This window comes from Carassius carassius, chromosome 11 (assembly GCF_963082965.1).
Source record: "Carassius carassius chromosome 11, fCarCar2.1, whole genome shotgun sequence".
NCBI classification, from domain to species: domain Eukaryota; kingdom Metazoa; phylum Chordata; class Actinopteri; order Cypriniformes; family Cyprinidae; genus Carassius; species Carassius carassius.
The window spans coordinates 5,263,770-5,324,717 of record NC_081765.1 but is presented as its reverse complement, the minus strand read 5'-3'; the positions used below and the strand labels follow the sequence as shown (position 1 = coordinate 5,324,717).

The 60,948-nt window shown below is 38.1% G+C and overlaps 2 protein-coding genes across 3 annotated transcripts; both read left to right on the top strand.

The window, feature by feature from the left end:
• Positions 1-1,213: 1,213 nt before the first annotated feature.
• LOC132152366 (homeobox even-skipped homolog protein 2-like) lies at positions 1,214-4,278 on the top strand. Its single transcript, XM_059561129.1, has 3 exons — positions 1,214-1,616; positions 2,181-2,419; positions 3,023-4,278. The coding sequence occupies exons 1-3, from the start codon at positions 1,214-1,216 to the stop codon at positions 3,632-3,634; spliced, it is 1,254 nt and encodes a 417-aa protein (XP_059417112.1). The 3' UTR covers positions 3,635-4,278.
• Positions 4,279-11,708: 7,430 nt separating this feature from the next.
• Positions 11,709-22,225, top strand: LOC132152661 (endoplasmic reticulum junction formation protein lunapark-A-like). 2 transcript variants are annotated; one of them, XM_059561443.1, is made up of 13 exons: positions 11,709-11,851; positions 13,013-13,110; positions 13,838-13,879; positions 14,636-14,823; positions 15,602-15,660; positions 15,792-15,832; positions 16,573-16,656; positions 16,739-16,790; positions 17,036-17,215; positions 18,902-19,007; positions 19,834-19,904; positions 20,075-20,212; positions 21,252-22,225. In XM_059561443.1, the coding sequence occupies exons 2-13, from the start codon at positions 13,084-13,086 to the stop codon at positions 21,413-21,415; spliced, it is 1,152 nt and encodes a 383-aa protein (XP_059417426.1). In that variant the 5' UTR covers positions 11,709-11,851; positions 13,013-13,083; the 3' UTR covers positions 21,416-22,225. The 2 variants fall into 2 exon arrangements, with proteins under 2 accessions (XP_059417426.1, XP_059417427.1); XM_059561444.1 differs by lacking the exon at positions 11,709-11,851 and adding an exon at positions 11,919-11,981.
• Positions 22,226-60,948: the final 38,723 nt, after the last annotated feature.

Below are 60,948 nucleotides of genomic sequence, written 5' to 3'. Positions count from 1 at the left end.
GATTTCTTTTGTGAAATCAACGATCTAGATTGGCACTGATATTATAACCTCATACTGTATTCAATTCTGCATGCTATAATTACGTAGCAATAAACGAAAAAGATTACATCAGTTCATATCCAAATGTGAATAGAGAAATGAATTAAAGGGATATTTTCTCACCTTAATACATACTTAAGGGTCAGTTTTGTATACCATGATTTTTAGATATACATTTGATAAACGAAAATTGTCATTGGCCGTCATTAGTAAGTTTGACTAGCTATGTGATGAAATGAGGATGCCATCAGTTGACGAAAAAAAAAAACGCATTTCGTGATTTCAGCTGTAGGCTAAGATACATTAAACCATGAAAGGTGTTAGAGGCGCCTGTAAGAAAATAGTAAATAATTCTACCAAAGAATAATAAAAAGAAAAATGTATAATAGGCCTAATATAGATATAGTCATAGGCTTTATATCTCCAAATTTCAGAAAACCGCGGCGTTTAAAAAAGTCACAAAATGTAATGTGTCCATGACGTTATTTTGTAACGAACAACCATATTAGCAACATGATCTTCTAATTGGATTCAAAAATCTTTAACTAATGCCTCTCATTCGAAAACGTCTGTGTGAAATAATCGACAGAGAAAGAAAAAAGAAACAGCTCAGAGTGAGGGAGTGGGCGAGCCAGAACAGAAGGAAGGAACAATAGAGAATCAAAGCATAATGATATTCCTAAATGAAGAGGGAAATGTTGCCGCGCTCATTTTATTAATCAGACTGTCAATTTCACCCCAGAGTCCAACCCCAGGAGCCATCTAAAACAGAGTCAGATCAGAAGCTGCTCTCCTCACTTCTTCTCTCTCTCTGCACCTGGATATACGCGTCTGGCCGATCAAGGGCCGACTCTATCAACCGATGACACTCTCTCTCCTATTTATTTGCTTATAAACCTGTTACAATAAATGATCATTCGAACCGCGTCACGCGCACCTTTAACGACGAAGGCGCAAACCACTTTTTGATGAATGACTTTCTGGAGCAGAGAGGATGTGCGGGTCATTTTGAGCAGTCATTCGTTGCCCACACTGGCATTCCTCTGTTTTTAGCTTCAAGCTCATAAAGGTGTTATATTATTTAGAGGCGGCATCTGAGCTGAATGCGGATTAGATCCGCCACCAGTCATCGGAGCACCAGCCCTGGGACTTTGGATTTTTTCTGCACGACTTCATGATGGAGAGGATAAGAAAAGAAATGATTCTGATGGAAAGGGGACTACACAGTCCAGTGGCAGGAAGGAGGCTCTCTGACTCGGCCGGGAACGCGGTGCTTGAGGCCCTGGAAAATTCTCAGCACGCAGGTCGCCTCAGTCCGAGAATAACTTCAGCCTCGCTGCACGGTAATCTCGGGGATATTCCCACCAAAGGCAAGTTCGAAATTGACAGTTTATTCGGAAACCACCACAGCGACAATACCTCCTCCACAGAGGTTTCATCCTCCGAAAACAGGAAGAAAATAAACCTGTACCCTGAAGTTTCTCCTGACTCCGATATGAACAGCGATGTGGAAGTGGGTTGCCCGTCTCATCGCTCACCAAGCAGTCTCAGCCAACAGAAGGAAAACAATAGCAAAGGTAAACAAATGACATGGAAACTTTGATCGAGTCGTTTTTAAATGTTTAAAATCGAATCTGAGGGGGCATCGCAAAGTTTTAAATTTAGCCTTAAATGACATTTGCTTTATTGCTTTTTTAAATATACTTTTATATGTTATTTTATATATTATAATGTAGCATTTTTTTCTCAAGTCTTTCTGAGTGCTGGCACAATTGCCTTTAACGAATTAAGTTATCTTTGGTGGGATTATTTGTGCTGCATACATTTTTTTTGTGTGTTAAAATGCGTATGTATTTAAATCGGTGCATACATTTGTGTTTAATTGATAATAATATGTCGCTTTCATTTTTGGTTTAAAAACATTTCGCACTGCATTCAGATTTTCTGATAAATAAAGTTAAATGTAAATCTAACCAGTTTCAGTCGAACTGTATTTATGCATTTATAAATACAATCCCATAGGCTATATCATTTTACGTGCTTGTATGTTTTATTTATACAAAGTAACGTGATGAAAGACAAATATCCATGTTTAAAATATTTATAGAGTTGTCTTTTATTTCTTTAATTATCCGATTTAGGTTTTTCGGACAACAATTCAGGGACCTTCAATTCAAGTTCATCATCTCTATCGAATATGAACGGCTCCATCAGCAACTCCAGCAGCTCGAGCGCGGATCAGGTGAGGAGGTACCGGACTGCGTTCACCCGAGAACAAATCGGAAGACTGGAGAAAGAATTTTACAGGGAAAACTACGTCTCAAGACCCAGGAGGTGTGAACTGGCCGCTGCATTAAACTTACCCGAAACGACAATAAAGGTATAGTTCTGATTTGGTTTACCTTTTCCCAGAGAAGGGAGAATATATATCTAATAATTTATTATGTTCACAAAATGTTTAGCTAATATCACTCTCTTACAGCCTCCAGCACAGTATAGTTTACACACACACACACAATAAAAAAAACACGCAATTTTATATGTCCATTGTCATTCTAAAAAATAAATAAATATATAAATTACATTCTCTTAAATACTGTTTACAGATAACGTGTAGTCTGTACACACGAATGTGGGTTGCTTTAAACATAATGTAAAAAAACAAAACAAACAAAAAAAAACAATAGGACTAGCCTATATTATTTTATTTTGTCTGATGCAAAAACCTGACTATTTCCATTTGTGCTCACGTAACATATAATCCATAAAAAACTTTTAAAGTGGGGGACATTTAGAAAATTATTGGTCGATTCGAAAATTTATTTTAACTAATCGCTCTGCACAAATCATTTTAAATGCACAGGTCCTGCGGTTGTTTGGCCAGTTGAGCTGTAGCCTAGTGTTTAATTGTTTTGTTCTCGTTTCTCGCCACTGTTCACCTCATCCCTAATTGTTACCTGTGTATTTCTGTGGATGCGTGTAGGTGTGGTTTCAGAATCGACGAATGAAGGACAAGCGGCAGCGGCTCGCCATGTCCTGGCCACATCCCGCCGATCCCAGCTTCTACACCTATATGATGACGCACGCGGCCGCCACCGGAAGTCTGCCTTACCCTTTTCATTCCCACATGCCACTACACTATTACCCCCATGTCGGTGTCACGGCAGCAGCTGCCGCGGCAGCCGCCTCAGGAGCCGCTTCTTCACCTTTTGCTACCTCTATTCGTCCCCTTGATACTTTCCGTGCGCTTTCTCATCCATATTCGCGCCCAGAGCTGTTGTGTAGTTTCCGGCATCCAGGACTATACCAGTCACCGGCAGGTTTGAACAGCTCGGCGGCGGCGGCAGCGGCGGCGGCGGCGGCGGCCGCTGCAGCAGTAAGTGCGCCTTCAGCTACCGGGCCGTGCTCATGTCTCAGCTGCCACAGCAGTCAGGCCGCCAGCGCACTCGGCTCCAGGAGCACCAGCTCTGATTTCACCTGCACGGCGTCCGGCCAGAGGTCCGAGAGCGGATTTTTGCCATACTCGGCAGCAGTTCTCAGCAAAACCGCGGTGCCCTCACCGGACCACAGAGAAGAGAGCGCGCTCAATAGATAGCTCAGTACTGGCATACACTTTTTCATTTGAAGCACATGCAATTATTATTACTATTATTATTTTTAATTTAAGGGACAGCATTTCCTGTAAGGTCTATAATGCCCAGAATTATATTTAGCCTAATACACTGTTACGGATATCGAAGGCCTTTTAAACACACAGTAGCTATTAAAACTGTACGTTATGTAATGAGCAAGGCTTTAATTTTTTTAGTAGTTTTATTATTTTTATTATAGTAGGCTAATTATTTTATTTCTTATTGTTATTTATTTAAAAAATGTATGCAAATATTATTTTCGATTAGATTGGATCACGTCGTGCAGTAAAGAGAATATACACTGGTTGTGCCACTTAATCATTGGTTAAGGGACCAAGCGCAAGATGATGCTATTCTGAAAAGTGCTGCTCGAGGGACTCTCCCTGATCTGAGTGTGGCGCATAAAACCTGCACTACTGCTACAATGTCAATTCTGCTGTTAATAATGTGAAGATTATGACGAAAATTGCCAATCATGTACCTTGATGGACCTCCTTTGAATGTGGAAATGTAAGAAATTTCCCGTTCTGAGACTCGCTGTCAAAGCATAACAACCCGCTGTGGGAAGTCATTAGACAAGATAGACCTTGAGCATTTCGCATTGTTCTTCGTGTACAGTATTGTACAATACTAAACGTGGTATTCGTTACCAGAGAATTCCTTTTTATTATTATTTAACAAAAAAAAAAAAAAAAAAAAAAAAAAAAGAAAGAAAGAAAAAAATCCCCTTCCCACCGAGTCCTATTTCCAATCTTGTTTTTGGGACGTCGGTGGGCCTGGGTAGAGTTTCTCTCAGAGATGTTCCGCTGACGCGAGCAGTCTCATTAAATCCAAACCGATATTTCCATAATACTCCCAGTAGAGACTCTTCACTCACAATATAATGGGATTATCCACACAACCCCAAACTTCAGACAAATTGCTCATGCATTTCTGTCTGCATACATGTATTTTTTTTTTTTTTGTCACTGGGCGGAATTTTGCCTTACATTAAACCACATTCAAAAACAGCGAAATAGCTTGTACAGATCAAATAGTGAGATATTTTGTCATAACACGCATAGTCACGTTTAAAATGCAATAAACCAACTTTTTTTTTTAACTTTCATTTCAAATTGTTGACGGCATAAAAAACCTACCCCTATTTATTTATTTATTTATTGTTAGGCCTATTATTATTTATTTATGTGACTGACTGGATGTTTATTTAATGTTAGGGTTAAACCGTTTTTATAGGTAGGCTACTCAAGGTACAAAACAATTTAAAAGCGAAGAAATATTAGGCCTCAAATCATGTTGCAAGACAAAATTTTCACTCACTGTATATAAAGCATAATGCAGTTGCTGTTACCGTTTCAAATGAATGAAAAGGAAAAAAAAATCCGAGTTGTGGCGCGGGGCTGCCGTCTGTTCAATAAATGACAAACTCATCCCAGTGTTTTGCTCCTCTCCCAAGGGTTGCCGTGAAACACAACTCTGTACATTACGTCTCTGTATTTTACTGTATGAATTTTCATATTTTCACTTGAGAAAAATGTGCAATATAGAAATGTATATTATGTTATTTATTGATGGTGTTGTTCTTGAAAAAAATAAATATTTAAAAAGCACATTTTAATATCGTTATCATTGTGCACGTTGCAAATAGCTAGCTAATTGCAGTATCAACTGAAAGCAAGTTCGAATCAAACATAATATGTCGCCTATATCTTTTTATTACTTAAATTTCTGAATTAGGTTTTTGTGGTTGTTGTTGTTCCGTCTATTCTAAACAATAATAACACACATAAGGTAAATTAGGCTTATTGTAAGTAAACTAAATTTTCAAAATGTGATTTTTAAATCCGGAGGTCTTCTAATCTTCATTTTAAAAATCAATATTTCAAAAAAAAAAAAAAAAAAAAAAAAAAAAAGGCAATAGTGTGAAGCGTTCCTGCTCTGTTAAAACATTTTTTCTCCTTGGTGAGAAAGTGAGTCTGACATTAATTATAACGACACTAAAACTATAGGGAATATGGAGTCTGCGTTCACGGGTCATTCCGGTCCTATAATTTACCATTATTTTTACATTACCTCTAAATGATACAAGCTGATACTGTCGTTAATTGCAGCCTGGTTAAATATATACCGGCATATTCCCGGGGGACTTTGAGATAAGTTGCTTTCTTTTTGAACGTCCCCATTAAAGAAATGTGATTAGAGGCACAGCAAGAGTGTGATGTATCGCCATGTTTCGTTATGCTCTTTACCAAGGCGAGGGTTACAACCCATACAACAAAAGCATTGAGATAGATGGAGAGGCAAACTGGAGAAGACAGAGGGCAGAAAAACACTGGCCACAATAACGCCATCAGTTTTGTATCCAATGTGCAAAGACTGAAAAAAAAGAATTCATCATAAAATGCAGCAAACTGTCTGTCACCTTAGCCGAATTGCTTTTGACAAGAAAATAAATCTGCGGCTTGTTTAATATATTTTATTTTTTTCTTTATTTCGGTGCTAATAGAAACCCCAAATTAAATGTCCACCACCAAGATAGAAATGCAAAGATCGATGATCCTCCCGCTACTGTCCAATCACGCCCATTTAATTGACTGTATTTTCTGGGTAATTGAACTGCTTGTAGTAAATTGAAGATTTTATAGAAACGACATAAAAAACTACATTTACTGACATTCATCGCATCTTTGACATTGATTATCTGATCAGCGCGTGCCATGCTAACCTCCAATTTTTCATTACACACTGTTTATGAGCTGTTGCAGAACAACTCGCTTGTTCCACTGTGATTGATTGCCTTATTAACGCGTGCTCTTGTAAGTGTGACCGAACTGATTACGATGCATATGTTTAGAATAATGTTTCATTTAGCTGACTGCGAGTAATGCGAGGTGACAGCTGCTGCGGGGAGGACAAAATCCGAACTACAGGGAGCACGTGGGGCCAAAATACTGTTGTTTTAAGGTGGAACTTCACAAACACGTGTGGCGAGCAGAAAACGGTGGAGCATCTGCAATAACATTTCAGTGAGATGATACCATAGCTATATTAACAGGTCCACGCAAGAATGGTGCTATAAAGACAGGTTGTAGTTTTTAATCAGATAAAAATAAGACTTTGGCAAATGTCTACCCAAAGCGGCCAGATTTGATTATTCTCGGGGAAGTCTAAGCAGGGTGATCCAGATCCCATCCAGTTGTTGCGATTGAACTTAAACCCTCACAGATCGAAGTGCTACACCTATAAATTAGATCTGGATGATACTGCGATACATATCGTCATATGCTGCCATAATTTTGTTTTAGGTAAATGGACTGCGTAAAAAATATGGTGGAAAATTTGAAGAAACCGAACGTGATTAAAACAGGGAAATATACCAAGCAATGGCGTGCCTATCAGTGGCCGTCCTTTAAACAGCTAGTCTTCAACAAAGCTTTATTTTTTTTTCTTGTTGACACCATTAAAGAATACAAAGGGAACAGAAGGGAAAAGGTTTGTGGCAACAGAAGCACCGGCTGTGATGAGGAGATTTATGCATCAAATGAAACCATGGCCACCCTTGTTTGTCTCAAATGAGCGCTTCTGTTCAAATGTTGCTTTCATATATTATGTGACATTAATTTAACTATAGCTCATTAAGACAGAATGAAATGGTTAAATTAACTTATCAACCCATAATGATGATGAATGGGGTAGTAATTCAGATACAGGCTGGGCGATTTGCAAGTCTGCACATTTTGATAGTTCTCAAATAACATTTTGAATAGCAGGTCATCCCCTCAATCAATTGCATTAGCACGTTAAGTCGCTCCCTCTCCCTCAAAACAAGAAAATGTTTTTCATGCATATGTATTAAAACATGTTCGCAATTATCCTTGAAAATTGCCTTCACTTGCTTTAACGGCTGAGCTGTCTTGTTTGCTATAAGCTGCCAATGAGAAGGTCTGGTATGCAGAAGAAAATGGGGGTCAAAACATGATCGTTTACTAAAATAACACGTTAATTATAGCCTATAGCATTTTGCCAGTGTATATTCACGGAATACTCACTTTGAGTGAGAAACATGTCAACACCAGTATACTCAGTCTGTCGAAAACTAACAGAGAGCTTTTACTAATACAACGTGCATTTATGGCAAGTAGCTACACCTATACTTTACAGCGTAACATTAATGTCACCTGGCACATTCTGGAACATATTTGAATGAATCTGATGTGCAGAAAACTATTTCCTTCCTTTTCCACTTAAAACCTGACAGCAGTGCAATTAGAAAACACATGCATTTTACAGTCAGCGCATAATAGTGCAAACCCATTCATTCCGTATTACTTGAATTAATGAACCATAAAGTTAACCTTTTGTCCGACTGACGACAATTTCAAAATAAGTAGTGAAAGAGTTTCATTTAACATTATGATAAAGTACGCGCCATTTCACAGCCAAACTGACTTACTGACGACCATCATTACAAAAACGTGATGAGTTCAACGTGCAGGCGCCATAAAGATAACCACATTTTTGTCGCAATAATAACGGAGGATTGTTTTTAATTAGACTGCGAGTTTTGGAAAGTTCTGCGAGCGATTTGATCATGCAAATGCTGCACAGTCGGGGTCAGGTCAAACGCTAGCGTCCATTTCTGGCAGAGGCGCGCGGCACGAGGCTTGAATGGCTACTTGCCAATCATTTATCCTACTTGAAATGTTATCACAATTTTTGAGATTTATCGAATTTCTAAGAAATACTATAATTATTGTACCCTACATTGGCACTTCATTATATTAAACATAGTGATATTGTTGCACTGTAATGTTCTTGACAGCTGTTACTCTGTGAGAAGAGCAGCTTTGTGCACTAATTCATGAGCAGTCTGTCAGTCTCGCCGTTAGTTTCCATATTACTGAAACAGAGAGAGCAGTCTCTTGCTTTAAATGAGTCCCATTGACAGTGGTCAGTGATATGTAAATACTCACACAGCTCACCAACATTTTTACAGATTTCCTGAGGATAGTTTTGTTTCAAAGTAAAATGACCAAATGCTTTATATCACACAATTTTAATCAATACTCAAACTGAAAACAAACAGACCCCCTATAGGAGCAAAAATTGATATTGAATCTGAGATGTCTAGAATAGCTCTAATTAGTCACAGCAAATCAAGAAGGCATTATTGGGCTGAGTAAAACTACAAAGCAAACTGTATGTTAGAACTCAGTAATAAGCAATAGAAAACAGAGTCCTATTGGCTATAAAATACAATACATTATACTTCTGAATGCATGCAGTGTGCATCTTTCAAAGAAGGACACACTTTGTGTGTGTGTGTGTGTGTGCGTGCGTGCGTGCGTGCGTGCGTGTGTTTAATCTGCTATCAGTGTGTTTTTAATTTGCTAAAATATTTATTGCTATTGAATGAAGAGGATCTCTTAATGAAGATGCTGCAGTTCATTTACAATTACATTATTTCGTTTTAAACACCATTCAGCAATGATTTTAGAAACAAATGGACATAAGAAAAGTGTCATAATAAAGAGATAATGCATGCACTCAGTTTGCCTTTAATGTGTCTTTTATGGATTTTATGTTATGTGGGGACAAGTGCTGGGCAACACAGCAACCCAACAACATAGGCTTGTACAAATACATAAGCCAATAAAATATCATTCTTGGCTCCACCTCCAAGATGCCAGTATATTTTATAGGGATAGTTCAGATTCTGTCATACTCACCCTCATGTTGTTCCAGGTATTTTGAAGAATTTTGGAAACCAAACAGTTTTTGGTTTCAATTGACTTCCTTTGTCTGGTCAAAAAAAAAAAACAACAACCTCAAATTCTCTTACAAATATATGCACTATGGCATCATGACCAAGGTCTTGTTTTTAGATCTTAGTCCAGAGTGGTCGCCAGCCAACACTGAGAACACATGCACTTCTGGTCCTGTGACATAGAAACATATTGTACAACTGGTTCTTATGGAAGATCCATTATTTCTTTACGACCATATACGAGCTAAAATTGTTATTTTATGATTAAGTAAACAATGCACTGGATTTAATCTTCTCACACTATGTTGTGAGAACTACACACTTATAAGTGTAGTTGCTATCCGTGGTGCTGATCTTCACTATTCCAGCTGAGGCAGTATGGTGGTAGTCTAGCATTTACGCTAAATCTAGATTTCATGCTGAATGCCCCATCCACTCTCCATTTCAGAGCTAAGAAAGAGCACAGACCAAAAGAAGCATTGGCACTTTTCTCACAAAATTTTTGCTTTGCTTTTTAACAGTCTCGCAATGGTCACATATGGCAATATAATGTCCAAATAACGCTAATATGCACCTTTTTATTTTGAATCTAAATTTCAGATCACTACTTTACAAAATGATGAAAATGATAATGTAGCTTTTGCCATGCCAGATTAATTTAACACATAAATAAAGCTCAATTAATTACAAATATTGAGATGCTGTAATATATATATAGCCGTTTCTTGATGTAGCAATGACAGGTTACCACTTTGTAGCATACCGTGTACAATGGAAAATAAATAAAAATAAAGTAAATAATTAAAAATGTGCCTCATGAGTTAAGATTATACTTTAGTTAAGATTATACCCCGAACTATATTTTAGGAGGCTGCTTATTATTCATTTTATGCACGGGCTGCTTCACTGCATTACGTGAAAAAGCGGTGTGCTTTATGCATAAAAAAATAAATAAATAAACTTCTTTCCTGTTAGAAGGCAACAGAACTTTGCAACTTACATCACATCAGGGAATAAAACCAAGAAAGAAAAAAATATATATACCCAGATCACCTCCCAGTGGTCACCACATAAAATACAAGGAAAAAAACCTACACTAGACGATGCTTAATAATTTAACAGCTTTTAACAAAAGAGAGAAAAACAACAAAACACCTATTTTTCAGAATTGCAGCTTAATTAAACACTGGGTATATAACTTCAGAATTGCTTTGTAAATAAATAAATAAATACAACAATAAATAAAAATAAACCCTTGTGAACTAAGACCAATCGATAAAGTACAGCTTAAGACATTACTTAAGAACAACGTAATTTTAAGAAGGTTTTGAGAAACAGCCCTGTATGCTCTCTGCTCATCATGTTATAGTGCACATAAACAAAAAAAGCCATCATTATTATATACTCAACTTTAAGTGATTTTGACGTAATTTTGGAGTTGGTATTAATGCAACTGACAATCCATGATTTTTTTTTATCTACAAATAAATGAATAAATAAATAAAATAACCAAAGTGATTGTCACACATTTGCACTTTACATTTCACTACATCATGCAGACCTTTCAAGTTATACGGTTCTATATATATATATATATATATATATATATATATCTTCAATTGTTTTTGAACACATAAGCATGCTCTTGAGAAGTAAAGTTACTTCTGCTGAAATATTATTATAGCATAAAAGTGTTACTGATTGGACATGAATTCACTCATTGATATTTTTAAATTGATTATACTATTATTTCAGTGTCATTATTTTAAATAAATGGTGTTTAAAATAAAGCTTTGAATTAGTTTATAATGCTATTATGTATAGTATAATACAGGCCTATCTATGTTTACAACAAACCCTTTGTTTACGTGGTGACGTGAACTCTAGCGCGACGTTCGTTCTATTTTCCCGCGCTTTGAGAGAGGGAGAGAGCCTGAGAGACAGCAGGTGAACGTGTGTGTGTTTGTGTGTGTGACCTCAGTGTGTCTGACCCTATTGTGCACCACAGTGATCCTAGTATGTTTGTGTATTTCTATGTAAGTTAATGACTGTGGGATCAAATGTTCACACATTATGATTTGTTACAGTTTTTTTGTTATTATTTATTTTATTTATATATATATATATATATATATATATATATATATGTAAACTAAGCTTTGGCAATATTGTATCATTTACATTCATGCCAATAAAGAGAGAGAGCGAGAGAACGAGAGAGAGAGAGAGAGAGAGAGAGAGAGAGAGAGAGAGAGAGAGAGAGAGAGAGAGAGAGAGAGCGAAAGTGCTCGATCACGTGACAGAGCTGTGTCGGGGGCGGTCCGTGCCGCGCGGTCTTGTGGGAGCAGTTTGATGACGTTGACCGTTGAAGTAGAGGAAGAATAAGGCGCGTCTGCTCTCGATATATTCACGGGTAAGGCATCCTAAACTAAATGTTTTGTTATGGCGTGTTTATGCACAAGAAAGCTGCGCAACAGCGCGCTGCATGAAAGAGAGCAAAACGTCGTCTAAACCATGACCGCTGTATCACCAGATAGTAACGAGTTAAGACTTAAGTCTTAAGCTGATGTTATTATTACTATTTTTTTGGTGCATATAAAAGTTATATAAAAAGCATTCCTGCTATTGTAGTTTTAGGAAATATCTTCAGTCGGCGAGTTTATTATTTAATAACACATTTAAAGCGCAATGTTTCAGCTAACAGAACGAGGCTAGAAACAAAGATGGTAAAAAACTTAATGAGTTGCAAGGAACGTTATATTGTGCGAATGTGTTTTAAAGGTTCGCTTTTTTTAAGCTTCACAGTGAACCTGATTTTCCTGAGATATAAGAGGTTGATTTGGTTTTCCGATCTTAAAACGCATTAGTCTTAAGTTGAACGGGTGAGACTGAATGAAGTTACAAATAAAGTGACTTTCATTGCCACTCAGTGTCACACACTCTCAGAGCAGTCTGTGTTTGAAGCACCTGCACTATCCGAGCTCTCAAGCACTCTGTGCTTTAAAATAGAGGAGTGTCTTGTTACTTTTCAGAGCCTCCAGATTTAGTGTGAGCTGTGGTGATATTTGATATCACTGATCTCATGCATCTGACCTGCATGTGTGAGATACAGTGCGTTCACATGTTAGACAGTTTCTGAATGTCACTGCAACAGAAAACAAACCATATATTTGAGAGGCATTTGATGTGAAGATGGCACAGATGCACTCTTTAAGTAGAACATTCCTCGAAAAGAAGTTTGTGTGGTTTGAAATGACTAAGCGGGAGATACACTGTTGCAAATTAGGACATGTTGCTAGTTAATGTGCACACACACCTGTGTGAACTTGAGAAGTGACTTCATACAATGACAAAAAATCTAATGGATTAGAAAAATTAATTCGGTTTTGAGGAAAAACTCATGTGGCATTTGTTTGAAGATATACACAGCTCTAACAAGTGTGACTTAAGCATTCAAACACTGTAAATGAAAGCCTGCGGAGGTTATCTCGAGTGGACAAACTTCTATCAAGATCTTGTTTGCTACTTAAATATTTTTCTTGCTGAAAGAAACTGTTGTCTTTATTGTGAACAGGTGTCTGGCTCCGGTGTGGAGTAACAAGAGTAACATAGCCCAGGTTTAGAGAGAAGGACTGCCCTCACAAGATGGGGGCTGTGGTGTCTCGCTGGAGGGTAAATGTGCTTCAGTCACTCAAACACTTCCAGTATTAATGTTAAGGTCTGCCATTTGATTTGAATGTGGTTGGACTGAAATGCTGCACAGATATATGGTGTGGTGTTGCCTTTCTTGCCTGCTGCAAAGCTTTAAAGGAACAGTTCACACAAAAATTTAAACTAGATGAAAATGTGCTCACCCTCAGGTGAGGTTCTTATAGAGGTTCTTTCTTCATCCGGTTTGGAGAAATGTAGCATTGCATCACTTGCCCATCAATGGATGCTCTGCAGTGAATGGGTGCCGTCAGAATGAGAGTCACAACAGCTGATAAAAACATAAAAATAATCAAAGTAATCTTGTGAAGGGAAACATTTTTTTTATATTTGTATAACTGTTCTGGACTGTATTTGATGCTTGATCTACACAATAAGTTATTATCAGCTGTTTGGACTCTCATTCTGACGGCACCCATTCACTGCAGAGGATCCATTGGTGAGCAAGTGATGTAATTCTAATCACGGATGGCATGAAAGTTTGTAAATTTACAGCAATTTTTAATTTTGGGGTGAATTATTCCTTCGGAAGTCTTACTATTAAAAGTGTGATTTGCTATTTAATGAGTTGATATAACATACGGAGGTATATAGAAATCTGAATAGAGGAACTTCTCAGTTTTTGTACCTCCTACCAATTTCAATCAAAGATTGTTTTATTGTTGCCAATTGTACTGTATCATTTCTACAGGCAAAGGCAACCACTGTGGAGGTCTTGGAGGGTCTTGACAAGGTATAAATCTGCATGAGTCTTTTAAACGTTTCCTGACATCACCCATTCAGTCTATTATACTTTCCTGACATTGACATGTCCTCACGTAGTCAAACTGGAAATACTCAAACTGGTGTTTATCACAGTGCAGGTATATTGACCAATTTTTTGGAAAGTGACTTGTGTTTTTTTATTTCTTTAGGTTGAGTTGTGGCTCATAGAATAACACAAGGTTATAGACAGACACAGTATAGGCACTGTGGCATTACCTGGCATTAGATATTTTAGGACGGGTTCTATATAGTAACACCTCATTGAAAGAGGTCTGTTCAGTTGCTATTCCTTAGAGCTTGGCTGAGTATTGTGCAAATATCTTGTGTATACGTTTACTCTTTAGAAGCCAAAGACACGTGAGTTAAACAAGTTTTACCTGATTCTTAGCATGACAAGATTAGATCGGTGCGCAGTTAAATTTCATTCTTGCAGTTTCTGATCAGAGCCTGTCTCTCAAGTTCTGTTTTTAGGTATTTAGGTCCTGGGGACTTCACTTTTTATGCCCTTATCTCCTCTTAATGTCTTCCCAATGTTTTGAACTATGACTGGAAACTTGTATGATGGGCACTTCTGATGTTTATTGCCATCTTATGATGAATCGCTTGTTGTTGTTTTTTTTAACCATAAGTCGCTGTGGATAAAAGCATCTGCCAAATGAATAAATGTAAATGTAATCCCTGCCCTTACAGATCTTTATAGAGCGTTTTAATTGATCTTCCTCAGGATATCCAGGCCCTTGAGGAATGCCGAGAGAAGAACCAGAAGCAGCTGAAGTTATGGGTTTACAGACTGCTGCTGTACTCGTCCCTGCTGTACTTGATCGCCTGTACAGTCGTCTACGCGTGCTACATCCCAGAGCAGATGATAGGAAAATTCATTGTGGCATCACCATTCTTCATATTTCCTCTGTTGTAAGTACTTTCTGGCATGAAACTATGTTCCTACTGACACTAAAAACCCTCTTAGATGGGGAGCTAGTTGCTGAAGCACATAGCTATTTCTTACATATAAATATATATAAATGAATACCAAAGACTTTTGCATTTTCTCTGTCTATATTATGGAAACTGGTAAACATATCAGTGAAATTCCCATATAGTAATTCCAAATGGCCATAGCCTATGTTTCTCTATTCAAACATCAGCGGTCGAGTAAGTGCATTTATTTTGCGATCACAAACGCAAACAATACAGTTGAGATCTCATGACAGAACACAGACCGGCTGAACGACGCTTTCATTAGATCGCTCAATTCCAGCTTGTTAGTGTTTTCAGATTATCGTCGGCGGCTCTTCCGCAATGAGGAGTGAGCACGTGCGCATGGTTGCCAGATTGCTTAAAATAAGCAAACACCGGGCAGAAAATGTATCCTTGTAACAGTGGAGCTCTGATTGGGAGATTTAAACTCTTGTTATCTGGCAACCGCTATCATTAAAGCTCTCGTAGTAGAGGGGCGTAGAGCAGTCAGCAGTTACAGGTTCCTTTTTTGGACATTCGGCGCGTTCTTTTGGGAAAGTATGCTAGAAATTGGAAATATTCGATATTCCCGATATATTCAAATTGTACATCGTCGTCAAAATTATTCCGATATTATCGCTAATATTCGATATATCACCCAGCCCTAGTATCAATATCAAAAATATCATGGTGGTGACTTTAGAAATGAGTTTCTGTTTTCCTGTGTCTTCAGAGTTTGGCTGCTGAGGAAACTGCTGATTGTTTTATACAACAAACGAACGGAGATGAACAGTACGAATTTGAACTTGGTTTTATATTTGTTCTCATTATGAGGTCAGTCTACAATGTCGACCTAGTAGTGTTACTCATATCTACGCATTCATGTTTCTTTTTTTTTTCTTTCTTTCTTTTTTGCATCTTAGATGAAAAGTTAGAAGAGCTGAAAGCAGACAAAAAGAAAATAGTGAGTAATCTCTTTGATTGTTACTTACTTGTGTGTAGTTCATTTTGGTGTTGTTTGCGTCTGTTTTCTCTCTGTTCTCACAACTGCACAGAGCACTTGAGCGCTACATGAGCACTGGCCCTCTCATATATGTTAATAATGTTAGCACAACAACGTCCTGTTTTCCTTTCATCATATTGCGTTCCTCTGCTGTCAGTGAGAGAAAGAGATAATTTCTGCTCCTAATAAATAATCTGAAATCAATGAAGACAACGGGTAATTGGCAAAGAGACTTTACTTGGTAAAGTGCTTGGCTAACGACTTGTCTTTAAATGAACAGTGTTTAGTGATGGGAGGAAATAAATCTGAGAAATTGCTTGTCATCCACTGTCATGTCTAATAACTTCCAATAATTACAGCTGATGGATTTTCACACTCCCCATTATCGCAGCAGGGCTTGTAATTATTCTATTCATTAAAGTTAAATAATTAGCACTATTTTCTTACTTTCCTTGAAATTAAGTTTTATAATAAAACTAAACGGGAGACGGTGAGAAAACAGTCTGAGTGTCTTTGTTTTTAAAGCCAAATATAAGCAGCAGGTCTAGCTCCTTCATTTGACTTGCGCAGATGAATTCTTTATAAATCGAAAAGGTTTTTGAAATTCCTAACAGTGTACATTTTCAGTATTTAATGCAAGTCAGTTGGCAACACTGTTTGATGTAATTATGATTACATGATTGCAATGTTTCCTCAAACAGCTTGAACAGGTCATGGAAACTGAAACCTACAAAAATGCCAAGCTGATTCTGGAAAGGTTTGACCCAGACTCTAAGAAAAAGCTTGTAAGTGCCTTAATATTAAATCTACAAACGAATCTATTACATATGTGCAGATATTCATATTTTAGTGTGGTTTTCTCTGAAGGAGTTAGAGGCTCAACCCATTGGCCCACCTGCGACTCCAAGACAAGGCCAAGGTGACCAACTGAATTTATTCCCCCTCTGAAATTAACATCTTTCATCAGAATGTAATAACTGCTTGTAATAGCGTTTACGTTGGTTTTGAAAACGTGGGTTCCTGGGTTATAATTTAGGAATGGTGGTAGAAAATTACTATTATTTTTTTATAAATGACCTTATTTGTGACTAGATTATATTACCAACACCAGATGTTGACTTCAGCTTATATTTCATTGTTAGCATCATGTCATTTTCTTCTCAGAGCTGCGTCAGCGGCTTGTGTCCCCTCGTCCTGCAGGACGTCCACCTCTTGGCCCTGCAGTCCCCTCTACTCCACTGTCTGCCCCAGGAGGGCCGCCTGAAAAAGGTCTGTCTGCTTCAACCCCACATGGTCTGATCAGGAGGCCTGGGACCCCGGCTGGCTCGCCTGGCCCCGCCATGGGTGAGTCTCATGTCCCTCACTAAATATCCGATTGGCTATGCTGCTCATAGATGGGCTGTTAGTGGGGTTTCATCGCAGATTTGTATTCATTTCCTTTGTTGTTTAATGAACCTCACCCCATTTTTGAAACACCTGAATATCATACACTGACTGTATTTTCTTAATAGCTGAATGACATGCTCCATTTGCCAAACCAAGGTTTTTATATAAATACACAAAACTATGAGAAAATGCGCTGTAAATTTGGCCTCGTTTGAAGAGTGAATACAGAGTAATGCATCAGAAATAAACAGTCAAGAAGACCTTGAGGAAACCAGTGCTGTTATGGTTAATTAAAACAATTATAACAATTATTTTCTGTTATTTAAAAAAAATATATAAAGTTAAATAATTTAATGAAAAATGTTGCCTCGGCCACTAATTGAATTCAAGTACTAATTACTAAAAATGAAACAAAAAAGATGCATAGCATAAAAATATATAGCAAAAGCTCCCTAACAAAATTAATACAATTAAAATAACATTTGAAAATCTAAAAATGCTAATTACATAATTTATAAATGCTATATTAATTTATAAAATACTTAGATAAGACTAGAGCCATTTCAGACTGCTTTCTAAAAAAATATTTTTAAATGATATAAAGTTAAATAAAAAGTGACATTTTTGCCTCGCTAACTTACTGCAAGCTAAAGAATTCAAATTTCCAAAGCGGGAATAAAATTCAAACTACATATAAATATAAAACAATAAAGGACAAAATTACTAAAATGTAATTTAAAGTAAAGCTTAAAATATAAAAGTATGTTCTAATTAAAAAATGAATAAATGCTATATTGGTTTATATCTAATGCTAAAATAAGACAGGAGAAGTCTGTGTTTAAACTGTATCTTATGAAGGGTGAGCACTATTATCTGATCCCTGGTCGATTACGAACATCTGCTAGCAGTGACTGACAGGTGATGGGGGCCCGGTGTGTTAGGCGTGCAAGTTCTGCTGTATGCAAACCGTTCTGGGTCCTCTTCAAGCAAACACCTTTAGGAAGAAATTGGAAGTGAAAAGCACCTTGGTCCTCTGCGGCGTCTCCATATGCTGCTAAATGAGTCAGCAGCAGGGATTCCTGACTATGCCAAGTCTGGCAGAAATGACCAGTCTTCTGGCTATGATCGCTCTTGATGTTAAATTATATTAATTATGAGTGTGGATCACAGCGGGCATGAGGAGGGAGCGCCATATCAGTGTCGTTATTAAAAGCTGTCGCCCTTATCATTCATCATCAGCCATGCAGCTCTGAGCCACAGATACCATCACACTTCTGCAGAGTGTGCCGACACGTGTGTGTGTGTGTGTGTGTGCACGTGCGTGTGTGTGCGTGTGTGTGCTCTTGTTTTTGTGACACATCAGGACACAACTCTGTATAATGACATGGGTATGACACAGGTATTACAAGGAGAGGGTGACTTATGAGGACATAACCCATGTCCCCATTTTTCAAAACGCTTATAAATCATACAGAATGAGTTTTTTTGAGAAAGTAAAAATGCACAAAGTTTCCTGTGAGGGTTAGGGTTAGGGTTGGTGTAGGGCCATAGAATATACAGTTTGTACAGTATAAAAACCATTACGCCTATGGGATGAACCCACTTTTCACAAAAACAAACGTGTGTGTGTGTGTGTGTTCGCAGGAATGCACCCTCCAGGTCCTCCGCTGGCCAGACCTGTCCTCCCCAGAGAGCGAGGAGCCATGGACAGGGTCGTTGAGTACCTAGTGGGTGATGGACCTCAGAACAGGTGAATGGTCTATTGTGAAATCATGATTTATATCTTTACACTGAGCAAAATCAAGGAGTGATATGATTTCTGAAAAAGAAAGAACACCATATGATACAGAGAAGTTCACCTTTAGTTCGGCCAAGCTCAGAGAATATATATCAGTTTTGCCGTATTATATATTTTTGGTTTTTAAATCCATTTCAAATATAAGAAAACCTGAAGATTTTAGAATGCGTTTCAGCTTCTGTAATGAGAGACATTTTCAAGTGATTGGGTTGGATTATAAAAGACATATAATTGCTCAATGATGTGAAATGTGGTGTATCTCTCCCTACTTATTATGTGCAAAACACACAAATAATATACTGCATTGCCTACCTTGAGGAGACATGTACTTGTACTTGCCAAAGTCATCATATTAAATGTTTTTTTCTGGCCTGAAATACAGAAATAGATTACATTTTAAAATATATTCCAATAGAAGGTGGTTGTGTAAGTTTTAAACCCATTTCACAGTATTCCTGAGTTTACTGTATTTACCTGTAAATGCAAATCTTTAAAAGGTTTAAGGATTTGTAATTGAACTTGACCGGACTGTTTGGCAGCCTCTGTCATCATGTGCTTGTGGTGTCGTCATAACCCTGGTTTCTGAAGCAGCTGTTCTGCAGTTTAGTTGGAGTAAATGGTCTGGGTGGATGTGGATGACGCTTTGAAGGCTAAGCTAGGGTTATCAGACTAGTAACATCTGTTAAGATCTGCTGAGTAACATCTGTCATCTGTTACTCCAACAACACAATGATTTACGCTTTTCCATTTAAATGATTTCTCTTTCTTTTTATTGCAGATACGCTCTGATATGCCAGCAGTGTTTGTCTCATAATGGCATGGCTTTAAAGGAGGAGTTTGAATATATTGGTAAGATTAAGTGGGGAATTCAGCACAGTATGTCGCCGAGCTCTTTAAACCAGAATAAGTCTGAATGCACCGTCTCTGATGCATTCTCAAATCATTAATGTGCTACATGTTTATTTTCATATTCATATGTCTGAGGATCATTGAGTTTGTTTTGAATGTGTATGTTTTAGCATTCAGATGTGCCTACTGTTATTTCCTGAACCCGGCCCGGAAAACACGTCCCCAGGCCCCGCGTCTCCCAGAGCTCGCTGCAGACCCCCCTGCTGTTGCCATGGAGACAGACCTGTCTAGCCCCACACCTGCCCCAGGTAGCAGATCTCCACCAGAGTTCACCTGAGCAGCAGCAGGAGATGATGGTGTTTAGGGCGCAGTTATTAAAGGAGGATTTTTGAAGGGTTGCGTTTGCGGCAGGTTTATTGTGAGTGTGAGATGAGACGTGTGTGTGTGAATGTGTTTGAGTCCCTGCTGCTCGTGCCCTCTGAGAGGACATTTGCTGATGTGCGGAGAGCAGATCTGTGAGGTGATTAAAGGCTTTAGAGTCTTATATCCCCCCCACTGAGCTGCCTAGTTGGTAGGGCTTCACCCTGTGTCTGTACCTGCCACACACACACACACACACACACACACACACACACACACACACTGTTTAGCTCTGTCTTCTGTTATGAAGTCATGTCATGGCCCTAGCAAGTCATGACTGATGATACATCAAGTGTGTGTGTGTGTGTGCTCGTTTTAAATTATGTATCTTCATTTTTATTTTATTTATTTTTTTAGAAATGTAACACTTCTTTTGATTTTTTTTTCGTTCGTCTAAAGTCCCTTATTCTACAATATTCAAATGTATGGGGTCAGTAATTATTACATTTGCATTAATGTGTGGTCACATTTTGAGCAAATACAAGCAATACATTTTGAAATGTAATTTTACATGACCGTTCACCACCTGACTCTCATCATGGTTGTGTTTCTAAACCAGCTCTTTTTTGCAGTTTAGTTGGAGTAAATGGCCTGGGTGGATGTGGATGAAGCTTTGAATGTTAGGTTTACGTAGATCGTTTTTAAAAAATGAAAGAAAATCAAACCTATTCGTGAAGCGCTTTTCACAGCACACATGGATTCAAAGCAGCTTAACAGAAAATCATACTGTTATGTCTTCAATGCCTTGGTTTGACCTTTACAGGGTCACATTTATGATCATGATAGTATTAATGGTGGTAGAAATAATGATGCTCCAAATTTAGATCTAGCCATGTTGTATTTTTTGCATCAAAATCCAATGATATGCCTCTTTTCGCAGTGAAATCGAAATCTTGCTAACAAGCACTTGTTTTGTTTGATTATTAGAGGGTCAAGCAGCCAGTCCAGAGCATGTAAAAGCAGAACCTGGAGAGCAGCGAGCAGAAGAGAGCCTCTCAGAAGAGAAGAAGCCAGGAGATCCAGATCCCCAGACCGGCCTCCCTGACAAATCAGAGGACGAGCACAATGTGTCCGCCATGGAAGTGGAATAGAGTGAGAGAGAAATTGCCAATATAAACTGTAATAATCTGTTCATCTTGCATGTGTATGTGTGTGGGTTTGATTTTCATAGTCTTTGCCTTTAGTTTATTTGTTTCCTTTTAATACCTGCTCATTATAATTGCAGGGTTATTTCATAGATTAGTAAAGGGAAGTAGAAATTAATAGTTCAAGGGATTTTTGTGAGTTTTTGTTTTTTAAGCTACCAATTAGAGCTGTGAATATTCAATAACTAGTTACATTGCCGAGTTTAATATTCATACGTTGTGTCTTTGTTTACAATAGAACCTGTATGTAGAAGTGAAACCTTGCAGAAGTTTCAGCACATAGCTCTTTGTTATTCTCTTATTTGGCACGACAAGCAGCTAGTGACATGCTTTTCCATTTCATTCTCCATGTAAACACTGTTTTGTGACTGAATGCATTTAATATCCTTATCTACAATATGCAATAATGCAGAAATGTCCTGTTCAAAAGTATATTTATAATATTTATAGTTATTAATATCCTCTCAGTGCCTGTTTTTGAAGTGTAGCATACATTAGGTGCCGTGCAACGAGAGATTGCTCCCATGTTTACATGTCTGTTCAGGTACTGCCATAGGAATGTCTGGCTATTTATTACGGTATAAAAACAGCCCTTCAGTGTTCTCAGCCTTATGTGCCTTTATGCTTGACCTGCTTCAATATTAAAGAAAAGCAGATTAAATGTCTAATGATTGTCAAGCATAGAATTATGTGCGAAAATACAGTGCTGTTTTATTTTGTCTACAAGGTGTAAGAAATAAAGTTTTTAAAACAGTATCCCGATGTTGAGATGCAGAGTTTTTTAACGCTGATAAAGCAGGATTTTATTTTAAAATAAAATAAAATATTAAATTTTTTATATTTTTATTTTAATTAAATAATAATATATATATATATATATTTTAATGGAGCATCACAAGCCTTTTAGGTATTAATGCCATTGTAGGCCTTTTGGGGCTCGTCTGTTCCACAGTGACCCATTCAATGTAAAATAAAATCACTTTTTTTCTATGCCACTGATATAACTGAGTTTAAAATTTTCAATCTTATGTTATTTTCTGGGCTTGAAAGTGAAGGTGTCATGGTTCTGCAGCTAGAGAGGTGTAGTTATTGGTCCTAGCTAGTGTTATTTGTGTCGAGAGATTGCCGGTCAGTGGATATGCCACTTGATTGGTTAAGTGACCCTGCTCAAGTGAGCGTGCGAGAGCATCGGTGAGCTCGGCTGAAATAGGCTGTTAGGGCTGTTAGCGGCCTGCGGCATCGCTCTGCCCATGGTCCATCCGCTCTGACACGGAGAGACATTGAGCAGAACGTGTTACAACACAGTCCATTTTCATTAGGGAGCCTATTTTAGCTTGTGATCATTTTATTTTAGCTCATTGATCATTTCAGACAGTATTAGATAATGGGAGTGACACACAAGCCCAACTGAGCTTGATTACTTGACCCTCTTCATTTGCAACAAGAGCGCTATCTCTAACCCCTTGACATGCACATGTTCCCGCTGCCGCTCTCTCTCAGGTCAGTCTCTCACATTTGTCTTTGGGATTTTATAATGCATGTTTACAGATACGTGACCCCCTGAGCACAGCAATGCATCACTGTCAGCGGGACAGTGGCACCTGATTCCCATACACTGCGCCTCTCTCTGACCTCTGACAGCACCCTGGCGCTCCAGAAAAATAACCCGTCAATAGGACATTTGAACCTTTCCCAGCAAATATGATGTTGATCAAGTGTTGGTGAATCACTGGTGAGGTGGGCGCTCAGTAGCCCACCCCAGACGTGGAGCGTTTCATTTCGGAGTCAAACTCCTCACTACATCATGCTGCGAAAGATGACATTTATTTGGTTTGACATCTTTGCACTGTGCACTGTCAGTAAAATCATTCTGTGTGTTTTGAATTCCCATCCATTTAAAGAGTTTGCGAGCTCGGCACTCAAAGACGCTTTTTCATGTTTGTGGCACAATCACTTTTTTATTGAGGATTTCTCTCAGGTAGACGGAGTGATTAGATATGAATCCATCTTGATAGCCGCCTCACTTTCTCTCGTAGAAAGATTCACATTTACAGTAATTCAAACTATTTCTTTTTCATAACCAACTCTTCTCTACTTGATACATCTGTTCGTTTAAGTCTAATACACAGAACAGTCATGTGGATGTTGTGTGGAATTAAGAAAGGAAATATCTCCCATTTCAGAACAACAGCAACTACATTTTAAAGAGATTCATCTTATCCATCTTAACAACGGGTGCAACCATTTCATCCATTTCCAGTTATCTTTAGTTGTGCAAAAAATGCAGCTTGATATTGCATGCTGGTATTTCTGATATCGCTGTTGTAATTATAAAGCTTTGTAGCACAAATAGTTTTATTATTATTATTATTATTTACCTACAGTGCTGGGTCGTAATTGATTACATGTAATCTAGATTATGACAAAAAAAGTACTTGTAATTAGATATTAAGTTTTAAAAATGCTCATAATCAGTTACTTTTTATGCATTGCATGATTTCATAGTTTCCACCCAATGGCAGTAAAGTATTCATAATTTATAGATTTGATGATGCTGATATGAACATTGAATGTATTCTCTTCCGCTTTGCTTTTGTTATAGTAATATTAAATTGTAAGTTTAAAATAAGTTACTAACAACAGTTTTCATCATGTAATCAGTAACGCGCTTCAATTTGTAAATGAATTTGTTTTCATATAGCAGCTAATGCATCGGACGTCTCTCACATTCACAGAAAATACCTTGCTTCTATTTTGTCCCACTCCCTTTTTTATTGGAGGCCTACTTTATACCACAGCTGGCAGATGTTATGTAGAGAATCGCTATATAGATAGCGAAGGATGCATGTTTTCTGTTCTCCTATATACAGCCCGTTTGTCCACACTGGAAAGAGATGCCATCTGCTTTCTTCCATCAGCGACCTACTGTACTAATTGATTTTCAAGGATGACAAACGAGCCGCTGGTTTGCTGAGCAGAGCTAATTTCGACCCGGTCCATTCGGGCCAAACCGGCATGTGTGTACCCTTTCGGACTCAAACTGCACATCTCTCGACTCCAATTTATACTGATCTTTTATTTATTCCCTGAAAATATGGCAGATAAGAAACATAAGTGTTCTTGATATTGTGTTTTGTCATATCGAGCAGACAAAGATTGAAATCCTAAGAAACAATTTTCAGTTGAAATGAAAGAGCTTGGCCTTGTGAACCCTGGAGGAAAATAACCCCCGCTGTTCCAGGCAGAATATATATAACAGAGGAACTGAATAAGTTAAATAGACAAGAGCACGAGCCATGTCACTTTTCCATTTACTGCCCTTTGGGGTGAGCGCTTCAAAAATCCTCTTAAAAGACGACTTGTTATGTGTCTCCTCGCGGACGCCTAATATGAAGCCTCAGTGGTGCATTGTGAAAAAAAAAAAAGTGTGGGTTGGAGTTGGGCTCGTTGCAATTCACACCCTTGCAGTTTGAAGAATGATACGGACCATAATGAGTTGAATGTCACAAAAGCAATTAACACGTCCTGGTATGAGAGTTCACCGTGGGATGATGACAACTGTATCATTATCAAAGTCATCATACCCCCGTAGGCGTGAGGGACACATTAAAATCAAATTAAAGAATCGCATCCGGTGCGAACGACGAGACGCTCCATGAGCAGTTAGATTCTGGCAATTAGCTTTTGGCTCTGTGATTCTTAAATGCCACAAGACAAAGTTGAGTGGCGTGAATTCATTTCACGAAAAGGTCATGAGGTGCCAAAAATATGTTGATTTGAATGGAATTACCATTTAAACCACAAAACACATTTAGGCGGGCTGATGCCCCTCCATCCCCTGCGCACTGGAGCCTGCCGTAAACTGTTAGACAGGAACAATAAGCTTCTCTGGAGCAGAAAAGTCATTAAGCCTCGCTGTAGCTCAAATGGAGACTCTTCTAATACGTTTTTAGAGGCATCATGGCGCAGAGAAATGCCAGGCCTATCATTGCTCTGCGTGTTCTTCAGCATTTTTTAACCTCTGAAAGGGCACATCTTTTACTTTAGAGATGACACTTTCAATATTTAGATGTACAGTCTGTGAGTGCTTTAACAAACCATGATATATTTAGAGCTGACTGACGCTGTCGTTTCACGTGTAAAAGTAGCTTGACCTTTCCATTCTGATAAAACAGTGCGTGCTTGTCCTGTCCTGACAAATGTGGGAAATTTTGGGCTTTCTAAATTTGCATTTGGCCCCCAATTATGAGTAGTTAAGCCTTGACACAGAGAAAAAGTACACACTAAAAAATGCTGAGTTGTTTCAACCCAACTTTGGGTCAAATATGGACTAACCCAGCTGTTGGGTTAAATTTTGTAATTAAATGTTTAACCCAAAAGTAGGGTTAGTCCATATTTGACCCAAAGTTGGGTTGAAACAACCCAGCATTTTTTAGAGTGTAAATTTTGAAAACACTGAAGTCTTGTCGTTTAATCACATCTAACCTTTTAGATGCAATATAAATGCAAAACTCATTTTTCTAAATCCAATGTTTGTTGATAATGCAAGAAATGATCTTGAATGTTGTCCTCAAATAGTGCTATTGGGAATGAAATGTTTGGGATATTTAGGCTGCTTACGGTAGACTTACTGAGCGACTTGCATCATGTTTTTACTGTTCAAAATAGGGTTCATAACAACAACAAAAAATCATTTAATAAAACAAGACTAAGAAGCTGTTGAACTGCCGATTTAAGAAGAGGAACTAAAATGATACGGCAGTTTGTAGTCTATATCGGTCTCAAAGTGCGAGTTAAAATACTGCCTGACCTTCATATAATTTAGCCCCAATGCTAGATCCATCCCATAACATCCGACACATGGATTTACAGCAAGTTGATGTTTCAGGTGATACTCCATTGGAAATCGATGTAACGGCAAACAGACTTACCAAACCCACTGATTCCCACAAGTGCTCGATAATTATGGTAATTACATAGCTTTCACTTGAAACAATCTGCAATACAGTGCCTTCAGAGGAGAGCGACTGCATCCCATGACCCTTTCACCAGTGATATACGGTCTGTTTTTACCTAGAAAGAGATGCTGTCCCTGCCAACGGAGGCGAGAGTTAATGCCGGCGTAGCTAGCATGTACCCGTGACTCTATCTCATGTGGAAATCATACAAAGCATCCAGCAGCCTCATTTTATGGGCTCATCCATTACCGCTCTGTCATTGTTAATTGTCTTCTTTTTACCTCTGCAGGATTCTCCAAATTGGTGCTATCGAATGTGACAGGGGGAAGAGCATTAACCATCTGACAAGATGATATCTGCGTTCAATTTCCTTTTCTGCACTGATATATACCCGCAGCACATCATTTTCCTCTCTGTCATAAAGAGAGCAATAAATCAGAGGTGCTTATGGAGGCACAGCAGAAAACAGGGCCGCCGGATTTGTGTCCCCAGCGCTGGCTATTAGGACGCCATTACCGCCACGTTCTGCTCCTTCAAACAAAAATGATCAAGCTTAATGCCGCTGAGATTAGGGAGATTAAGAGGGAAAGAGAGAATGGCCTCCATCGTCTCCTCCAAACAATCTGCACTAAACTCGATAAAAGAAACGCTGTCTTCTCTCTTCTCCTCTCGTTGACACTATTATCCATCTGTTTGGATGAAATTGCTGTATCATAGTATAAATCTGAGGTAGCCTACAAGTGACACATCCTCTAAAATAAAAGGGAACATTAACTGCTCTATCTTCCCCAGGCCCTGGGATCTGCCGGCTGTAAGCTCACTCAAGTGTGGTGGCAGTTATGCTGGGTTTTACTGGACTACAGACAATTATCCTTTACTCCTCTCCTCTCCCAAGACAAACTGCCAGGGCTTTATCTAAAATGATTGCAAATCGATCTTCCAAAATGTCTGTTGCTAGATTGCTGCCATAGATTATTTCCCTTAAATGGATAGAAGTTAAAATAAAAACAAGAAAGCAAATCTACAAATCAGTTACAATATTTTGAGTGCAGAAATGAGAAGCATCAGATTGTTCTGAGAGTATATGTTGGTTTGGGAACAAAAATGTTGATAGATCTCACAAGACCCTCTTTAAAGGGGTCATCGGATGCCCATTTTCCATAACTTGAAATTATTCTTTAGGGTCTTAATTAAAAGTCTATAACATTTGGTTAAAATGTCTCAATGGTAGTGTTAAAAACACCCTTACCCTGTCAAAATCAGCTCTGTTTTCAGCACACTGTTCTAGTCCATGTTGCTTTAAATGCTAATGAGCTCTGTTGACTCCGCCCCTCTCTTCTGTGGGGTGACAGGCAGACTTTAAACTTCAGTCTCGAAAACTGGCTAACTAGCACATTATTAGGAAAAAAGACGATTTGCAAAGATTCTTAAAATCTCATATACTCACTTCTGTAGATGAAGCTTGATCACGAATGATTCGTGCAAACTTAAATGAATTTAGGAAGATGGTAGTTGGACACTGGAGTTGACACAATGGCAGACAGCTCACAGCTCACTCAGGGCAGGTCTAAGGTAAGACAGCCCTGTCAATCAACTGTCGTGGGAGGGGCCTGTGCAAAAGGGGATTTAGAAATAGGGATAAGAAAAAAAACTTCCAACACACATTTATGTTGCAACAAAAGTTAATTTTACATCCGTTGACCCCTTTAGGGGACAAGTGGTTTGTAAACAGCAAAATGCTAAATGCAAAAAAAAAAAAGAAAAAAAAGTTAATTCAATAAATGATAAATTGGATTTACTTGGAAAAAAAAAGCTATGTCAGCAGGTTCCAAGTAACTGCATTATGTTGCATTTAATTAACATTATTAATTTCAGTTAATTTTATTAGATAAGGTTAATTTGATGCCATTTAGTTGAATCAGGTTAATATTCTTAATTTCGTCCAATATTATTAAGTGAAATAATGCTAAAATTAATGAATTAAAATAAAAAAATGTATGCAATTAGCAGACGCTTTTATCCAAAGCGACTTACAGTGCTTTCAGGCTAAAAAAAAAAGGGCTTTTCAGTTTTTACCTAACATAAATATCATAATATTGAATGAAAATTAGAAAAAGTAATCCAGTTTAGATAGTTAGTTTAATGAATGTGATTAAGAACACATTTTACAAATGATATCTAACAAGAATGACTTTCACAAATCTTTACTCTGTAAATTTAAGTAACTGTAAATGTTAGCCATAAGATGGTTTTGTGAATGCCCAAAGTAGTGGTTTCTAATTACTAACAACTTTTATTCTTGTTAGCAGATCTTAAAACCAAGCACATACTCTACACTTTACCACAAATCCCCAAAAAACAGAAACTCTTTTAAATACAAACATAAAAAAATAAAAAAATAAATAAAATATGTGTCAAATATAATTTTATTTCGACATTTATTCTTCCTATCCAGCCCTGTGTAAAAGGCTTATGGGAAGGAGAAGTCATGTTCGTAGTTACACAAATAAAATCATTTAGCCTACTCAACAGCTCAAGTGAAGTAAAGTGGCTGAAAGGTATTGTGTTGGATGACCTTCATTTATGCTACAAAGTAAACTGAACAAGAATCAAATGTTATTTTTTTGGCCTACTTCATTGAAACAAGTTCTTTCAAAATTAGGTTAAATATTGAGTTCAATTATTAAGTCAGTTTATGCTATTTGAATGAGATACCTAATACAATAGTGTTAAATATATATATATATATACTGTATATATTCTTTTTTTTCTCTTCTTTCTCTTTTTTTAACAAGATGTCTTTAATTTTTTTATGTTTGTATTTAAAAGAGTTTCTGTTTTGGGGGGATTTGTGGTAAAGTGTAGAGTATGTGCTTGGTTCTAAGATCTGCTAACAAAAATACAATTTGTTAGTAATTGGGCCTCAGTAAACTTACAGGGGGCTTCAAAAAGTCATTATAATTTACAGTTTCATTATTCTTAAATAATTGAACAAATAAATTAAAAACAACAACGTTTTCAAGTCGATATTACTTTTGTATGAATAAATTATGTGTATGTTTTTCTGTATCTCTCTTCCAATATATTTATTTACATTTTCTTTGTAAAATGTATAGGCTTGTTGTCCATAAAAGGTAGTGTGTTTAAGTTGTTAAAAGTTTTCTATTGTTTACCAATTATGGACTGAAGAAAGAATACCATCTGTACTCTTCAGTATTCCTTACACTGCGGTTACTATATAAACACAAAAATATCTTCAGTAAAGATAGTGACACATACAGTGATGTAGGTTAGAATCTATTACCAGATTTCAGTGAAATAGACACACACACAAACACACAGACTGTGAATATAAGGCCTTGTAGAAACACAACTAGCTCAAACCAAGAGGGTAAATTACAGCTCTGAGCTCCGATTCAGCATAAGTCTTGTGTACATTTATTGTATTTGTTCTAGATGCCTAAAACAGCCAAGCATGACTCCATCCATCTCCGTTTGTAGCGCAGTAGATTTGCACAAGATGAGATGAAGATATGCAAAAAAACAAAAACAAAAAAAAACACAATTTGACAAACATGCAGAAATTGTGCTGAATTGTAACAATGAATAAATTGCAGCACTGCTTGACTGGTTTTCCTACATTTCCTAAATATAGGAATTACATTTGTTCATGGCTCTTCATCAAAAGTTTGACATGCCTTGTGTTTTTCATTTCTTTCTACTGGATGCTGAGATGTATTGTGCTGAGACGATAATCTCTCTTAATTTTTAGGGTGGTGTGAGATTAATCCAGAGATGAATGACTGGCACATGATTGAGGGTAAAGAGGGGTGTTTTCACTCCTGTGGGCGTTAGAACTTGTCTCTGACTGTGCAGTATTGATCTTCTGCTTTCAGTTAGGACTCTCATCTGCATATTCACCTTAATATTCAGTATACATAAGCATTCTGTAGCATTCTTAAGACTCTGAGAGTAAATGTGGGGGCATATCCAACAGTTTCCTGCCTATGTCAGCACTGACACTGACTGGTTCTGCATGCTAACCCCACAAAGATACAATTTTACGCCGAATAAAAACATTTCAGAAGGTGTTTGCAAAGAACAATTCAGCCACAACCTGAAAATCATCATGAAAACCCAAAAGTCAGTCACTCCAAACCCATGGCTTTCTGTATTTCTTGTAACACTAAAATAGAGTGACCAAAAATACTATAAAACTGTTGCTGTTTGTCATGTTCAAATGAGAGAACTACTGTACAGCAGACGGGGAAATTTTCATTGCCTCATGGCATATATTTCAGTCTGTATTTGTCATATAGAAGACTTATGTTATAAAACACATGTACAGTTGGATTTGATTCTTCAGTTCCATGGATTTGATCCAACATCACAAGTGAGGAACAAATAGAGATTTATCAAGGCAAAACCTGATGTGAAAATGTTCAATGCCAACTGAAGAGTGTGCGCTCATATATACCAGTAATTAAAATAATCCATAGTCTAAAGATAGAGAGACATCACAATATGCATTAATATTATAATATGCACTAATAAGCAACTGCATTGTGATAATTGTAGCCTAGGACTGAAATTAATTAATTAATATATGATTAGAAATGTATATAAGAAATAATATTTGGTAATGTGTGTGTGTGTGTGTGTGTGTGTGTGTATATATAACATAGGAATATTTTTTGGTGCTTATGGACGTTCGTTTTAGAAATCACTAATAAAGTAGGAACATTTCAGAAATTGCAGTTCACCATCGGACTATAGTGGATGGTTTTATCATAGTGCTTCTATACTGCTTTTGTGTTGCTTTTTCATCTTGCAGCCTTGACAACCCCTATCACAAGTTGAATGGGAATGAGCTGCATGAAAATTCTTCAAAATTTCTCCTGTTGTGCTATGCAGAAGTAAGTCAGTCACATGGGTTTGAAACAACATGAGGATGAGCAATGATGACAGAATTGTCTCGTATGAGCAAACTATTCCTTGAAAACCCACCACAAAATACTTAAGCTGTTGGGTCCTGCTATACATCTGCTATATTCCTTGATTTGAGGAATGCTTGCATACAACTCATAATGTTTTGTTGTTAGGTTCACTTTTATGTTTTTCCACCCACAAAAATGCTGGGGTGTCTGAAAGCAGTCTGTAAGTCATCATTACTGCTGAGCTGTGCATGGACCACTGCTCTGGGTGAGGAGGGAGCTGATGAACTGAGACCACAACACAACTCCTCAATGCTGCGCTCATTTCACCTCTTATACGATCTGTTATCCACAAGGCCGGTGCTCAGGTTACCGGCGCCTAGTAAAAACACTACGCTCCCATCACTTGTGCCCTTGACACGTAATGTGGCAGCACAAAGAGCCATCTTCACTGTAAAAATGAGCTAACCGCTCAAAAGAAACAATTGAAGTCAAAAACATCCTCTTTTATTGTGGACTAAACATCTCCCTTGTGCTTGGCACTTCGGTGTTATGAGAAATCGGAGGCAGAGGAAGCCATTGTCCTGCAGTTATAGTTCATTATTATAGTAGTGCTCCGACTGAAGAGGAAACATATGCCAGTCACAGTCATCTAATTAGCTCAATAATCCTTCAGTGGGCACAGGCTAAATACTGTAGTCCTGGAGGAGGTAAACATTCGCTACTGTAACACTAATGGCACAGAATATCCACCAGGTACTGCTTTACAGGCTTATTCCCTATGGCCCACCATAATTAATAGCTTTACAGTCTTCAAGGCCATAATGCTCATCAGTTATTAATTAGAAATTCATTTTACTGAATAAATAACGCTGATGATTGATGATGAAAGTTGTAATTGGGCTCTGTGAGAGAGTCTCATGGGAGAAGTCTTGCAGAGAAACACAATCACAGTCGAGGAGTTCCAGTACGCTGGACCAGACACAAGGGGAGTTCACAACCGTGCCGAACCGTTCTGTCGAGACAAGGCTAAACACCACAACTGAGACTTTGATAAATCTGAACCATGCTTATCAGGGTTTCTCTGATGTAGTCCATTCTGCCATGAATTAATTATATTTTAGTCAAAAAAAAAGATGTGGCCATAACCCTATACTAGATCTGAAACTGTGGTTCCAAATATGACAATTCTTAAAGCGGTAATAATACAGATATTAAATATAACTGTAGTTCAGAGTTTGACAATTCTTAAAGCGGTAATAATACAGATAGTAAATATAACTGTAGTTTCGAGTTTGATGATTCTTAAAACAGTAATAATACAGATAGTAATGATAACTGTAGTTTCGAGTTTGACGATTCCTAAAGCGGTAATAATACAGATAGTAATGATAACTGTAGTTCAGAGTTTGACAATTCTTAAAGCGGTAATAATACAGATAGTAAATATAACTGTAGTTTCGAGTTTGACGATTCTTAAAACAGTAATAATACAGATAGTAATGATAACTGTAGTTCTGAGTTTGACAATTCTTAAAGCGGTAATAATACAGATAGTAAATATAACTGTAGATTCGAGTTTGACGATTCTTAAAACAGTAATAATACAGATGGTAATGATAACTGTAGTTCCGAGTTTGATGATTGTTAAAACGTTAATAATACAGATAGTAATGATAACTGTAGTTCCGAGCTTGATGATTCTGTAGTTCAGAGTTTGACGATTGTTAAAACGTTAATAATACAGATAGTAATGGTAACTGTAGTTCAGAGTTTGACGATTCCGTAGTTCTGAGTTAGACGATCCTTAAAGCAGTAATAATACAGATATTAATGATAACTGTAGTTTCGAGTTTGATGATTCTTAAAACGCTAATAATACAGATAGTAATGATAATTGTAGTTAAGAGTTTGATGATTGTTAAAACGTTAATAATACAGATAGTAATGATGACTGTAGTTTTGAGTATGACGATTCTTAAAACGGTAATAATACAGATAGTAATGAAAACTGTAGTTCAGAGTTTGACGATTGTTAAAACGTTTATAATACAGATAGTAATGGTAACTGTAGTTCTGAGTTTGATGATTCTTAAAATGGTAATAATACAGATAGTAATGATAATTGTAGTTCAGAGTTTGATGATTGTTAAAACGTTAATAATACAGATAGTAATGAAAACTGTAGTTTTGAGTATGACGATTCTGTAGTTCTGAGTTTGACGATTCTTAAAGCAGAAATAGTACTGATAGTAATGATGACTGTAGTTTTCAGTTTGACGATTCGTAAAACATAATAATACAGATAGTAATGGTAACTGTAGTTCTGAGTTTAATGATTTATAAAACAGTAATAATATTGATACTAATGATAAATGGTAATAATAAAAGTTTCATGTAGACCAGGGGTGCCCAACCCTGCTCCTGGCGATCGACTGTCCTGCAAAGTTTGACTCCAACCCTAATCAAACACACCTGCCTTTAATTTTTAAGTGAGCCTGGATACCTTAATTAGTTGCTTCAGGTGTGTTTGATTAGGATTGGAGCTAAACTTTGCAGGACAGTCGATCGCCAGGAGCAGGGTTGGGCACCCCGATGTAGACAGTTATGGATTGTTGCTTTTGAATATATAAGAAAAATAAAGCTACAAACGAGACTTTGATACATCTGAACCACGTTCATCAGGATTTTTACTGTCAGTGTACTCTGCAATTAATTCATGATGTTTTATTCAAAAACCAAGATGCTACTATAATCTTAATCTGAGACTGTAGTTCTGAGTGTTCTGAGGATATTCTAAAACAGTAATAATATAGATATTCATGGAAATAATATAATAATCATTTCATATGGACAGTTAAAGATCTAAACATAATATATAAGGTAAAACTAAACTAAAAATGAGACTTTCATAAATTCGAACTACATTTTATCAGGGTTTCTCTGATGTGGTCTACATTGCAGTGTATTTTTCTGCATTAATAATTTTTTTCGTCAAAAACAACTGTATAGTTATTAATAGATCTGAAACTGTATTTTCTGAGTTTGACATTTCTTAAAACTGTAATATAGACATTAGTGATAAATGATAATAATATACAGTAATAATTGATCCATACAGACAGTTGGACCTATACGTTTTTAATATATAAGAAAAATAAAATCACAAATAAGGTCGGAAATGCATTTGTCAGGGTTTCTCTGATGTAGAATACTCTTTGATACATTTTTCTGCATTAATATTGTTTAATATAGTTGTGACTGACAGTTCATGAAACTGTTACATTTAAAGTTGTTTAATGCAGAGCATTATGGATCTATAGCTTCTAATATATAAGAGAAAAGACTACGGATTAAACTGATTAAATCTTTATCTGTTGACATTAGTGTAACGCTGCATGATTATTAGTTTGAAATTATAATGACGAGTATTCACTTTGTTTAATGCAATTTTTGTGTTGTTGAATTGCTTGTTTGCTTTGAATATTGGTTGCTACACCATCTACATCGCAAGTGATCTGCGCAACATCTAGTGAATCCATTAATTACTTGTCGACTAAATCTTAATTTTGTCTTTTGAGGATCAGATGATATTTGTGGTTGTTTACATACAAAGTCTTTTTTATTTGTGGCAGCTTTATTTATAACCTTGATTGTTTATTCAATTGATTTTGCAGCCCTAACGAACAAATCACAACTTTTCATCACAGTGTGGCTTCTATTTAAGTTGAGATCAAGGTTGCTCTTTTCAGCTTTTTAGCTGGATGCTCGCGCAGGAGACTGTAGAGGACAGCTGAGATGTGATTACTTGTCACTTCACTGATGGACCGACAGTCCTTGAGTAGAGCTGGCTTCAGGAGAGCACAGATAAACTAGGCTAAGAGGTGATCCTCGAACCATTTCATCTTCTTGCATCAATATTTGCAACAAAAGGCTGTGAAAACAACAATGGCATTACGGTACTCTATACTTAATCGCAGAAACTGCATGGTTGCTAAGTTACTAAGTCCCCGGGGATCTCCGCAGTCTTTTTAAATGACAGAGAGGAGCGGTGAAAACTCCAGCCCTCTATGCTTCACTATCGATTTTACACCAGAGATCCCAGCACTGATGATAGGCTTCTGATATATTTTCCTGCTGCAGTCGGTCCCTCGGAGCATTGCAAGAAAAATATCTGTCAATATGCTCCTATTATGATCTCTTGATCTGTGGCGAAAAAAATAATCCTTATCGGAGAATAATGGGTCGGACTATTCAGTATCAATCACTGTTGTGATTTAGGATTTTTCACAGTATTGTTTTGTCTGAGAGAACCTTGGTGGATTGCTGTGGGCCTCATTAGTTTGATTGACTTGCGGCGGAGCACGATCAGCTGTGACATCACAGGACAGGACAGTAAGTAGCGTCTGATGGGCCGGTCTCGTCGCTGCCTTTATCGCATGTCACCGACCGCCTGCCTGCTTCTGGACCCAGCAGACCACTGCGCCAATCTCGACGCCCTATTAGCAATTTATAATGGTGATCAAAAAGTAGTCAGCAGCGAATCAAGACAACTGTCTCCACGCCTCGCTAATTGGCTGGTGTTCCTTTCTGATAAATGGCTTGTGACTAGCATGAGGTCCCTTGGATTTCGATGCCTCTAATGGCCGACGGTAACTAGATTTACCAACAGATACCGGGTCAAGGAACAGGGATGGGGTGCAAAAAATGTTAATTAATATCAATAAAGGCCAATTATGAGTTTGACAGAGGGATCTGTGCATTTGCTCTGATGACTCTGGGCCAGGGTTGAAGGGAAACACTGCGAAATTAGCATAACAGTATATGCCTACTCCACGGAGGAGCCCAGCAAACATCTGCTGTGTTAGAAATTCAAATCTGCTCCCTGTTAGCGGCTCTGGATGTAGCTGCATAATCAACCATTCTTCTTAGGCCATTTTGACGGCACTAACAATGCCCTGGTGACCGGGGGCCCCTCCCCTCTGGGCCCTCCAATCAGATCAGACCCGGCTGTAAGGAGTCAAAGAGCACTTCGGGGACTAGCTTTGTGCAGCAGACACTAATCCTTTTCACCCATTTCACCGCCTTTATTGGAAGTAGCACTTAAACAGACAGGCTTTAATCAAATTTAAACATGCATTTGGAGGCTGAATGGGGTGTAAATGACATTAATTGACAGACTTTTCTGTAGAGCCTCTGCTGACCAAACACTTCTGCCCTTTTTGTGTGTAATTAATCACTAGAGCTGGATTATGCTCTGTGTCAGCACCGAATATATAAAGGAGTCCAATATCACAAGTGGACTTCTTCAGTGTGAGCAAAGTGTGATATATTTATTATTAGTCTAGTAAACCGCAGAGAGCCTGTGACCGCATTATCCGATGCGCTTCACATGCATATCAACATTTTACTCACAAACCCAAATATTGTTCTGTTTTTGGAGTGTCTGGTTAATCTATTGTAACGCAGCAGCAGTGTGACCGTATTGACCAAATTGGGCCATATGACAAGCGGTGTACATGTCAGAGTCTAGGAGGAGTGGTAGGTCCCCAAGGAGTGCCTTTAAAGAGCTGATAGAGCGGCCCAGCTGTGGGAAACCTGCTCCTCTACACCCCCACATGCACGGCTACGCTTGGAGGGCCAGCAGACCGCTAACACTTGAGCATTCTGATCTGTTAAGGGGGACCTGAAGTGTTTTTGATGGATCGACAATATTGTGTTTAACCCAAACCAATATCTTGAACTGCTTCAGTATAAACAATTCAATCATAATGATCTATTTTTGCATTTATGCTAATTTCAAAACACAATATGTATATACAATGCGACAGATATAACAGATGGAATTCAAGTCAACTTTATTTGTATAACACTTTTCACTTTACACAGTGTTTCAAAGCAGCTTTACAGAATATCATGAGGTTATCGTTTATAATTTATTAAAATGTACATGCCTTGCATTAAATAATGAAAATTAATTGAAAATAAAGTTCATATTTTGCAGTGATACACTATATACAATCAAGCAGCTAAAATTGGAAATATAAAATATATTGCACATGTGAGTATACAGAGTATACATATATAGCTGTGTGATAATATAGCTTACATTTCATGACAATATAATCAAGCAGTTGAGATTTGCTATACACACTTTGTGACCATACTGTATGTATTTGAATAAAGTTGGATTAAATTTCAACGCCTTTCAATCAAAAGTGGTGGAGAAAAAAAAATCCCTGTACTTATAGAGAGAATATGCATTGTTTTGTAAACCCATCTATTTTCTTGTGTAATTTGGGACAGTGAAAGGTTGCCTTTAAGACTTTGTACTTTATTATGTCAGGGAGAAGCTGAGTTGAATTATTTTGATATGGAAAGCACTGTTGCCAAATATACTTTCTGAATCTATCCACAGAATGAAGTGGAAATAAATTACCTTGATATACGTGTGATCCAGTTTAAGAGTATTTGGGGTTTTTGAATACATTGTGCCAGAAACTAAGCTCAAGATTTGAAAGATTTGCATCAATATATTCTCAAAATAGGAAATATGAAGATGAATTAGACGTTGTTGTTGTTTATGGGAACAACGCTTTGATCCTCAGGTAGTTCAGAAAAGCATAACCTTTTAACCCATTAATGAATGATTTTTTTTTTTTTTTAATCCTGCAGTTTATTGAGAAGAGTTGTGTAATTACTTTTGTAAAACATCAGACATATTTTCACTAATGGACAATAATCTAATCTGAGTTACTTTTTCCAATAAGTAACACAAGTTACTGTGTTTTCCTTTTGATTCATTGACACCTGTCCCTGGGAGTGAGGTGTAGAGGTACTTCCTTCAGCCTGATGCTTATTAATTTCTCCGTGAAAGTGCCTTTACAGTTGCCATAAAAAAAAAAAATTATTAAGTTGTTATTAAGTTGGTACTGAACAACAGATACACAAGTCCAGACCAGGTTACCAAAAGTAATGCAATACATTACTTTCTATAACTAAAGTAATGCAATTAGTTTTTATGGAGAAACACTATACACACACACACACACACACACACACATTTATATGTGTGTGTGTGTATATATATATATATATATATATATGTCTTTGAAAGAAGTTTCTTCTGCTCATCAAGCCTGCATTTATTTGATCAAAAATACAGAAAAAAATGTAATATTGTGAAATATTATTACAACTTAAAATAATAGTTTTCTATTTGAATATACTTTAAAAAAATAATTTATTCCTGTGATGCAAAGCTGAATTTTCAGCATCATTACTCCAGCCTTCAGTGTCACATGTAACATCAGTCGATCACATGATCATTTAGAAATCATTATAATATTCTGATTTATTATGAGTACAGTTCTGCTGTCTAATATATTTGATGAATAAAAGGTTAAAAAGAACTGCATTTATTAAAAAAAAAAAAAAATTCTAATAATATATATTCTAATAATATATTTTCTTTACTATCACTTTTTATCAATTTAACACATCCTTGCTGAATAAAAGTATTGATTTTATTAAAAAAAAGAAAAAAAAAAAATGACTGACCCCAAATTACTGACCAGTAGTGTATATTGTTATTACAAAATATTTATTTTTTAAAAACATTGCTTCTTTTTTTTTTTTTTTTTACTTTTTATTCATCAAAGTATCCTAAAAAAGTATCACATGTTCTGAAAAAATATCAAGCAGCAGAACTGTTTCCAACTTTGATAATGAATCATCGTATTAGAATGATTTCTAAAGGATCATGTGATAATGATCCTAAAAATTCAGCTTTGCATCACAGAAATAAATGATGATTTAAAGTATAATAAATTTAAAAACAATTATTTTAAATTGTAATAATATATCACAATATTACATTTTTTTCTGTTTTTTTTGATCAAATAAATGCAGGCTTGATGAGCAGAAGAAATTTCTTTCAAAAACATTAAACATAGTAATATTTCCACACTTTTGGTCTGTACTGTATATATATATATATATAGATTTTGGTCATTTTTGAAGAATTTTATAACATAATAAGACTAAAGTAACGTACAACCAAATTTGCATCAGTTCAAATTTCAATTTGTGTATGTTACAGAATTTATTGCTAAACTATTATTTTGTCATCATTTCCTCTCTCTCTTTGTACCTTTCTTTCCTGTTCAATGAATTTAGTCCTCTCCACATTCTAATTAATCTTAATAAAAAGACAGGATGAAAAGAGGCAGGGCGTCCTTTTGCAGTAAGAGTCAGAGGTCATACTTCCTGTCAGAGGTATCGCCCTGTAGTATCAGATCAGTATAACCCTCTCTGACCATTACACTGTGTTTAACTGCCACTACGACTTAAACGCATGCACACACACACACTGGTGTATGTTTGTGTGTGACCTCCTTCCCAGCACACGGAGCGTGTAGTGTGTGGAGGTGGTGTGTCATGTCTGAACAGGGCCAGGAGGTCTCTGTGGTTGTAGAGGCCTGATCTGGGATCAGCCCAGCAGGGGAGAGCTGCTCCATCGAACGGACAAGCCACAGTTCCCCTGGAGGGCAAAGCTGACAACACATATCTGCATATCTACCAGCCCTCTCTCTGTGCTGCCTAAATCACCCTGACACATCTCGTTTATCAAGGACGTTCCAGGCTACTGCCACCGTTTAGGTCATTAAAAGAATGTAAAGGTGTAGTTTGTCTAGGGTGATCTGGTGGGGTGAAAGGTCAGCTGAGCTGGTGTAGGGTTTGCATGCCTACTTGTTTTTAGCATCGACTTTGCTGTGTCTTGCATGTCTAATGCAAAGGAGGAGAGCATGTCAGTGGAGAAAACCTCCATGCAGCTTACTTCAGCTGTGCAGCATATTTTGGAGAATTTTTTTTTGGTGAATTAGGCATATCTGAATTTAAAAGAGCGCCCTACCCACATACATTGAAGTCAATTGATAAAAGTGGTCTCATTTTACAGACAATCCTTTAAATTTTAATAAAGTAGTGGAATATTGCATATAATATATTGTATTTATTCTACATTTTATGATAAAATCATATAAAAAGTGATATTATCTCTTTCTAAACCAAATTTATTTCGATTTTAATGAAAGGAGTTATTGGTGTCTCGGAGCGTTCTTGATGTCTCCATTTTTGATTTCTGAAATAATTGGGCATACCTGAATTTAAAAGAGAGCCCTACCTACATACACTGGAGAAAATGATAAAAATGGTCTCAATTTACAGAAAACGCTCTGAATTTTAACACAGTGGTGGAATATTGCATATATTATATTGTATATATTCACAATTTAATGATAAACACATAAAAAGTAACTGCAGCTGCAACTGATGAACACAGCCATGTGAATTTGTGCTTAGTAGCCACACCTCCTCAACTATGGAACCTCAGATCTCAGGCTCTGAATGGACTAGAGTCATGATCGATGTCTATGGATAGCTACGATCATCAGCTTTGTTGCTGTAGGACACAATACGTGTCAATGACGTGATGATGTCATCAATAACAAGGATAATCCAAACTAAGAGTAATAATATTTTTTGGCTACATTGCATGTTTTGATCTGCACATCTGAGACATTGCGGGGTGGTCAGATTCAGACCTTATAATCTTCTTTAATGTAACATAAATGTAAAGGTGATTGGGTTTTCATGAAAGCTGAGGTTCTGAGCTTTAAAAAGATACCATATATGTCTAGTTTTGTGCTCCACATCTTATAGATTTTTTAACATAATTATGATGATACAATATTGGACCCATGGTGAGTGAAACTGAGGCCGCAGATCTGAAGTGGTTAAATTAAACATGCATATCTCCACTTACAGATTCATGTGACTTGCATTGCCATGAAAACAGTGCAATAAAGTCATGATCCTCATGAAACTCAGACCATCTCAGATGTCAACAGTGCCAACATGGTTGCTCTGTAATTTGCTTTGTGAATGCAGGCATTGCATTATTTTATTCAAAAAGTACATTTAATATTTACCCATTTTAGGTTATTAGCCATAATGTGACACAGTTTGTGAGCAAAGGAATTTTCATCATGCTGTCATTATATTTGTTGAGAATGAAATGAGAGAATTAAAAAAAAAATAACCGTAACTGTAACTGTAATAAATGTAAGCTTGGTGACCTTGATATATCATGTTGATTGAAAATACACACAACTTGAATTATTAAGTACGTACAACTAATTGACCTTCAAGCTAATTAAACTCAAAAATGTCCAGAACCTGGTTGACTTAAACTGTTATGGTTTCTCAGCTTTGGAAATTATTGTTATTATTTATTTATTTTACAGTGAACAGTAGGCTATACACACTCTCAGAAAATAAAGTACATAATTGTACCTTTAGGGGTACAATGGCTTGGGGCTGTACCCTCAAGGGTACAGCTTTTGTACCCTTGGCATAGGCTTGGGAACTTATATGTACCTTGAGGTCCAATAATAAGCCCTAAGGGGTACGTTAGTGTAGATTGTACCTTGGGGGACAGAAATGGACTCCTACTGTACCCCTATTTCTGACAGTGTATAAGTGCAACATAAAGGTTGCACTTTGTTTGCCCAGACAATGAGAGTTTAAGTAATTGTTTTTGACTTTCACTGTATGCACAAAAACAGTTGAATTGTTATTTAGCATTTGACAGAATAAAAAAAAAAAAAATCATTAACATTATTTTTTTCTTTTCAATGTTTTTTCAAATTACTGAAAAAAGTTGAGAAAAAAATAAAGAAACAAGCTTCTTCAATTTATAGTGTTACTTGACGTATCATGGTAAATGTAAATTTACCAGCAATTTCTGATTGACTACTGCTTCTAGACATTTTTTTTTCAGTGCAGGTTAGGGACAACACAAGTGAGTAAATGATGACAGGATTGTAATTTTTTTTTTTTTTGCAGAACTATGTCTTTAAGAAATAATACACATCCAACATTAACTTATAAACTGGAACAATTATGCATGAGGTCTGTATAACAGAAATGCCAACAATCAGCTGTAAACGAGCCAGAGAAAGAGAAAGAATGATGCTTGTTCTAACACTTTAAGGAAGTTACATTTATCCGTAAGACAAAGGACTGGGTAAACAAAACATTTATCAAATCAAATATTTCCTTTCTCCACCACCGATTAAACAGCACCAGCGCAAAACAACAACAGCAGCGGTTGGGCATATGTCTGTGTGCATTACTGCATTGCACGGCGTCTCCGTGTGGTATAGTTGACTGGCGCCACCATGTTGGCGTGTATGTAGATGACTGTGTGTCTGTTCAGCACGTCGTCGTCCCCACGGCCTCGTGTGTATAAATTTGCTGTCTGCTCTTCGTTTCTCTTTCGTAATTCACTGCATTTGGGTTGTTCGGAAGCCCTCCTCTCTGGTCTCAGAACAATCGGAGTGGAGACAATAGCTGTGTGCTGATGGAGCCGTACAACAGCCATCTGCACCAGCAGCTGCTGCCCTGCATCTGTACAATATGCTGCATCGGAAGCCTAATCTGCATAATAACAACAGGGCTTATCCCAGTCTAGTTCATAATCACTACCAATTCATGCACTTCATTCCCGCACTTTAGCTGGTCAGAAAGCCACATGCATGCTCACATACACAAGATGTGAAGGACAGGATCAGATCATGTCTGAAGGCTCCCTACCGATCTGTATCACTGTATAGTAATTGATAGTGCTACTATTGGTTAGTATTACAATTATATTAGTATCAACTAATGAATGCAAAAAATAAGTCAAGAGGACAGATAGATAGATAGATAGATAGATAGATAGATAGATAGATAGATAGATAGATAGATAGATAGATAGATAGATAGATAGATAGATAGAAGTGGTGTTTGGAAAGTCATTCATTTTGGTTTTAGATTAGATAAAAAAAATTGTTTTCAAGTGGTGTAAAAAAAAAAAACAACAACAAAAAGCATTCACCAATTAGTTTTGAGCTCTTTTTGTAGTGAAATGCAGCTGTTATGTTTTTGTCATTAGGATTTGCTTTGAGTTGTAAAACGAATAATGCAACTTTATTAGTTGATTCATTTTGGTGTATCATCTGATCAATATATTTAATCAGATTTACGTAAGCAGTTTCGTATTGTTTTTTTTTTTATAGTTTATAGTTTTATAGTTTATAGTTTTATAGTGTTTACTGTATTTTAGCTATTTCAGATTCTTGTTGCTTGTCGAACTACAGTACAAACCAGTAGCTTTGCAAACCCTGATCTGTATTAAGTGTGTTTTGAGAAGCTCTATCCGGAATACAAATCAAACCATCCACCTCCAGTCTCTGTGCTGAGGTTTCATTATGCCCGCTGCATCACTCGAATAGAAAGAGTTCATGTGGTGTAATGTAGGGGTGCTGATTTTGCCCGAAGCAGCATATTCATGCTACACTCAGTTTCATCTTTTCATGAATACTGTGATCAGGAAACTCTGGGTTATCACACTGCATGTGTGTCTCTGCCGTGCTGCCTCTGCATTGTAACAAAAAAAACAAAACAAAAAAAAAATGTTCAAGAAATGTTCTGCCTGGGCATCATATATTAAGTTTACAGGCATTTCCTTTAACTCTAAAATAACACAATGCAATGAGTAATTCAAAATAAGCACCTGTGAAAAAGATGGAAAAATCATTCACAGTACAATGGGTCCTCTTTTTCCAGAGTATCTGCAGTTTGAATGGCAGCAGAACTCATCTAAACTGCAGAGCCAACTGTCTTACAATTTATAGGCTGAGGTTTTTTATACACACCATGAACAGGACGGCCCGTAGTGCCCAAATCAACCTCTCTTAAAAACTTGACTTTATTCACGTTCATCTCATAATTAAAGATCATAGGCAGGATTATACATTTTCTGATTTTCTGATTTCTGTTTTCTTTGGAGAACAACAATGCAAGAGAGCATTAATTAAAAAGTCAACATCTTTGTACATTTTTTCCCATTAATAAAATGCAGAGCCACTGATTGTTCAACAGCAGTGCGCAAAATTATTTTGCACTCCAACCTTTGAATAAATGACACAGCGTAATGATCACTCATCATGGTTTTGACTGTAATCCTCTGTGTGTTTGTGCTGTTCATCTGTACCGTGATTGAACTGAAGGATGAAACACCTGCCTCGATCACAGTCACAGACACTGGGTTCTGCACTGAGCCTTGTCACACATGCACCTTCATTTGCATAATTACACAGAGCATCCAAATGACTCCTGGAGTTTGGATCAGTCCTCATTAAGACTGAAGCTCAGCTTTAAGCCAAACAGCTATTAGCACTCAGAAATCGCTTTGTATCAGGATTTGTTTCAAATCTAGTGAAAGTATGCAGCTGGTTGTTACTAACTGACATGATGTGCTTGTAATAGAGTCATTTGAAGTTTTTCACTCTGTTTTGTTGAGGCATTTAATTTTAGTAAATTACAAATTTGTTGTTAAAAATGGATATAATATGTGCGCTGACCTATTTAGATGGCTTTCAGACAATCCTTCTGATAGAAAATAGAGCTTTTTATTTTCCATATTAGGAGTTATTCTCTCATCTGCATGGAAATTCAGTGAGGTGAGTTACTGAATGTGTGCTGTTGTGTGAAATTAATAAATACCTTTGGGTAAAGGGACTGTTAATATATTCCTCTTTTTCCTCTTTAATTTAAACCTCAGTATTAAAGTGGATAATGAACCCTTAGCAGACACTAAATTGATAGAGTGGGAAGTGTGCAATAATATTGATCAACAGCCCGGTCCCTATGGCATTGCCGCAGTTAGAGGCATATGCTTATTGAATTTAAACAATTTAATGTGGTGTGTTTATGAAAATTGTGCTATAGCCTCATGCTGGTATTCCAGAATGGTGTTCACATAAAATCACATTACATCAGATTATTGTGTATAACATGTACTAATACCTTCCTGATGTTTTGCCGGAAAAGTTTCTGTTTTTCTGCAGAAAATAGTTTTGACATGAGCTTGAAGCCATATTAGGGAAAGTTGGCTCTCTTTGCTAATATCAAAAAATCATTATATTCACAATTTAGATTTATTCACACTTTTAGACAGAATTAGAATTAGATGAACTAAAAATGCAATTCCATGTGGATTTTAACACCACGATTGCAAAGAGAATATGAAAACAGGCTCTCAATGATTGGCGCATGGTCTGTGCTTGTATAATTTAATTTCAACTTTTAAATGGTTTCCTCTTTGCAGCAATAAAGGCCTGTACTGGGTTTAAATGTTCTAATCTAAGAATACTCCACACAAATGTGCATCTGATCTCTCTGGTGACACCACACTAATCCCATGTGAGTCCTGCTGGAATCACATGGAGTTATGCAGGGGTGTTAGGCAGGTGCATTGGTCTCTCGACGACTTGCTGTCTAACCATGAAAAAGCACAGGTGTGACGTTAGACTGAGCCAGGTGTTTATTGAGATATTAAATGTGTTGGGTGAGGGGAATGTGTTCGTCAGCTGGGGTTTATACCTGTCAGTTGCTTTCAAAAACACATCATGACAAACAAAACCTATAGAACTTATTAAGGTGCATTCTTTAAAGCACTGCTTAAAATTTCACTGCATTAATCGCAGTGTAGACCTGGATTTTTATACGCTTCAGCTGGAGTTCTGTTCTAGGGAGGCTGCTGGTTTGAACCCTGTAAGCTTTGTTCCATGAGCTATTACTATTTTGCTCTTGAGCAAAGCACTTAACCCCAGGTTTCTCCAGAGGGGGTGCCCTTGTAATAAACATGCTGTAAATCACTTTGGATAAAAAGCCCCTCAGCCCCTCACGGACAACTGACGTGCACAAATAAAAAGCAAAACACAAACTAAAACCCAGGCCTGGTCCTCTCTCGTCCGTCACTGTCGTTGCTCCGGTTTTATATCCCTCCATCTCCTCCGTGGGACTCAAAACCGGTGGGTCGAGCAGGTGTCGCTCATTCCCAATCACTCCACCGGCCTTGCTCCTGTTCCCACGCGTCTCTCGGCCCCGCCCCACTCGTCACATACCCCCATCGCCCCTCGCCGGCCGGGGGGTACCCTCGAGACTACGCTCTACTCCCCCCCACCCCCCCCTTCCTCCAGGGGGGACCTGCGGGAACCTGGGGGAAGGAGGGCAAGGCGAAAGAAAAGGAGATGGAAGGAGGAGTGACAGAGACGAGAGAGGGGAGAGAAAAAAAAAAAAATTCCGGTTCCCAGACGCACTGCCGCTTGGCCCTCCACCAGCTGGGTGATCTCCTCCGCGGTGCCTGGCGGTGGCACTGGACGGTCCTTGGCGGATGGCACGACACTCCTCCGCCGCCCGGACGGCGGCGGCTCCTCCGATTTTGGGCAGCCGGCAGGAGTCCCCCGTTCCCTGCCCCTCCGGATGTCTTCACGGAGGCAGCAGGCTCCGGCCCCCTGGCGAATGGCGCCGACTCCTCCTCTCCCTCACGGACAGCAGCCGCCCCTCCACATCACGGGCGGCCGGCAGCGAGGTCGCCCATCCCCGGCAACTCACTCCAGCCTACCGCCTCTAGCGTCCATGGCGGCACACTTCCTCGCCTGCTCGATGGCACCTCGGATTCACCACAGCGGCGAGGGATCTTCAGCAGCGCATCCCTCCTTCTCCCGGGCTTCGGCACCACTGTAACGATAAAAACTCCATAATCATCGGGAAGAAGGAGGCGGGAACCGGCGGACAATCAAATAAGATTTAATAATGACAAAATAAATACAAAACAGTGCGTCAGCCCCTCACAGACGACTGATGCGCTCCTGTTCCCACGTCTCTCGGCCACGCCCCATTCGTCACAGCTGCCTTCTTCATCTGATATCATGACTGTGTCTCAAAACCATAGAGAGTTTCCTACCTAGACTGCGTTTTTGGGTATCATATATTTTCTAAAAATGAATTTGAATGTCACCTCATTAGGGGTACTTTTTAATACCTTTAAATTATTAGTAAAAAATATTAATAATAAAAATTTGTTAAAACCTAGAGTGCCTTGAAGAACCTTTATTTGTAGTGTCAGGAGCTCCTAACATCGAAGCTGTTTTAAATTGTTGTAGAATTATCTGTTGTTTAATATTTAATAAAGCAATATGCCCTAAGAAGCCATAATTTACTGTGAATTTTGAACATATAATGTGCGCTATAAATATACCAAGGTGTACATTTACATTACAGGCATTAGGTTAACTAAGTTAACGAGGTTTTGAGAGTATGATGCATCTAGAACAAGTTCACAGTTCAACAGGCCAGATGATTTTGAGTTTTCATAATTTTGTTGTGCAAGAACACATTCTACACTGAAAAGCATTATAACATTCAAATTGTGTGGTTTCATCAAGTCAAGAGTCAGCCGTCCTTCATGCCATCATCCTCTCACATTATGCCTGCTCACTCTTAATATCCTGAGCTGAGGCAAATCCAAAACAGCAGTTTGTCTCCTTCAACACATAAAAGACTGGAGTTACTGCATGTTTTTATTTATTTATTTATTTTTATCCTGCTTTCAATGTTACTCTTATCTGATAAAAGGCTCTCCAGATTACAGGCTAACAGTTTCTCTTTGAGGCTCTTATTTTAAATGCTGAGAGCGAGCCATTTTGACTAGCTCCGTACCCCTTTGTGATTAGCCAAGCGTAAGCGTGGAATCAAGGCTCAGATCTCACTCTCTGAAGCTAAGGGAAGACTGAATGAACAAATATCTAAATGATTGTAGTTTTATTCAGAGTTAATGGATGAATAGAATTGAACTTTACACAGATGTAAATGCCTCTGAGCTAGGTCCCTCTGTCCCTGAATCACAGTGAGGCTTAGTCTGAGATTGAGTCTTATTTTCCTGTCTTTTTTAAAAAAGGAAACACATCAGGGTATTGGCCCACTGCACGCATTCCTAGGAGATTTGATTAATGGAGAATGCCTCCATGTTCTACTATCAAGTTTTCACTAATAAATTAGGCACAGATTTCAGATGGGTGGTCTTGCCTGTCCAATAGCTCAACACGGTGAGAGCAGAATGAACACTATGGGGAACATTGATCCTTAGATTCAAACAGCATTTTTTTACGCCGTTGTGTGAAATTATGGCATGTGTCTTGTCTTTGTTGTTTACTCTATAGGTTATTCTGATTGGATCAGACCTACAGGCTTATCTGGTAGGGATCTAATGCTGGCATATATTTTCCTTATTGTTAGATACTTCTACACACTCTTTGCTCTTTCAATGATTATATGGTGCTGCCAGAAATTATTGGACACTTAAAAATGTATGAAATTCATTGCATTATTACAAAATGTCAAAACAAGTGTCACCTGCAAACAAATTCTGCATACGTTTTTCTTCCTATTTGAATAACTTTTAGTCACTTGTGTTTTGGTGATTTTAGTGGATGTATGAAGTCAGATTTCCTTAGGTTTCACAGGTTTCCTATCAGAGTAACCACATGTGTAAAGAATCACATTAATATCACTAGTGTTCAAAAATAAACTGTCACAATACTTGTTTTCTTTTTCTTTTATCTTTTAAAAAGTAAGTAGGTTTTGTGAAATGTATTATTTGAAATGTGTGCTTGTGCTGTTTCCAATCTAGGCTCAGTACAAAAAAAAAAAAAAAAACCTTACCTCTACCTACATTTTTGCAAAACACCAAAAACACACCTGTACATACAATTCACTGCAGCAACAATGAACAATATTGGCAGTAAAACAACCTACATTCATTTTCATATGTAAACTAATACATTTTGACATTTGCATCACAATAATAAGGTCCATATTTTCTGTGGTAAATATGCTTAGTAGCTCACCTGGTATAGCAATGCACTTCTGTAATCCACTCAATGCACTCTGTAATGTTCTGCCTGAGATTCCCTGGGTTCACAAGTGGATGGTGCAATTCCATCCCCAGATCACTTCTTCTTTGTTAGAGACTTTCACCACTCACACCTGTATTAAATCACTCCTAATAGCCAACCTTATTTAAAGGCCTCCATGCCCATTGTTCTTGTTCAGTCCTGATGTCTGCTTGAGCATGTTGCTGCTAAGGAATTGTGATTAGAGATTTTCCTGCCTTCTGTTGAGTCTTTCTGGATGGTACCTTTTCCCCTTTTTTGTGGACTATTGTGTCTTGGATTTCTTTCTGGCCTGACGTTTATGGAAAGCTTGTAAGGGGAACAGGTCAATTTAGCTCAAAAGGAATAATTTAAGATTTGAACGGGAATTTGGACAGAATCACTGTTTTACGGCTGATCACTGAGACCGCCAGCGATTCATTGAACGAGCCGTACAACATCAAATCTGCAATGGATAATATTATCCAAAATATTGTGAAAACACTATTAATTAGCACAGTAACAAGATCGGCAGTTTAAGGCGTTAACTTGTAAGCACAAAACACAAGATACTTCTCTTTTCAATATGAATAAGGCTTTATTAGATAAATGTATGACATATAAACTAATCTAACACATAAGCACACGCACTCACACATTCACACAAGTTGCAGGAAGAATGAAAGTTAGGAAAGAACGACTTTAAGAGTATGAAAATCTGAAATCCCAAGTTTACAGCAATATGTGAAATTGCATAGACATGAACAACCATCAATCACTTAATTAACCCTCGCATTGAGTTCCTCAATGAGGTTAAAATGATATTCGATAGCTACACCAGTTCAGCTCAGAGTGAGTGAGTGAGTCTGGAGGTACGTTACTTGTGTTGCCTGTGTAAAGGGGGTTCCCTTTGTTTTCGTTGAAAAGGGGTTTTCCTGAGGTTACTGATTGGCTGGAAGTTCAGTAGTCGTTGAAGTGACGTAAGCAATGGACTGATATTCATTTATAAGTCTTTTTGAGTTCATTTTGGTGCATCTACATCTATAAAAAGACAGTTTCTGTGCCATTCTCTGACATAAGGACGGAGACCAGAGGTTAAAAGGTCCCCTTAGGAATTTCAGTCCGGCTCTGCTAGGTGGGGGAAGTCTTGTGATCATGTTTACTATCATGGGTTTGCATGTGATGGTCAGGCTGTGCATCTCATTGACCATCAGTCTGGATTACTTGCCCCAAATTTGACAATCTCTTCTCCGAATTGAAATGGTCAATAATTGTTCTAATGGTGTTAATGTTGAAAGCTGTTCTGTGAAAGAGTTGGTTAGTTATCTTGCTTCAGACTGTGGTGCCAGGAGTTGATTTACAACATTTTGTTGCCTTTCTCTGGAATTCGTCTCATGTTTCAACCATGCTCCAGATCAAATCTTTAATTTTGCTGCGTTTCCACCGCAGGAACTTTACCCAGGAACTAGGGACTTTGGCCTGGTACTCGGTGTGTTTCCACCGCAGGAACCAGGAACTAAATAAAGTTCCGGGTAAAAAAAATGCCCCTCAGAAAGTCCCTGCTGGGGAGGTGGTACTTTTTCAAAGTTCCGGAACTTTCGGGGGCAGGACTTGGCCGCTAAACATCCTGATTGGTTGAGTTCACGCAGCATTGGTTGAGTTCAACCACCATTTATTCGGATCAACATTTTCAAAATATTACTGTTATTGTGTCATGAAATGTAATTTTAAAAGTATTTCAGGCGAGAATGTAATTGTTTAAAACTCAAATCTATGGTTTATTTATGAAGACAGCGCCTATTTAAAAATGTGTTTCGCCGATCTCGGAGACGGTGAGCTCCACGCGATCAGCGGGAGCTCAGTGATCATCTATCCGCCGAGAAGCAGCCTCTACTCGGCTAGACCTTCTGATGTATGCGCTGGCTCTGATGTCTCTTTAGTGGTTAAACATAAAATATAATTCAGCTGCGGGGTAAATCTAACAGGTTTTCTTTGGTCTGTATTCAATTTATCTATATGTTAAACTGAAAATAAAAAAGTCAAATCTATATAATATTTTGTTTCATTGTAATGGCTGTATATATACACATATCCCTGAACTAAGTAAATTTCTGCAGCTGTTATTATGCTTAAATGAAAACGAAAGGAGGCAGTGGTATTTGCTATCCGATTTCGTTTTATTGTAATATACAGAGAGGAACATAGCAGTAGCCATGGTCAGCTGACTGAAGTTATCAAGTATATGCTGCTGTTTGCAGATTTACTGGACTTGCGTCGTCGCGGACATCACACTCCCGAGTTGAATGCACAAAGTCCGCACTACCGAGAATGCACGTCCAAAATCAGCGTACTTTGTATTGAGAAACGCGCGCAGACCTACGTCACCAGTCTATTTGCCTAATCTTCCCGGTACTTTACACCGCAGTGGAAACGCAGAAAGCAACAGGTCTGGGGGGAAAAAAGTTCCTGGGAAAAAATGTTCCTGGTACAAATGTTCCGGGTAATTTCGGTGGAAACGCGGCATTTGTCTGGTTTTGGTCTGATACGCTACAAGCTTTTCTGTTTGTATTTCCTTTTTGTGTTTTCTACTAAAGAGTGTTTTTTTAGTTATTCTGTTGCAAATTATTGTTAAACGCTGTATAAGACTGTATCTACTATAGGTATTTTTCCCACCTTGAGTAAAGAAGTGTTAAGTGTCAGACTTTGCGCCTCATTGTTATTTCCTCTGCATTTGGGTTTGACCTCCTCCAGTGGTACAGTGATAATAACCAAAGATATTTTTACACCACAGACCTGAGTTTGATCCCCATCTGGATCATAACAGTAGAACTGAACCATGGATGAAGACCAGCAGAGGAAGCTCAACCTTTATTGAATGCAGAGTTCATCCTTGCTGCTGTTTCAAGCCAGGCAGCCACCATGGAACAAAATGGACAATTCCTTGCACAACAAGAGGTTGTGGTATCAAAACTCGGTCAGGCTATCACAGAGATCCTACAATATCTTCAGTCTCTTTTTAACCCAGAACAGGAGGCTGATTCTCAACCCTGGGCTCCACCAGTACCTTCCATCCAGCTAAGCTCTGACATCCACCTGCCTCATCCAGAAGGTTATGTTATGAAGTATGAAGTTAAAGTTAGGTTATGAAGGGCTTCCTCACCCAGTGCTCACTGAACTTTGAATTGCAACCAAGTAAGTTCCCAACAACTTGGGAAGCATGGTGGCTTATGTTATTACTCTTTTATCTTGGAAAGCCCTTGCCTGGGCAACTGCCTTGTTGGAGCTGTCTCCACAATCAGCAGTTTGTTCGGATTACAGTTGCTTATTTGAGGAGAAGAGGTGAGTGTTTGAACATCTAGTGAGGGGACATTCGCCAGCTGACTCAGGGTCCTCAAAATGTAGCAGAATCAGCTGTGGAATTTCAAACCCTAGCTATGGATTGGAATAAGCAGTCGTTGACTGTTGCTTTCAATCAGGCACTGTCTGATGAAATCAAGGATGAATTGGCAGCCTGATGGACCTTGAATCCCTGATTGAAATGGCCATTCAACTAGACAATTGCCTTTAAGAAAGACGTAGGGGGCAAATGGAAACTGCATGGTGAAGAGTGCATGCAGACTTACCCTACAGTTGAAGTTCAGGTAGTGTCCAGGAGCAACCCTATTTGGTAAGAGTAGGAGTTGTAGAGAAGTTACCACATCCTGTGATTTTAGGCCAAGATTTTCCTCCACTGTTGAGTTTGTTGCCTGCTAATTCTACTTGTAGTATGGCGGTGACTCAGGCCCAGAGTAAGCTGTTTACTGGTGAGGCTAACCTTCTTATGAGTCTTCCTTTTTGATGCTGAGTTGGAGGGAGGACCAGTTAAAGTGAGGAGGCAGAGAAGGCAAGATAAGTACAGGTACTGTATGTAGAAGCTGGTGATAAGAAACAGGGAGCTAAGTTTGATGATTTGATTTGCTTTACAATTCCTAATAATATGTCTAAATTACAACAAACTGACCCAGTTGTGACTTTGCTGTATCAACAAGCTAAGTTAAGTGGCCAGGAGAAGGTGGAATGAATGTAGGAGGAAGAGTAGAGGAGGGGTTTGTCCTGCAGGAAGAGGTGTTGTATAGGAAACGGGGTTATTGTTTGCAGATTGTGGTTCCTAAGGTAGTACAAAGGGTAGTCCTGTCTTTAGGCCACTCTATCCTCTGGGCAGATCACCGGTGCAAGCAGAAAACATTAGCCTGTATTCAGAAACATTTCTTTTGGTCTGGCCTATGAGCTAATGTTGTAAAGTTTTGTATGACCTGTCCCGAGTGTCAACTGACCTCTAATAGACTCCCTTCTAAAGCTCCTCTTCATCCTCTTCCAGTTATAGGAATTCAATTTGAGTGACTTGCTATGGATATTGTTGGTCCAGTTGAGAAAAGTAGAGCAGGCCACAGGTTTATGCTGGTGGTAAGCGATTATGCTACCAAGTATCCAGAAGTATCCAGAGCTGAGCAAGTAGCTTCCTGTTATGTTCAGTTGTTTTCTCGGGTAGGATTTCCTAGGGATATACTAACCGACTGTGGAAATAATTTTACTTCAATGCTTCTAAAGCAAGTCTATCAGTTGCTGGAAATAAAGGGGTTGAAGTCTACACCATTCCATCCACAAACAGGTGGATTAGTGTCACGCTGTCTGGTCTCTGTTTCCCTGAGTCTCCACTAGTGGTCTCACTTCCCCATAGGCACCTCACCGTAGGCACTACAATTCCCACAAAGCCTTGTCCCTTCATCACAGTTATTGCACTCCTGTTAATTGCACTCAGGTGTCTTGATAGTCATTAACCTGCCTATATTAACCGGTCTTTTTCTGTTTGTCTGGATGGAGTCCTTTCATTCCGTCACCCAGTTTCCTCGCCTTCCGAGTTTCCTGTACCAGTTCCTATTCCTATTCCTATTCCTTTTCTTGTTCCTATCCTTATTGTTTGTTTGTTTGGATTGATTTCTGGTTTTGACCCTTGCTTGTTGGATTCTGATTTGGATTACCCAATAAATACCACACTGCGTTTGGGTCTCTCGTCTCCTGTGTTTCCCTGGGTTCCGATCGTAACAATTAGTAGAAAGGTTTAATTAAACCTTAAAAGCTCTATACTCTTTTAAATATTATCTCTTGGATAGACAGTTCACTTTAGAGATGGACCACCAAGCCCTTTTATATATATAAAGTGAAGGACTCTAATGCCAGGATAACCCACTGGTACCAGTCACTACAACCTTACCAATTTACTGTTTTTCATCAGCCAAGAAAAGAGAACCTTGCTGCTTGACTTCCTTTCCCGCCATGTGAACGAGGAAATGGAGGTGGGGGAGAGTGTGATGGGTGCATAGCCCACCTCACATTTTAGCCTCTACCACTGTTTATTTGGTTATTGCTATAATTAAATTTACCTTGTTTATTGGTTAATGTTTGATTTAGTCATTTGTTATTTTTAAATCCCCTTTATTCATGAAAAAAAACACACATAAGGTAAAGATTATTTAACAGTTTATTGAACATAGAAGGGTGCACACTTCTTATGTTTCTTTGTTTGTACTTTACCTGAGTCCTAGAGTCTCTGGCCATGGAGTGAATGGGCGCATTCCACGTGTCACCAAACAAAGGGAGTGGCGGGGCTTCAGTTTACCTAATTTGTGCTGTGCCAGAGGATATTGGACTGTACCAGCATTGTTCAAACTCTGGGGGGATTCTTTACTCACGTCTAGCTCAGGGATTCCTGTACATTGTTTGGTTCCGGCAACAGAGCTCCTGCAGCAGGGCAACTGGGTGACAGTGAGGCAGCGTAGTCGTGGGTCAAAACACTGCTCTTCTGTTCCGATCAAAACATTAAACAGGTTCTCCCCACTCAGTGATGCACCCACTGAGAAACCTGATGAAAGTGCTCTAGTTATTGGTGATTCTATTGTACGGAACGTGAATATAGAGACACCAGCCACCATAGTCAAGTGTTTACCGGGAGCCAGAGCGCCTGACATCTTGGCAAATTTAAAAGTGCTGGCTAATGCTAAACGTAAATACAGTAAGATTGTTATTCATGCCGGCACTAATGATTTTCGACTTCGCCAGTCGGAGATCACTAAAAATAACATTAAAGAGGTGTGTGAACTTACAAGCACGATGTCAGACATTGTAATATGCTCTGGTCCCCTCCCTGCTTACGGTGGTGACAAGATGCATAGCAGATTGTCATCACTCAATGGCTGGATGTCTAAGTGGTGTCCACAGAATAACATTGGTTTCATAGACAATTGGACGAGCTTTTGGGGCAGACCTGACCTGTTGAAAAGAGATGGTCTTCATGCCTCCTGGGGTGGCGCCACTCTTCTCTCTAGAAGAGCAGTAACACCACAGCAGTAATGACTTTATGAACTACTTTACTTCTAAAATCGATACTATTAGAGATAAATTTGCAACCATTCAGCCATCAGCTACAGTATCACATCAGACAGTGCACTATAGACCCCCTGAGGAACAGTTCCACTCATTCTCTACCATAGGAGAGGAAGAATTGTATAAACTTGTTAAATCATCTAAACCAATAACATGTATGTTAGACCCTATACCATCTAAGCTCCTAAAAGAGGTGCTTCCAGAAGTCATAGATACTCTTCTGACTATTATTAATTCCTCATTGTCATTAGGATATGTCCCCAAAACCTTCAAACTGGCTGTTATTAAGCCTCTCATCAAAAAAACCACAACTTGACCCCAAAGAACTAGTTAATTATAGACCAATCTCGAATCTCCCTTTTCTGTCCAAGATACTAGAAAAGGTGGTATCCTCACAATTATATTCCTTCGTAGAGAAAAATGGTATATGTGAGGATTTCCAGTCAGGATTTAGACCGTATCATAGTACTGTGACTGCTCTCGTTAGAGTTACAAATGATCTGTTCTTATCATCTGATCGTGGGTGTATCTCTCTATTAGTTTTATTGGATCTTAGTGATGCGTTTGACACAATTGACCACAACATTTTTTTTGCATAGACTTGAAAACTTTGTTGGCATCAGTGGAAGTGCATTAGCATGGTTTAAATCGTACTTATATGACCGCCATCAGTTCGTAGCAGTGAATGAAGATGTATCCTATCGATCACAAGTGCAGTATGGAGTACCTCAAGGCTCAGTACTAGGGCAGCTACTCTTCACGCTTTACATGTTACCCTTGGGAGATATCATCAGGAAACATGGTGTTAGCTTTCACTGTTATGCTGATGATACTCAGCTCTATATTTCTTCGCGGCCCGGTGAAACACACCAATTTGAACAACTAATGGAATGCATAGTGGATATAAAAAACTGGATGACGAGTAATTTCTTACTGCTAAATTCTGAAAAAAACAGAGGTGTTAATTATAGGACCTAAAACCTCTGCTTGTAATAACCTAGAACACTGTCTAAGACTTGATGGTTGCTCTGTCAATTCTTCGTCATCAGTTAGGAACCTAGCTGTGCTATTTGATCGCAATCTTTCCTTAGAAAGACACGTTTCCAGCATTTGTAAAACTGCATTTTTCCATCTCAAAAATATATCTAAATTACGGCCTATGCTCTCAATGTCAAATGCAGAAATGTTAATCCATGCATTTATGACCTCAAGGTTAGATTATTGTAATGCTTTATTGTAAAAAAAACTACAGCTAGTCCAAAATGCAGCAGCAAGAGTTCTTACTAGAACCAGGAAGTATGACCATATTAGCCCGGTCCTGTCAACACTGCACTGGCTCCCTATCAAACATTGTATATATTTTAAAATATTGCTTATTACTTATGAAGCCCTGAATGGTTTAGAACCTCAGTATTTGAATGAGCTCCTTTTACATTATAATCCTCTACGTCCACTACGTTCTCAAAACTCAGGCAATTTGATAATACCTAGAATATCAAAATCAACTGCGAGCGGCAGATCCTTTTCCTATTTGGCGCCTAAACTCTGGAATAACCTACCTAACATTGTTTGGGAGGCAGACACACTCTTGCAGTTTAAATCTAGATTAAAGACCCATCTCTTTAACCTGGCATACACATAACATACTAATATGCTTTTAATATCCAAATCCGTTAAAGGATTTTTAGGCTGCATTAATTAGGTGAACCGGAAACACTTCCCATAACACCCTATGTACTTGCTACTGTACATTATTAGAAGAATGGCATCTACGCTAATATTTGTCTGTTTCTCTCTTGTTCCGAGGTCACCGTGGCCACCAGATCAAGTCTGTGTCCAGATCAGAGGGTCACTGCAGTCACCCGGATCCAGTACGTATCCAGACCAGATGGTGGATCAGCACCTAGAAAGGACCTCTACTGCCCTGAAAGACAGCGGAGACCAGGACAACTAGAGCCCCAGATACAGATCCCTTGTAAAGACCTTGTCTCAAAGGACCACCAGGACAAGACCACAGGAAACAGATGATTCTTCTGCACAATCTGACTTTGCTGCAGCCTGGAATTGAACTACTGGTTTCATCTGGTCAGAGGAGAACTGGCCCCCCAACTGAGCCTGGTTTCTCCCAAGGTTTTTTTCTCCATTCTGTCACCGATGGAGTTTTGGTTCCTTGAAGCTGTCGCCTCTTGTAACAACCGGGGTGAAGGAGTGGCAGGAAATAAGTGCAAGGTTAAGGTAATTTAATGAGAACAATGAAACAATACAATACAGGGACACAAATAACGCTGGGAGGAATGCACAGTCCAAGATGGTCGTGATGAATGACGAATCCGGAAGGCGGAGGTGAGTTGGCAGCAGGAGAGGGTGACACAGGAACTGCGGGGAAGCGAGCCGAAGGTAAGTGGTGTTGCTTGGTGGTGGGTTGCGTAGAGTGGACGGGGTTCCGGGGGAAACACGGACATCCAACGCAGAAACACACAAGAAAGCAAAGCAAAGGTCACAAACATGAAACAACGTTCTCACGAACACAAGACACTAGACAAGCCAATATATAGGGATGAGTAATGAGTGACAGCTGTTGCTGATGACAATTAAAGGAGACGCCCACAAACTAATCAGTGCTGACACATAACACACATACTTTACCCACAAAGTGCAAAACCCAGAGATCACGGTTTACCAACCGTGACACCTCTGGCTTGCTAACTTGGGGTCACTTCATCTACAGCAACATCGTTGACTTGATTGCAAATAAATGCACAGAAACTATTTAACTGAACAGAGATGACATCACTGAATGCAATGATGAACTGCCTTTAACCTGCACCAGAACGTCCTCGTCCTCAAAGCCTCTCCCACACGCACATGCAAGTGATTATGAATAGATTAAATGAAACAGGACAAATTTAATCTTGACAAACTATGTATCATTATAAAGATCTAAGCCTCAAGCATCGACGACAGATCGCTGTTTTTCAATGGAAAGCTTATAAAGACATTTGCTACATTTGTGTAAGCAGTTCACATAAAAAAACGCTGAAATGAAATTAAATGAAAACGCTGTACATACCAGATCCGTCGTAATAACGAGTCATAAACACATCCACAGCTGTAAGTCCCGGTTTAGTTAGAAAGGTAAGGGTCCACTGAACGACATCTCATGAAGCACGTTTAGTCCAACGAAGCAATAACGTTGTAATATGGATCATAATTCCTTTGTTTACATTTCATTTCTTCAGTGAGAGAATTGTTTGCGTCCGTTATGGAATAACTCACGGTTGGAAACTGCGTCTTGGTAGTAAAAACATGGCACGGTTTTGCAACGTACAGTGTCACAAACAGAATGAGGCGATCCACCGGATAAACGAATGAATGAAAAATAGGCGGAAAATAGTTTATTTGAATTTGGCGCTCTCTCCTGAGAGCTGGTGACGCGCTCTGACGCACCTGTCAGCTGATGGAGGCGGAAGTTACAGCGATCGCAAATTCCTGTCTTTCTTTTTATTTTAGAGAGTTTTTATATATGTGAGAGTGTGTTTTATGTTGAATGTGAATGTATTTGCATGATTACCATCTGTTTGAGTGCAAATCAGCCCAAATCAGCTCGCTATTACTGAATGGTCACGGCTATCAAAGTGAATGCGTCTATATGAATAGAGAGAGTGGATTATTTACTTTGGCACATTTGTGTTACCATCTGTATAAGTGGCCATCAGCACATCAGCACTTATTTGCATCATAATTCATAGTAAATGCTGCATTTCTAGCAATCTCAGGATGTTCTATATTGGCAAACGATGTTAAATCTTTTTTTATTTTTCTTATTATTCTTATTTTTCTTACTCAAATTATTCTTATTGTATTTTTCTAGTGCTCAAATAAATCATTTATATGATGTCTAAGTTTATGTCTAGTGTTTTATAATTGAAAAATACTATGCAGTGGTATGTTTACTGACTAAATAGTTTGTAGAAGCCTTCAATACTATTGGGAAATATATTTTCTTATATTTGGGGGGGGGGGGGGGGGGTGGGTGTAGACATAGTCTCAGAAAAATATTTGTCTCATTTTTCATGATATTTTATTCAGATTTGAAATGGAAACTCATGAGACATGTGGCTTTCAACCCATTACTTTTCTAGATTGCTCCAGGACTTATTTCATGTATTTTTATATCAAATAAAAAAATATTTAAGAGTGGTAAAAAAAATTCAAGGCACTTCAGTGTCTATAACTTTTAATATTTTTGAGCATTATCAAATCTGGTTGATAACAAGTGAAGCCCAAAGGGTCTTCTTTCTAAAGACACCACAATTATGTTTGTAACACACTGAAGTAGGAAACTATTACAATTATAAGTTAGTTAGAGCACTTTCAGCTGTGAGTCCCATAATCGGGGGTGCTGACTAACAGGTTAACTGTCATTTTGCATTATTGACACACTGTTTTCCTACTGAATGTTGTTCAGTTGCTTTGACGCAATGTATTTTGTTTAAAGCGCTATATAAATAAAGGTGACTTGACTTGACTTGACTTTACTTCATTTAAATGTAGTTGTTTCTTTGTTAATTTGTTTGAACAGTTTCCTTATTTTGATTTAGTTTACTGGTTGTACTATGTTAGTTAATGTTAATGTATGGTTCGTTGTGAATATTTATTGCTATTTGGGGGTTTATCTGTTAAAGTTTATCTGTTAAACTGCTATTTAATTGTTTACCTTTAATTTTGTTTGGTAGAGGCTACATGGGTATATTAAGAGGTTGTTGGTACTACCCATGCAGTCAGTTGGTAGGTCATTTGGGCTGATTCCAGTTCTTTCATTGTTTTATTTTTGTGGGTCTGTTTAATTTCACTTATTTCTCTTTTATTTGAGTTTGTAGGGATTATGTTGGACTGGACTTTTGTTATATCTGCTCCTGTGGATTCGATTAATCTTTTTGTTTTTGTTTTGGGTCTAACCTCAGTCGTGGTATTGAAGGTGGTAGAACACTGGTCGTAGAACACTTCCCCCACCTACAATCCTTGCTGGTACTTAAACTCAAACCAACGACCTTTGGGTTACAAGTCTGACTCTCTAACCATTAGGCCATGAGTGCCCCCTGTGTCGCGGCCCATAAATTCACTATTGTCCTACTGTAGTTTCTACAGAAGATTTGGCCCCTTTTATTATTTACTGCATGTTCAGAGTGCTGTGTTTACATGGTGACGCATCTCATATATTTAACAGTGAATTAGGATCTAACGATTGCAGTAAAGTATTTTAAAAGAGCACAGCTGCACAGAAGCAGAATCACAGTAGAACTATCACCCACTTCAAATATATTTTTCTCCAAGTTTCCTGA

What these genes read in the sequence shown, in the direction of transcription:
- LOC132152366 (XM_059561129.1), top strand. Translation starts at nt 1,214, where the DNA reads ATGATGGAGAGGATAAGAAAAGAAATGATTCTGATGGAAAGGGGACTA. An exon ending in GAAGGAAAACAATAGCAAAG is followed by an intron (nt 1,617 to 2,180) that starts GTAAACAAATGA and finishes TATCCGATTTAG; the next exon opens with GTTTTTCGGACAACAATTCA. An exon ending in TACCCGAAACGACAATAAAG is followed by an intron (nt 2,420 to 3,022) that starts GTATAGTTCTGA and finishes GGATGCGTGTAG; the next exon opens with GTGTGGTTTCAGAATCGACG.
- LOC132152661 (XM_059561443.1), top strand. Translation starts at nt 13,084, where the DNA reads ATGGGGGCTGTGGTGTCTCGCTGGAGG. An exon ending in TCTTGGAGGGTCTTGACAAG is followed by an intron (nt 13,880 to 14,635) that starts GTATAAATCTGC and finishes GATCTTCCTCAG; the next exon opens with GATATCCAGGCCCTTGAGGA. An exon ending in TTCTTCATATTTCCTCTGTT is followed by an intron (nt 14,824 to 15,601) that starts GTAAGTACTTTC and finishes CTGTGTCTTCAG; the next exon opens with AGTTTGGCTGCTGAGGAAAC.